Raw genomic sequence first — 72,089 nt, forward strand, 5'->3', positions numbered from 1 at the left:
TCTATCAGTGACCTCAGTGTAACTGCAGATGGCACCAGCTAGGTCATGGATACTGTCTATTACGGCGGTGTTATGTGCCCTCTGTTCCCTCAGTCCCTGTCTGGTGTACCGTTCCATAAGTGCCTGTACCTCCATGACAGCCTGGAACATGCGTGAGGTACTTAGACCTGTGGCATGTCTGCCAGTGGCATGATGGGCAGCAGTGCTCCGATGAGAACCCCTGGACATCTGCCTATGTGGTACCCTTCCAGACATCTGGGTATGGCTGCTGTGTCAGGATGCTTGTGCCATGGATACCACACTGTCCTGGCCAATGCCGGCTGCATGCTGTCCCTCTGCTAAGGGCATTGGTGACGGATGCATTGGCAGTATGACTGTGTGCATGGATGGGGTGGACACTTGTGTAGTGTCGATTGGTGGCCCATCGATAGACCCTGGCAAACATGCCTGTGCCTCAACACACCTATCATCATTGTCACTATCATGCTCAGTGACATCAGTTTCCCTGCTGCATTGAACCAGCCCACTATCAGCACCTGTGAGTGGGAGATAGGAAACACACTTTACGACCTGTACATGATGTCAGCACACATGCAGACATGCACACATGAACACATGCACACATGCACACATGCACACATGTACACATGAACACATGCACACACGCACACATGAACACATGAACACATGCACACAAGTACACTCCTCACTAGTACAGACACACACACACACACACACACACACACACACACACACACACACACACACACACACACACCACCACCAGCAATCCCGAACATAATCAATAGTGTGTGATGTTGGGGTACAGTATCACAAGCCAAACATTTATATCAAATGTGACAGCATGCAGGATGAGTGTTGCTCAGCAGCATGCAGTCTGAGTGTAGACAGCCATTGCTAATAACAGTATACATGGCTTTGATGCATGTGTATTTTGTTCAGTGAATGACCTCACCCTGGAACGCAATGTGTACATGGACACAACATTGCTGTGCAGGTATTAAAAGCCCTGCAATGTCCTGTGCACCATCGGTCACAGGTATACATGCCATGTCTGGATGTGTATCAGTGTGTCACATAGATATCCATTTCTGATTAGAGCATCTGTGTCTTTAGCAGATGATTGTGGACACAGGTGTAGCACATGCATGCTATGTATACACACAGGATGAGTGGTGCATGTATACCTGATGGAATACCAATGCTCAACATAGCCATTGTACAGTGGCTATGGTGAGTGTAGGACATATTGTGGACATGTCAGTGCCAGTCATGACATGGCATGCTACCACACAACTGCAACATGAAACATCACACATACACAATGTGTGTCATGTGACCTATACACCCCATAGCATTACAAGATATATGTGTGTCACTTTCTACAAATGGCGATTTATATGCATATTGTGTATAGGTGCATATGTCTGCACACACACACAACATTGAGGTGCATAGCAATTCATGATATGTGTATTACTGTGGCCACTGTAACTGGACTGGGTGTAGTACCATGAGCCACCATCATGCAGCATCATGTAGTCACTCAAGGCTACTAATATGTGCCAGACCGGCACATAGCATGCTGTACCTGAACTGCAGTACCATGGCTACATTCACCATTTCACGGCCAGTTGTTACACGGGTTTGTGAGGTGCCCAATAGGGGGCATTGCCTAACATGAATGTGTTATGTGTTGAAGAGTGTTGCACAGCCACATGTAAGGTATCTACCCCTCAGGTATATTAAGTATGCTATGTGGATGAGGTTTGGGATACTGTAGTGTGACCTTACAGCGGGTGTCTGAATAAGCCATGTGTATCATGTTAACATGTACTGCGTATGACAAAGGTGTGCATGTTGTGTGCATGTGTATCGACTCTGCCTATCTGATGTCCACTACAGTGTTGCCACAATTGTGTGGGATGCTCTGTGTATTGTATGTGTTTTAGGCAGCTACCCACATTACTAGGATGTGCATAGTCTCACAGCAAACATGCACAGCATGCATTATGCGTAGGTGTGTTACGTGTACATAGCCTACACCTCACCTATGACATGCACATTTAATTAGCAATATAAAAGGTATAACACACTCACCAGCATGGCTCTGCTGCCTTGCTGTCACACCAGAGGGACCTACAAGAATATCAGACACTTTGTCAGTGGCAACAACTGTAGCATTGCTACTGTGTGTTTGCAATCTTATAGTAGTACAAGGATGGACAGTCACAGGCCTACAGATTATATTCCTAATTATTAGTATTGCACAACACTGGCCACCACATCATCTAACTACACAGTACACATCTCACATAAGCATGCTCTACCAATAGAGGTAACAGTATTCTACAGCTATGCCATGTTACCTGCACGCTCCATGTCAACTTGCTGGGTGGCTCCAGCCTCCATGATGATACATGTTAATTGTTGTGGTTGTGGTTGGCCAGGAGCCACCTGGCTCAGGAGAAGCTCCTCCTCTCTGGTGAGGGGGGATGGATGGCTTCCCCCCCCCGTGGCAAGCTGTTGTCTGTGGATATCAGACACATGCTGCCGGACATGTCTAATTAATTCACTGCAGTGATGGCGTACCTGCTCATATGTCCGGTTATGCATGCATATGTCATTTACCCTACGGACAAGTTCTTGCCACAGCGCAGCCCGCTCATGCTGGTCCTGGCTGGTTCTGGAGAACAGCAGTGCATAGTGCTGCACCAGGCTCGCTGTGATGACTTCCTCCTCGGCCGTGCTATATGCCGGGTTACAATGGTGGGACATTACCTTGGAAGACAGTTAAACAATATGTGTGAGCAAGTCATGTGGCACACGTAACATTCTAAAGTACAGATATAAATTAACTGCCATATATAGCAACCAATTGGCTGTCAGAAGATACACACTTTCAATACCACATATCAGTTCTCAACACACAGATACCTGACAGTGCCTGGCACACTCTATATATCAAACCATGTTTTGCACAGCAACAAAGTTATAACAGTATGTAAGACTATGCAATAGTACATGGCACACTGTATGTGACACAATGCACCACCTAGCCACAGGAGGTATATATCATGCTAATGCATCATGAAATATGTAGTCCATTGCAAGGAATGTAAAGTCCACTGACACTATTACCAGTATACCACACTAGTCATTGATGGCGGACCCCTGCCTAACATATGTGCACATTCGTTAATATAGGTGGCATACTGCTGTACTAGACTATACATGTTGCTAGATATGCAGTTACATCCTGTAACACATATATGACGGAGGCCATGGTACAGGCATACCCACACACACAGCAGACATACATAACAGGCACAAAGGTATGGCAACCCAGGTGATCTTTACCTGTGTGCCTTACAATACTGTGTGTCAGTATTTACCAGACCTTATGCCTGATGTATGTAATCTGTGAGGACTATAGGGAACACACATAACAGTGGTTCCAATAAATGTGCACGTACACCATACTGTGCTGTTTAGGCATACAGCTTCAGGTAGTACTACAGTTCATACAAGAGTTGGATTCACCAGCAGTAACACCTAATATGCATACATGCACTGCTTTAGCCCACGATGGGACACCCCAGTCGACAACAAGGGACCGTATGGCATACTGCTTTTTCTGCCTAACAATTGCATACACATCTTTTGCTGGGATCACAGCTAGGACACATAATACCATGACTGTGACAGTTTCTCACTAAACTATCACACATATACTGAACTCTGACACATTCACCAACACATTCACCATCACACTCAGTCAACCTTGCATATAGATTATTGCAACATGTACATGTGGGTGTGTATCTCTTCATAGGTAGGTAAGAGGCTATTGGCCCTAGGGCCTATAGAACTCTAGCCATACGCTACCCTGGCCTCTGACACACAGGTATTTAAATTACACATTGCCCAGTCAAGCAGAGACACTGAGGTGATTGCCTGGGTGTATTCACTATCTCCCATACAATCTCCATGATTATTTATGATGACTGCTAATTAGAAGTTTTGTTTGCTATGGATAGTTGGTTAGTTCCAGAGTATGGGATGTCTCTGAGATAGGACTCTATCCCTTCAGCATGTGCTGTTTATTGTGGTCAAAGGGTTTGGGTCCCTAGAGCGTGTAGCTCATACAGATTGTGATCTGTTTACGTGGAGCATGTTCAACAGATTTGGGTTTGACATAGCTTAGTATTTCAGCCAGAGGTCACCTCTGGGTAGGCAGTGTGTGACACAGTCTAGTTGTGGGTTTGTGTGACGGTCTGCATAGGGCATCTGTTTGACACCAGTATCACTCTTTGGGAGGTATGTCTGTGTCCTTTCCACTTGCTGTAGATGTCTTGTGAGGTACAAACCACATGGGGCATTGTACTCTATACCGGGTTTTATGTGTGTGGAGTAGAGGGGAACACTGACCTATTTTTCCCTGGATGACACACCTTTTGTGATGACGTGTGCCACGTAGACGGATTACATGACTAGTGTGGCACTGTGACTATCGAAGGGGAGACTACTGTCCATCTGTATCCCATGGTCTCTTATCACACCTTCGGTGTTGAGTAGACTACCACCCATGTGGTAGTTCATGGGTACTGAGTCTTTGCAAGGAGGGATGCCAATACAGTGTCAACATCGAGCTTGAGTCCATGGCTTTGTCACCAGGCATCTGTTGCAGTAATAATGACCCCGTCTCTCTCTCTCTCTCTCTCTCTCTCTTTCTATATATCTATATATCTATCTATCTATATATATATATATATATATATATATATATATATATAGATAGATAGATATACACACATACATATGAACATCCATTGCTGTACATATAGATATACATATAGGCACATATACAGTCCACCTGTCATGGTGGGTATATCAAGTATGGGAAGGTTGTGACATATACAGTTATGTCATAACATTGCTCAGTGTTGTGCAGAATGCATTGAAGGTGTTCCCAGCCCATGTAGCTTTAGCAGGCCTCACTGGCTGCAACACTGCGAACCTGATGAACCATACCCACAGCGCTTAACCACCACATGTCATATACCAGCACTGTATGCTGTCTGGTCTGCCACACACTACAACCTACATAGATATATGCTCATAACAACCTTCAACAACATATATCTATATCCACCTTTCACAAACAGCTGCAGTATGTCCCTAGCTCAATGCACATGTACAGATGCTAATATATCTGACATGGACAGATCTCTCCGTATGTGTGTGTCATACACACAGAAGGACCACACTGTTGTAAGTACATGTACCTCACGACTGACCTGTTGAGCCTTGCTGCAACATGAACAGGTGTCACATGTGAGCACACATTAATATTAGAGGGTGTATACATAGCTGCTAATGCTGAATTAGCATACTAACCTGGTACAGCTGTTGCCAATGCTAAGCTACACATTAATATGACTATCATGCATTTGTTACTCTGTCACATCCATGTTTGCATAACCGTATGGGCTACTACCCCAAGCAGACATTGTACACACTACTGTACAGAACACAGATAACATTTATTTATTTATTTATTTATTTTACATTTGTTGACCGGGCTAGTCTAGCTGGATACATGTCCCTTTTCAGTAGAGGCCCGGGGAGAAAAGCTCCAACATAATGAGAAGACAACAATACATTAACATTCAGAGAAAATAGGATTAACATAAGTATAAAAGAAAACAGCAGGCAATACATGTTAATAATTTAACATTTGTGTAATAAGGAGAATAGTTTAAAACATGGTTGCATTGTGAAGCCGAGAGGTTGAGATTATAATCTCAGAAGTGGTGATGAGACTAAGGTGGTATAGATTATCGGGTTTAGCCTGGTTTAGGACAAGGACATAACCAGTGTGACTTAAGGAATTCTTTGAGATTATTTTTGAATTGATTAAGCGAGGTCATAAGTCTTAGGTTGCTTGGAAGAGAGTTCCAAGGTTTTCCTATAGAGTTGGCATAGAGAGCATCTCCACCGAGTTTTTAGATTTAATGGTTTGTATCTGAACACTATTAGCTGATCGAAGGCAGTTTAGGATAGAGTAGAGGGTTAGTATTTTGCTCAGCGAGGGGGTTCTATCAGGTTGGTTGATTATTTTAAATGCTTCAGTAAGTTGGTTGAGTTTGAGAAGATTGGGCAGTTCCAACCAGCCAAGTTTCTTTAGGTTAAGGCAATGGTGAGTACGATAAGGTGTTCCTGTTATAAATCTGGCAATGTGATTATAGGCAACAGAGAGCATATTGAGCTCACGCTTATTGAGGAAAGAAAGTACTGGGGAGGCGTACAAGAGGGTGGAGAGGAGATGAGTGCGAGCAATGGTTAGTTTGGCATGAGGGGTCAAAAAGTTCTTTATACGGTACATTGAGCCGAGTTTCTTGTTTACTGTCTTAATGGATTGGCTAATGTGCATGTCAAATTTAAGCTTGTGGTCGATAGTAACACCTAATAGTTTGGTGTTGGAGACAGGCTCTATGATGGTGCCATTGGTGGATTCTATATGCAAGGTCATATTGTTAGGAGTTGGAAGTTCTTTTCCCAGGGGAGTGGATACTGAGGGGGAAAAATAACAGCAGCTTGGTTTTTGTTGGATTAAGTATAAGTTTCAATTCTGAGAACCATTTTTCAACTTTAGCAAAGCAGTGTTGGGTTTTTGCTTGGAGTTGTGGGAGAGAGACGTCAGAGCAGATCAGGGTGGAGTCATCTGCATATTGGATGCAGGTGGCTTTGGGTATGACTGAGTGAAGATTATTAATGAAGACAGAGAAAAGAAGGGGGCCTAGTATAGAGCCCTGAGGGATGCCAATGGTGTTGGGGAGCAGGTCAGATAGCCTGTTTTGCCAGCTTGTTGCCTACCAGTGAGGTAAGCATTGAACCAACTTAGGGCTAGGTTGTCAAGATGTAGGCTTTCCAGGGTGTGGAGCAGAAGCTGGTGATTGACCATGTCGAAGGCTTTCGATAGGTCAAGAAAGAGAGCAGAGGATATTAATTTATTATTGCGGTTGTTGTTGACTGAGTCAACAAAGGAGAGGAGGGCAGTGGTTGTACTATGATAGGGGCGAAAGCCATGTTGGGAATTGGACAAAAGACTGTTAAGGGTTAGATAGTTTAGGAGTTGCTTGTGAACACACCACTCCATGATTTTAGCTATTGGAGAAAAAATTGCTATCGGTCTGTAGTTGGATGTTTCCGTGGAGGTGCCTCCTTTATGAAGAGGGATGATATATGAGATTTTCCAAATGGAAGGGATGGTAGCTTCATTTATAGTTATGTTAATCAAGATTGATATGGGATAGGCAATAGCGTCTGACGCAATTTGTAGGTATTCCGCTGGGAGGTGATCCGCCGCTAGGGTGGTTGGTTTTAGTTTTTTTAAAAGGGAACGGATATAGGAGGTAGATACTGGTTCTAATTTAAAGGAAAGTGGAGCTGAGTCATTAGTATGAGTGAGTGATGAGGAAGTAGTAGTTAGCTGGTTAGTTAGGGACTGGATAGTCTCAGTAAAAAAGGAGTTGAAGGCGTTGGCTATTTCTACTGGATCTTTCCCAATAAGTTTCTCAGGGGTGGGGGTAGTAGATTTACCAGGATGAAGGAGGTTATTGAATCCAGCCCAGAACTTCTTTGGGTTATTCTGGTGTTTGTCCTGGAGGTGGCAGAAATATTGTTTTTTATCTTGAGTAATGGAACAAATAACATGGATCCATAACATGGATCAAATGTTTGAATTTAATGCTGAACTACATATGTCACCATTACATCCAACTGCACACAGCAACACACTCATTTCCCCATGCCAGTGGTTATGCAGGGCATCTGTGCATCGATAAGTACTGCTGCCACATATGGATGATTCAAACTATATAGAGTACTCCATTAACATCTACTACATTCCAGTAAATACATAGCTGTTACATACCTTGCCTTTGTATGTGTTCATATATGTTGCCGTATATCCTGGTATACTTTTTTGCCAATATACGTTTAGCTTTCAGTATCTCTTTTACTGTTCGAGATTTTTGTTAAATAGATGTATATTTCAGAATATATTGTTTTCAATATTTTTTTCAATACTTTTTTTTTTTTCATTTTTTTATATATATTTTCTTTCAAAATTTTTTTCCAATATATTTTATTTCAATGATTTCTTTCAATATAGTTTCTTTTCAATATATTTTTTCAATATTATTTCTGTTGTCAGTATACTGTTTTTTTCAATATATTCTTTTTGTTATATTTCTTAACTTTACATCACCTTTTCTTTTCTTTTCTTTTCTTTCTCTCTCTCTCTCTCCCTCCGTAGCTGCAATGAAATGATTGCATGTGTGGACAGCAAGTACAGCCTGCTTTTATGGGTATCTGCACATGTGCATGTGATGGCCTCTGCACCAATTGGTGGCCACCATTTGGCAATTGCATGCAACCTGCTGTGTGGTACTTGCAGTACTCACTGTCATAACAAACCAGTGCTATAAATTGCTAGGTCAGGTAGGCATAGCCCTTTCAGCATTCCAGAGTGGGGACCATGCTTGCTTGCTGTGGACACCGTTGTATAACTCAGAAGGTTGGTATACTTCTTCTAACTGTTGCTAAGGGTGTAGCCAGTTATTTGTATGTTGGACTCTGACCTGAATGTTGCCTCTTCCAGTACACAGTTGACAGTGTAGAATTGTACTCACCCCTAGAAATCCTAACACAAGATACATGGGAGTATGGAGTTTCTTTACAACATCCACAATTAGCTGCCATACATATGTAGTTATTGCGATGTTTTCATTTGGCACATGAACTGTTTGTGAACAGCTATACTTTGGATATTAATGCACTCACTTCTGCACTCTTTGTGCTTTTTATTTTGTTGACATTATCACAGGATGCTCATGAAACTGGACAATTCTAGTGCTGAGTATGCCTACCTACATCCTTGCTGTACCTTGAACACACCGGTATTTTGTACATTTGGGTGGGGATTGTCCTGCTATGATACTTTGTGGGGGTTGTGAAGTGCTGCTTTAACAGTATTTACTGCTAGAATGTCTGGTTCTGTTATCACAGTCATGTAATGCAATTCCATAACAACTGCTGATAAAGTTCCACAGAACAGGTTTTGTGTTATGGCATTCTTATCTTTCCTTTACATTCACACATTCTGATGCATGAGATATATATATATATATATATATATATATATATATATATATATATATATATATATATATATATCTATATAGATATACTGTGGCCTACTGGTCCGGGGTTCAAGACTGACAGTGGTGTTTTATTTTGCTGCTGAGCAGAACAAGGCCCCTCATATGCAGGGTGACTAAGGCACTTTTAAGCAGTTGCAAGCGGGTTTGTGCGGGTTTGCGTGACGCTTAGCAATACTTAGCTAAGCACACACATGCGCACACTTGCACAAACCCGTTTACTGCTGCTTAAAAGTGCTTACTCCCGCTAACCCCCATGCTCATTTCTTTGAAAGAAAAGAAAATGGGGGGATAGGAAAGTGGTGTAAAAGGGGCACAAAGAGGGAAAGACAGTAGGAAAAACAGCTCGGGATATGTAGGACGGGTGTAGGGAAGGTCCATAGCTGCCCATTTCTTTAACAGCAACAACTGTGCATATACTAGTAATTTGGAGGGAATTTTGAAACCTTTCACCCCTGAGAGAGGGGTGAGGATAACAAAGTATGTTGTGCTGCCAATTGAATTTCAGTTTCTGTGTCCAGCGGACATCTGTGCAAAATGGGCAGCTATGTATGGGGCGTAATTTTTTTGTGGGAGCAGATTGCCCATTTTTTTTTCAGGTGAGAGTGGAATGTGGGGTAGGGGAAGTAGGTATGTTTTGGGAGGTAGGTTGGGGAGGTAAACAGACAAGACAAACAGGATGCATGCAGGGGCAGAATATGACACATGGGGTGGGTAAACACAATTGACAGGGAAGGATGTTTGGAAATCCCAAGCCCATGAGCCCACAGATGGTAACAGTGGAACTGAGATCCCCACCCATGGGCAGTCACCACTGCACCTTCACAGCCCGGAGGGTGGCTGTGCTGGGGGCTGCGTAGGAGGGGCAGTCTCACCCATGAGTCACGCCACTCTTGCCTCGAGCTGGCATAGGGGATCAGCAACTGAACACTGAATCTCCTTACGCACCACAGCCTGGGCCCTTTGGAGGGTGACAGGTGGCTCACCTCCGGCCACGCTTGCACAGGGGGGATGAGCCCCATCCCCTGCAGTGCTTCCACCCAAAGGTGGCACAGGGCCAATGGAGGAGGAGGTCCTGGGTTGGGCACCGGACCTGCTGGTGCCAGGTTCCATCGCCAGCTGAGGTGGGACAGGTGGGTCCACTGGGACCAGCCTTTCCATACGTTCTGTGTTTAGGTGAATTTAATGACATTATAGCAAACAGCATTCCAAATTAGTTGTAATAACATGCAGTAATATTCCCATTAACCCAACACACCAGAGTTCCAACAGTTGAACAGCAAGCATAACACATGCATATACTGAACGACAGTGGACATTTCAACAGCATGCAGGAATGAATGGTGGCAACAGGCCATCAAGATTGTGGTGTTTGAACAGGGCACATGCATCAAAGTTATGCAGATATTTATAAACCAATAGAACATATGTCCCAACAAATGTTTTGAGATTATACATACCCATTGAGGTGTGGAATTGCATTGTTTATGCACATACAGTAGGGTGTAAAAAGATACCTCCATTAACAACTTATATGAACTTATATTTTACACTACATTCCTATTGACTGCAGGTATATATCCCCTACATGTATTATTACACTAGGCAATGTCCATTATGTTGTGGGATGTGTTTTGCTAGTTCCTTATGTACCTGACCTGGATCTGTTATACAAACTGTTCAGGATGCAGATGTTACTGCTACATATTTATATATTTTATTTATATTCATATGTCTACATATCTGGATGTGTTCAGGTGACATTATCAGTTATATTTTAACAGTCCCCTACATTTCTAGCAGCATGCTGAAATTTCCAGTGCACACATCTACAAGCTACTCATGTGCCAGATTTACCTATACATGCCAGGCTTGAAACTACAGTTGAGGACGGTATATATGCTTAAGAGATACTGGCACTCCCTTTGTACTCTTTCTATGGGCCTACCCAAGTGTGGGTTGACAGCGCTTAATAAAACACTACTATTTCTATACTGCAAGAGTACATCAACATTTCAAAGAAAGTGACACTGACACACTACAGGTGTTATACCTTTATTAATTACATTACACACTTTTCTAGTGGCTCTCTCATTTATTTGTTATTACAGTGCATGCAGACATATTATTCCGGATGTATTATACCTTCATTTATAGTTTACAACACTCTTTTTCTGGCTCTCTTACTTATTCTATATAACAATACATGCAGAGAGATAATTCAGGACTTATTATACCTTTATTAATGGGTTACAACACTCTTTTTCATGCTCTCTCACTTATTTTACATAACAGTTCATGCAGACAGGTTATTCAAGCCTTATTATACCTTTATTATTGGGCTGAGACACTTTTAGCCAGGCTCTCTCACTTATTTTACATAACAGTACATGCATAAAAATTACTAACCTGCCTGCATAGGCTTGCTGATTTGCAGCACGGACACCTGCAGCTGTGAAGTAAATGAAGTGATATTGAGACATACCTATCCATACTATCGACTACACTAGCAATCTTTACATACTTCAGTCCATGGCTACCTACTCAGTAGTGGGGCATTTTGCATCCCACGGGCCTCCTGTATCCATTGGTTCAGTAGGTCCTGCTTGCGTCTCTTCAGGTCTGCATGGTGATGTCTAACCTGCTCACCAGTCCAAGGGACGCCTGTGGCACTGGTGAGTTCATGTGTGAGATGGTTCCAGGCCTCTGCTTTGTATTCCATGCCCTGGAACTGGCCCTGCAGGAGTCTAGCATCATGATGATGGACGAGGAGCCAAACCATCAGTTTTGACTCCTCAATGCCCCACCGTTGTGCTCTGAAGCGAGAGCCCTCTCCGACACCAGCCATTGCTGCCTGCAGATGGGAGCAACATCGAGCAAGTTGGGCAAAGTTGAGCAAAACTCCAGCCACCCCCACACGTCAGGGCAGTAGTAGTAAAATAAAAATGCAGTGACAGGTCTCTGCACTGGCCTGAATGCACGACAAGTGCAACACATTCTTTCAACACAACCGTGTCTTGTGCAAATGAAGTTATGGCGAGTATTTCCACCTATGGAGCTTAAATATGCCTCATTTCCCACACTTATTTGTGATTGGCTGGATTTGAAAGTTCTCAACTGAGTGCATACCTGCTTAGCACTGGGTAAACTTTGATTCATATGTATATGTGTCTTGACAGTCCATGAACATTAAATGCTGTCATGGCTTAGTGGATTAGTACTGTGATTATGGTGCACAGTATCCCAGGTTCAAGACCTGTCACTGCATTTTTATTTTACTACTGCTCTGACCGGTAGGGGGTGTGGCTGGGTTTAGCCAACTTTGCTCAACTTTGCCCAACATTGCTCGATGTTGCTCTATGTTGCTCTACGTTGCTCGACGTTGTGCTAGTTAGCGTAGTGTGCACCTCCGCGCAAACATGTTTAGTTTTCGCTGGTTGGCACGATGTGCAGCTCCACTCAAAGCTATTGCGCTAGTTAAAGCAGTGCTTAGCTATGGGAAATTATTCTTACATGTGCTTAATACTGGTAAACGTTGCTTAGCAGTGCTTCACATTGCTTAAGACAGGTTACTTATGCATTCATTATTATGCATGACTGTTTCACTTTCTTATATATATTTAAAATATTGTTCACTACTACATAGTCCATTTCGATGCATTTTAATGTAATTTAAAAGGTAAATGTCAGAAATTATTTTTATGCATGGATTTCCAACAGAAAATGGAAAGGGGAGTGGTGGGACTTGAACTGGGAATGCCTCTTCTTTGTGCGAAGGCTCTACCACTACACTATTGCTATTTGGCTTAATTTGCATATAAGTGTTTTATTATCCTCTTCGATGTCTAAACTGCTAACTGTTGCTAAGCAATGGGCACACCCGTGCGCACATGCACAAATACAGGCAGCTATATGGTGAATAATAAAAAAAAAATGTTTTACATTTTATTTCATTTATACAGGGCTTTTTAATGTGGGGGAGTGTAGTGTTGGGGGTGCACACATTTGAGTCGACTCGCTCATATGTGCTGACATTTGCAGAGTTAGGCACTTGCAGGGGCATGGATATTTGGACTGCTCGGCAGTCTGACATGCCCCCTGGACTCCTACACACTCCGTGTTAGCCTGGGAGTTGAGTCAGCATGCCCTCATGCATATGTATGATGCGCTGATGTCTAACTCTTAGACAGCAGTCTCCCAGTGGGACTTTGTTCGTCCTACATGGAGGATTACTGACCCCCCCCCACTGTCTTTGTTTTTTTTAAGTGTTCTGCTTATAGTCTGGACCTATGTTTCCCTCAGATCAGATAGCACTGCTGAAATAAAGATTTTCTCCAGGCATGACAAATCAGGAACAAGCATATCAATTTTAACATGCACACAAAGTGCAGCATGTTTTAGAGAATACTGTAATGCAGTTCATAGTGCTAATTTGTTCTAGAAAGATAAAAGTAGTTCTTATGTGTATACTTGGCCACTTAGCTAACATCTGTACATGATGTTGACATCTTTCTGTGCTGGACTCATCGGTTCATTGTTTCATTCTTGAACATACCTCTCAACCTCTTATAGCAAGAAATCTGGACAAAGCCATAAATAATGGGAGGACAAAGGCTGAAAAATAGGGACACTTTTTAAATGTTGCTCTTACAAACTTAAAAGTTGATAGAATAACAGGTTTTGCATTAGCATGCATTTTCGGAAGGGTATGAAGTCTGAAACTCAAATGTCTATCATTATTTTTTTACTTCACCCCTCAGTGATTTGTCAATGATTTGCCAGAAAACTACAATTTTTTGAGAAACAGACCAAAAATATAAGGCAAAAATCTAGATATTCAGCAAAAGTCTGTATAGTTGAGAGGAATGTTCTTGAACAAGATGTTTGTTGTTATTGCATCTTTCTGAATTTTCATAAGGTATGAAGAACAAGCAGAATCACAAAATAGCTGCCATACTCTAATCTTGGTATTATCACACACAATTCTTTCTGTACTCATGCTACATTACAAACCACAGATGACTAGTTCAACACATTTTTGCACTGGCCTGAATGCACGACAAGTGCAACACATTCTTTCAACACAACCGTGTCTTGTGCAAATGAAGACGTCTTTATGGAAAAATCAAAAAAGGTTGCATAGACATTAGGGCATGTAATTTAGATACCCATCGAACTGAAGTCAGACCAATGAGTAAAACACTCTTCCATGAAAGGCATTCAAAGAAAGAACTGGTTCAAGGTTCTAAAGGGGGGATGTAGCTTTTCCAATACAAAATTAAGATTTCAAGGAAGTTTCACTTATTTTCTGGGTAATCTAATATGTAATATGTTTTTCAAATAATGTCTGACTTAAAATAAGGAAGGGGGACCGGGACAAAACATAGATGAGTAGAAATAGTCAAATTGTGTACCTTTATAGGAGTGCACACTAAGCCTGAGATGAGCAGTTCACAAAGGTAATGAGAAACTAGAGGAGCCCACAGTTGGGATGACTCTTCGCTTTTACTCCACCAACTAAAAAAATAGTTTACATTTGACTAAGCATGACTTCCTACTAGCAGGTTTTCTACCCCCTTTAATATCTGCTGCATGCTTTGAAAAAAAAAGTACCTAGATGGGATCAACAACCTATTATCCATTCAGTCAGATGGAAATTTTAATTTTGGGGTGGATTAGAGATCCTTTGTCCTGTGTGTGGAAATCCAGTCTGTGAAGAGGTTTTTGGTAGTTGCTATTGCCAAGTGCATGAGAAGGGAGAACAAATGCTGTCTATGGTATAAGGGAATCATCAGAAGCATACTTGGCAATTTTGTATTGATTACAGAAGAACTCTGGATATCAGAGGAAAAGGTGAATGCAACAAGGAACATTCTCAGAAAAGAAAATGCATCTGTTTTCCAGGCCTTTTGCAAGGTGTTTGGGAATACAGCATGATTACTTGTCTGTTGAAATAGCAGACAAATGGATCTACTTGGGGAGTTCCCCACAGATGGACAATATCCTGGAAGATACTGAAATGCAAACAAACACCAATCACAACCAAAATGTCACATAGCTCACAATACCAGTGTGCCACCCAACAACAGCCCCTAAGGCAAGACAACGTACCCAAATCTTTAGTCATAGATGACTCTATAGTCAGACACACTGATGTCCCACTCACCAGACTGAACAAGGAGAAAATTACAGTCAGCTGCCTGTCGGGTGCCAGGATCCGCCACATAACGCATGCACTCAAGTCACTCCATAACAAGTACAAATATGACTCTGTCATTGTCCATGTTGGAGTGAATGACTTGAGACGTACCTCCCTGGACTACATAAAAAGAGACATGGAAGAGCTCTCAGATCATTTGACTCAGGCAGGTATGACCCTAGCCCTGAGTAGCATCCTGCCTTCGCCCAGAATGATACCACAATATAAGGACAAAATGATTGACTTCAACAATTGGTTACGCTTCTGGTGTCATTCAAAGGGGATACATTATCTGTCTGCCTGGGTTGACATGATCGACAGACCACGTTGCTTTGCCAGAGATGGTCTGCACCTGTTTCCCCTGGGATTCAGGTTACTGGCTAAGGCTCTTGCCACCCATATACTGCCTTTTTTAGGCAAAGTTCAAAGGAAAAAAACACCACCGTAACAGGTACAAGCATGCAAAATCTGAAGGTAATGCTACTCAATGCTAGAAGTCTAAGCCTCAAAATGCACTCTCTCGAGGCACTCCTAAAAATGGAGAACATCAATATCTGTGAATTAACTGAGACCTGATTCAAGGCTCCAGAGAGCACCTCTGCAATACCAGTCTACAACTTTTGCCACACTTTTCTGCCATGAAACCAGGACCAAAACACTAAAGGTGGAGGAGTGTCCATATTCACCAAGGATATTCACAACACCAGGCTAGTTGCCCAACACAATGCATATGAAATTCTCCAGATGCCACTAACACTAGGTAAGACTGCAATTCAAATTGTAGCTTGCTACAGATCTCCCACCATGCCCCAAGATTCTCACTACACCTTTTTAAACATACTGAAAATATTAAGATGCAACCAAACACCCTAATACTGGGTGATTTCAACTACCCTGTCATTAACTGGGAAAACTACTCGTGTACCAACACCTTTGCCCAACGGTTCTTGGAATTCATAAATTCTAATGCCCTGGATCAACTAATCTTTAGTCCCACCAGGGGCTGCAATATCCTAGACCTGGTCATTACCACCATGGGAAACTAATGCTTCACACCTATGGTCACTCCCTCGTTGGTCAGGTCTGACCATAAGCTAATCACCCTTGACAACCACATCCCACACTCACCCTCCAGTAAGGAAACCTCCGTAAAAAACATCTCCAAAGCCAACTTCATGCTACTCAAGTCAGGAGTGAAAAACTTCATGACACACCTGCAGATGGGAATTGAAAGTTTCACTGCTGAATCCCACACTAAGGCACTGTATGAGCACATCCACTCATGCATGAATTGTGCCATCCCCATTAGAACCAAGATGCTCTTCTCCAAATAAAGGAAGCCAATCTGGTGGTCCCTTGCCATAAACAAACATTACAACAAAAGGAAGAAACTGTTGCAGAAAAGAGGAAAACCAGGATGCAAATAAAAACTCCCTTACCAGCCTCAGTAAGAAGCTGATATCCCTCATAAAATCCTCCAAAGCTAGTTGAGAAAATATTCCAAAGATTCCAAAGACAACCACAAGGCATTCTATAGCAATGTCAACAATCTAAATGGCAATGCTCAGATCTGCTCTGAGCTACAATAGAATGGCATTAAATATACTGATCCCAAGGATATTGCCAATATCCTGGCAGACTGATTTAGTGCAAACTTCACCCCCCTCTCACCCCCTAAAGGGTCATCTCAATACCAAAAGATTGCCAAATTCTGGTAATAATGGCCACACAGGTAAAAAAAAAACACTCTCTAAAGCAAAGAATACAGCATTCATGGGACCAGATGACATCCCAGGCTGTGTGCTACATGAACTACAAAATGAAATGGCACCTCAACTAAGTGTCATGTTTAATCATAGCCTCACCTCAGGCTTCGTGCCCACTAAGTGGCACACAGCTACAGTTATCCCACTCCACAAGAGGGAATCCAACTTGGATCCTGTGAACTACTGTCCCATCAGTCTGATGAGCCTGATCTGCAAGGCCAAGTAACTTATTATCATGGAACTTATAAACAAAAACATTGGCAACCTTTAAACACTGAACCTCATGCAGTTTGGTTTCATGAAGGGCCGATCTTGTCTCCTGAACCTGATTGACTTCTTCGAGTCAGGCTCCAGAAACATGGACAAGGGCAAGGTCGTCCACACAGCCTATCAGGACCTCGCCAAGGCCTTTGACACCATCCCCCACTCTGTAATCATAGATAAACTTACTAAGCTGGGCATTAATCCCTACATCACTCGATGGGTTGCCAATTGGCTTACTGACAGAACCCACACTGTAAAAGTAGCCAACTCCAAATCCAGATCCAGAGAAGTGACAAGTGAAGTACCTCAGGGTTCAGTCCTGGGACCGCTCTTGTTTGGCATCTACTTCTTTGAAGTACAGGCCATCACTAAGGGACTCTGGCTAATAAAGTTCGCAGATGGCTCCAAACTGGGAGCCATTATTGAATTCCCAAATTATGTGGATATTCTACAAAAGGGCCTTACAGAAACAGATGCTTGGTGCCAGAGCCATGGGCTCAAGCTCAATGCCAAGAAATGTATAGTTATCCCCTTTGGGAAAAAACATATACCCATGAATAACCACATAGGTGGCGGTACACTAAACACTGAAAGTATGATAAGAGACTTAGGTACACAGTTGGACTGTGGTCTCACCTTCGATAACCACATCGCCACAACAGTCCAGAAATCCTTCTATGTGGCACACCTCATCACTAAGTGTTTTTCATCCAGAAAAACGGAAGTCATTGTCCCACTGTACTCATCCCTCATTAGACCCATTATAAAATACAACGCCCCATTTGGTATGTACCTCTCAAGACATCTGCAACAACTAGAAAGGCTGCAGAAATACCTCACTAAAAGAATCAGGGGCCTAAAGCAGATGCCCTATGCTGACCATCTAAAAAAACTCCACCTATACTCTGTTGCATATTGTCTACTCAGAGGTGATCTCTGCTTAACATACAAGGCCATGTCAAACCCAGAGCTGTTGGACATGCTACACTTAAAGAAATCCCAATTCCTCAGAGACACATGCTCTATGGATCTAAACCTTGTCATCACAATGAACAAAACATACTGGAGGGATAGGTTCCTGACCCAGAGACTCCCCAGACTCTGGAATAGACTGCCCATACATGTCAAGTAGAGCGCCTCTTTGGCCCTCTTCAAAAGGAACCTTGATGATTGGATGGGAGAGAGGAAATTCACCCCAGGGATCATGTCAGACACCCTGCTAGACAGGGGTCCAGGGAAGTAAATACTGTGGGAAGAAATAGCCAGGGAATTGTTATGGCTAGGCTGGTATAGGCCCTAGGGCTGATAGCCTAGTACCAACATTTGAACCAATGAACCTATAAGATAAAAACACTCTCTGTATTCATTACACTTACCAACAGTTCACTCTGTATATCCGTTCAATTAAATCCACAAAATGTGTGTATTATTAAAGGCCCATTCACAAGTAATGATTAAAAACACACTATAATGAGGGAAAAAATGGGCCTTTGATAATACACGCATTTTGTGGATTTAATGGAATGGATATACAGAGTGAACTGTTGAGAACTGTGAGGAATACAGAGAGTGGTTTTATTTGTTGGTTTAGAGCACTGATAGATTTTATTTTGAGACACTATTTCTTTGAGATTTATGTGCTTGTTCCTGAAATGACTTTGATGCCTTGACAGCCAAATCTGAAGTGTTTTTGTGAATAAGTGGGGGGTGAATTTAATAAGAGTGAATTCACTCACCACTGGAATTCATTCTTGATGAAACTGAGTACTGGAATTCAAAAGGAAAAGGAATAGAGATGCTGGACCCAAATGGATTTGAGGTATCACTGGATTTTTTTCATTTGGAGTATGGCAAATGGAAGCATTATAATGAAGGAAGCTATTCAACCCATAATTCTGAGGAACTCTGTTACTGTGGACATATTTTGATGGGGCAGTTTTAAGAAGTGAAGCTTGTACTATGATACTTTGTCAAAGGGAAGGAAAACTGTGGGCAGAGAAGTTCCTAGGAGACATTCTAGGAACAGTAACCTATGGGGGAGGGGTTAAACAATGCTTTTTTCAAGTTTAGTTGGAATGTCAAGGTGCTGAAAAGATTAGTAAACTGAAGAGCTGCTAGGGTATCTTGGACAGTGGGAGCTGAAATGAAGCAATTGTCCAAATAAGGGAATATATGAATGCTATGCAGTCTACAGAAGGCTGTGACTGGGGCAAGGCACTTTGTGAAAACTCTTGATAGACCAAAAGGCAATGTTGTAAACTGAAAATACAATTTCAAGGCAAAGAATCATAGATAATATCTATGAGTTTTGTGAATTTTAATATGCAGGTATGCTTGCTCGAATTTCAGAGTGACCAGAAAAAAACTTAGGAAACAGAAGAGGATAACAGGTTTTTAAAGTGAGTATCTTGAAATTTGTACCACAAATAATGTATTTAGCTTTGAAATGTCCAAAATAAATCTCTGTGTGCTTTCTTTTCTTGGAATAAGGTGCACTTTTAAATAAAAAAAAAAATCTGCCTTGCTGGAATGGAAGAAGTAATCATTTCACTTCCAGAGATAATAGATCTGACATAATTTGAGGAAAAAATGGATCTGTTTTTTTTTTTTTGTTGGAAGAGGAATCCCAGCCTCAGATGGAGAGGTTGTCCACTGTCAGCTATAAGTTTTCCAGACTATTTTAAGAGCCCAGACATCTAAAGTTATATGTTTCCAAAGATGAAGGCAATGGGAGAGAGAAGGCTGGAGGGAGGTTGAGTGGAGGAGCTAATGAGGCATGGGTAGTCATTGAGATTCCTTCTGAAAGGAGGATTTTTGAGATCCCTCTGTTTTCCTTTTTGATTCATCCTGCTATTGTTGTCTTGAATTGTTGGTTAGCAGTCCTTTGCTGTGAGGATTTAAAGGGCTTAAAAAAATTAGAGGAAGAAGAGTAATTCCTTTAATATTTTCAAAAAGGGGGAAAAAAAGAGCCGTTTGACTCCTTGCAACAACTTAGCCTATTCTTCCAGATTCGTTAGTACTTCAGTTGAAAAGTTTCCAAACAAAAGGTTTCAGTCAAGATGCACATTTGCAGCATAGCATCACGGAAATTTCATAACCTTACCCAGGCATTCCTACATATAATTGTACCTGTAGTAGCAGCCCTGAATACAACTTCCACTGCATCATAAACACAGTTAACAAAATGCTTAGTGACCTGGGGAGCAGAGTTTAACATTTCCAGATTAGATTTAGTGTAAGCTGGAAAAGCCCTGTTACATAATTATAGAAATAGATAACGGATATTTAGACGTGCATTTGGCAGTTAATGTCTTTAAATACCAATATGGAAAATGTGTAAACTTTTGATAAGTGTGTTAAATGCATGGATGTCCTTGTCATTTGTCACTGGGATTGAAGCAGACCAGGCCTTAGAAAATGTACCCCATACAGAGAAATAACAACAGAGTCTGTCACAGGCTTTTTATAAAGGAATTTTATGCATGTGCCAGGTGCTCCTATAAAATGTATCAGGTGTCTTATGAGCAGGGGATTGTGAGTCACTGGAAACAGTGGCAAAAATAAAGGCAGCCTGTAAAACTCCTAACATTTAGAGTTATGGCCACTGGTTTAGGGAAATCCACACTTAGTAGTTCATAATATATTTTCAGAAATTCTGATACCATCTTACCTTTCTGTATTCAATCACTAGCACTAAGCGAACAATGCAAAAAACAACATTCTTGAAACACTGCAAAAAAGGAATCCTTCATCTCTGTTCATTTTTGATGATTATATTTTTATCTAGTTGTAATTTGTGGTTGGATGATTGTGCTTTACTTCTTAGTTTAATGAATAATTATGTTTTACTGTAGGACAGTACTATAAATTTACTGCAGGAATGTGTTTTACCTGCAATGTGTCTGTCCTTATAGGTTCATAGGTTCATAATAGGCTATCTGCCTTAGGGCATTTATAAGCCTAGCCAGAATGTGTTTGGCTTTTGCCACCCATTTTAAATTTATTTTGTATTTTGCTATGCCCTTTTTCAAGGTTAGTATACTGTGCCTCTGTCTAACAGTGACACAGAAGTGATACCCAGGGTAAACCTACGATCTCCCATCCACTCATCAAGATTCCTCTTGAAGAGAGTCAATGAGGGACTGCCTAACCTGGACTGGGATTTTATTCCAGAGTGAAGGGAGCCTCTGGGTTATGAATCTGTCCCTCCAGCATGTCCTATTTATTTCAGTGCTGAGGTTCAAGTCTCTCGAGCGCATAGCTCGATGGGATTTGGATTTTCTGAGGTGCAGCATGTCCATTAATTCCGGGTTGGACATGGCTTTATACGTCAGGCAGAGATTGCCTCTGAACAGGTGGTATGCCACTGAGTAGAGCTGGAGTTTCTTTAACCGGGCAGCATATGGCATCTATTTGAGCCCTTTGATCCTCTTGGTGAGGTACTTTTGGGCTCTTTCCAGTTGCTGCAGGTGTCTGGTAAGGTACATCCCAAAAGGGGCATTGTACTCAATTATGGGCCTGATGAGGGATGAGTAAAGAGGCACGATGACCTCCCTGATCTAGATGTGAATCCCTTCATGATTAGGTGGGCTATATAAAATGTTTTTCTAACCACTTTGGCCACATGGTTGTCAAATGAGAGATTGCTATCAACTTGGGTCCCCAGATCCCTAATTACTTCTTCTGTACTTAATGGATTACCACCTATGTGGTAATTTGTGGGCACTTTGCTTTTGCCAAAGGGGATGACTATACACTTTTTGGCATTTAGCTTGAGGCCATGGCTCTGGCACCAGTTGTCTGTTTCTATGAGGCCCTTTTGGAGGATGTTTGTGTCGGCTGGAGAGTCGATTATGGCACCCAGTTTGCAGTCATCTGCAAACTTGGTCAGCCACTGTCCTTCAGTGTTGGCCTGTACCTCAGAGAAATATATACCGAACAAGAGAGGTCCCAGGACTGAGCCTTGTGGGACACCACTTGTAACTGGTTTGGAGTCTGACATGGCTCCCGCAATTCTAACCATGTGGGTTCTGTCCTTGAGCCAGTTTGCAATCCATCTAGTGACATAGGGGTTTATATTTAAGCTGGTGAGCTTAACTATAATGCCAGAGTGGGGTATTGTATCGAAGGCTTTTGCGAGGTCCAGGTAGGCTGTGTGGACCACCTTCCCCTCGTCAATGGCCTTGGTGACTGTTTCAAAGAAATCAACCAGGTTTAAGAGGCAGGATCTGCCCTTAACAAAGCCAAACTGGGTAGGATCCAGTGTCTGTAGGTCCCCAATATCTTTATTTATGAAATCCATGATGATCCTTTCCATAGCTTTGCAGACCAAGCTAGTCAGGCTTATGGGCGATAGTTTCCAGGATCCGTTGAGGCACCACCTTTATGGAGAGGGACCACTGTTGCTGTACGCCACTCTTTGGGCACATATCCTGTAGTAAGGCTGAGATTGAACAGTAGTTTTATGTTTGGGTTTAGCTCTTCTTGGAGTTCATGTAGGGCTTAGCCCAGGACACCGTCTGGTCCCATTGATGCTGTGTTTTTGCTTTGGAGAGGTGGCTCTTACCTGAGCATCTGAGATGTCAGGGGCAGCACTCTGCTGGGATAGATATTTGCCCTATTGGTGGGGAGGAGAAGTTTGTGCTGAACCTGTCAGCTAGGATGTTGGCAATGTCTGTGGGTTGTGTATTTTTGTCATTTGGACTAATTCTGAGCATATCTGGGAATTCCCACCCAGGTTCCTAACATAACTAAAGAAAGCCTTGTAATTATCCTTAGTGTCCTGTGCAATTTTCTCTCAAAGCTGGCCTTAGACAATTTTATGAGTGCCGTAATTTTTGCTAATACTGATCAGTGATGTCTTCCCTTTTTGGGATTTTGCTCTATCATTTAGTAGCTTCCTCCTTCTATTGTATAGTTTGTTTATGGCTGGGGTCCACCAGACAGGGCGTCTGCCTTTGGAGGATTGGGTCTTGGTTTTATTTGGGATGCATGATCCATGCATTCCCTGAAGGTGTTCATAGAATCGTTTATAAAGGATTCTGTGGACTGGACCGTATTTTCCACAGGCCCAGGAACTTTGAAGGATTCCACCTCAGTTTTGAGGCGTGTGAAAGTTGCTTTAGAAGTTTTTCACTGTGGTTTTCTGGGCAGGGGGTGGGGTCGGGGTGTGAATATCCAGTGAGATTAGTTTATGGTCTGATCTTACCAGTGAGGGATACACTTCTGGTCTGGAGCATAGAGTCCCCATGTTGGTGATGATCAGGTCCAGTATGTTTTCCCCTCTTGTGGGAGTGGTAACAAGTTGTTCAATAGCATTTGAGTTTATAAATTCTAGGAACCTTTGGGCTAGGGTGTTGGAGCTAGAGTAATGCTCCCAGTCTATGTTTGGGTAGTTGAAGTCACCCAGTATAATGGTGTTTGGAGAGACCTTCATATTTTCCAGTGTTCTCAGGAAGGCCGAGTGGGGTTCCTGGGTTTGGGAGGGTGGTCTGTAGCAGGCTATAAACTGGAAGGCAGTTTTACCCACTGTTAGTTGCACATGGATAGTCTCTGATGCTTCATGCTTTGCCACCAACCTGGAGGTGTGGGTATCTTTGATGAATATCGATACTCCCCATCCTTTTGTGGTTCGGTCCAAGTTTTGGGGCTGAAAAGCATGGTATGAGGTATAACCTGGTAGTGCTGGGGTGCTCTCGGGAGCCCTGAACCAGGTTTCTGTTACTGCACAGACATCAATTTTCTCCATGCTAAGGAGAGTTTCGAGTGCGTGCATCTTGAGGTTTAGACTTCTGGCATTGAGTAGCATTACTCTTAGTTTCTTATCCTTGTGATACCTATGGAGGTGGGTTTGTCTTTTGAGCCTTGCCTAAAAAGGCACTATGGGGTAGCAAGAGCCTTTGCCAATATCTGAAAGCCCAGGGGTGACAGGTGCAAGCCGTCCCTAGCGAAGCATCGTGGCTTGTCGAGCATATCATCCCAAGCCGACAGGCATTGGATCCCCTTTGAATGACACCAGTACTTAAGCCAATTGTTGAAATTGATCATCTTGTCTTCATATTGTGGCATCATTCTTGGTGATGGTAAGATGCTACTCAAGGTCAGGGTCATACCGGCTTGGGCTACATGCTCAGAGAGCTCCTCTATGTCTCTTTTCATGTAGTCCAGGGAGGTACGTCAGGTCATTCACACCAGCATGGACAATGACTGAGTCATATTTGTACTTGCCTTGGAGTGACCTGAGTGCTTGTGTTATGTGGCGGATCCCAGCGCCCGACAGGCTGCTCACCGTGACCCTCTCCTTGTTCAGCCTGGTGAGCGGGACGTCAGTGTGCCTGATGATAGAGTCACCTATTACAAGTGTATCAGGTGTGTTGTTTAGTCTTAAGGGCTGTGACTGTTCGGCACACTGGCTTTGTGAGATATGTGTTGCACGTGTTTTGTTTTGGGGTAGCGGTTGCTTGGGTGTCTGCTTTGGAGGTCTCTGCTGCTTAGGCAGATCTTTATTTAGAGCCTCGAGTATGTTTTTGTGTGATTATGTGTTTGGTTTGCTGTTGTGGTAGGTCTATGTGAGACTGGAATTGTAGTGAGTGTGGTTTCCTTCTCCTCCTGACTGGTTATGCCAGTACTGAGTTGAGAGAGCTTAGCCTCCAGTTTGGCTATATGGTTGCATCTCTCACTTGTGTTGGAATTTGTTGGGAGGAGGAGAGGGCTGTCTGTGTGCATGAGGCAGTTGTAACATTGCCTCAAGATTCCCAGATTCACCAGCTGGACCGGAGAGGAGATTGACAACTGAACTTTGGACATGCTAGAATAACATTGGGAATTCCTTTATAATTGAAAACAATGGCCAGTGGGGAGTGAGGGTGTAGTGCTTTTAATTTTTAGTGCTGACTTATATAATTGCTTTAGTGAGCAAGTGCCAGGTAACTTAAGTGCAATTTGTTACAGGTAACTTAAATGCAAAAACGACAAACAGTAACTTTCTTTCAAGTGAAACAAGGAAATAAGCATCCTTTCATTATGAAGTTGGCATACTGAAGTAAAGCTGGGTATGAGGTTGAAGGTCCCCACAAGGAAATACAGAAGCAATACATTTGTTTTTGTGAGTTTTCCAGTGAATTTTTCATTCATTGTTATTTATGCTGGGATAGTGATTTCACTAAATGTGGCTTCAACTAAAGGACATGAATTCATATGTGAGGCGGCATCATTGAATTAGGTAAATATTTAAGGGGACTCCAATGAATTCAAGTAGTTATAATGCAAAAAACAAACACCACCATGCGCTGGGTCTGACGGCTGATAGAATATAGACTCCTCAAGCACTAAAATGCAGGAAATCAGTTCAAAACAGTTCAAAACACGATCACCAACTGTAGTATAAAATCCAAGCAGTTTATTGGTATAAAACTGTTAGCGCTTTCACCCTTAGGCTTCTTCAGACAGTTACAAAAGAAAAGCATGCCTATTCCAATTTAAATACTGGAGCACTGTTGTTGATAGGTTAAACCCAAACACATGTCAAACACTAATTACTATACATCTAAATGACTGCTCAATGTATATTAAAGACACAGTACTTCAAATTCAACAAGGCTAACAAGCGCTGAATGTTAAAAGCAAAAATAAAAATGATAAAAACATTATACAACATATAAGAACTGTCACATGGACAGCATTTACATATATCATCATCAAAAACATTATGGTCTAAAACATCTCCTTTTCCTTAACACAGGGGTTATATTGACCTTATCATTAAGTCCTGGGAACTTATCTTCCCTACATCTGATGATCCATTGCATCTCTCTCTCTAAGGTATAATTAATAATGTCCCCCCCTCTCTTACTAGGACATACTACCTCTATAACACAAAATGAGAAAGTATGCTGCGGGCCAGTGACTATAACATGTCTGGCTAAGGCATTAGAGTGTTGGCTATCCTGATCTGATACATATGTTCCCTCACCGGCTCCCTGAAGGTCCTATTAGTTTTGCCTATATAGAACGAGGTGCAGGCAGAGCACCTAGCCAAATAGACTACATTAGAATCTAAGCAATTGGTACCTGTAGAAAACTTGAACTCATAATTGGTAACAGGATGGGTGAATGAATCCCTAGTATCTATAAACCCACACTGGTTACAATTACCACATGGGTGTGTATTCCATGTTGATCCATTTATACGTCCTACAACTAGTGGTACAGGCCTATGACATAGCATACTCTTGAGGTTGGGTTTATTCTTATAGCTAATAGAAGGTTTCAAACCCACAATTCCCTTCACCACAGGATCCAGAGTCAAGATCTCCCATCTATCTTCCATAAACCTCCTAATAGACCTGGCATCCTTAGTATAACAAAGGGGGGCTCTAACGATACCTTGTGGGAGCCCATTGCCTATAGGTACAGCATCATCGACTACCCCTAATTCTGAAAAATAGGGTCTGGCCACAGTACTACGTAACGAATCCACCTCTATCTTCATCCTATTAAAAGCAACTGAGTCATAACCTCGGGACAGGAACATCTCTCCCATTATCATTAACTCTCGGGAGTAACCCATATCAGAGGGATTCAACCTTGAAGCCCTCATGATTTATCCTTTCATGACATTTTCAAACACATAGGTAGGATGCATACTACTCCTATGCAGGAGTGCGTTCCGATAGCATGGTTTCCTATGTATAGAAGTATTAGTCAGTCCACCTGGCAGTCTACGAATATCCACATCTAAGAAAGAGATAACATCCTCTGAGTAGCCAAGTGTGAACTTCAAAATCCAGTGGAGTGGTTAACATTATGAACAAATAACAACAATTCCTCTAGAGAACCACCAAGCGAGGAAGAGGTCATCTACAAATATCCTATAAAACTTCATGGTCTCTAAAACCACTAGAACCAAACAAATACTGATCCTCCCACTCTGCCATAACTATGTTGGCGTAGCTATGGCAGAGTGGGAGGATCAGTATTTGTTTGGTTCTAGTGATTTAGAAGACATGTGAAGTTTTATAGAGATTTGTAGATGACCTTTCTCGTTTGGCTCTCTAGAGGATATGTTGTTATTTGTTCATAATGTTAACCACTCCACTGGATTTGAAGTTCACACTGGCTACTCGAGATGTTATCTCTTTCTTAGATGGATGGACTCGCCAGGTGGACTGACTAATACTTACATGAAACCATGCTATCGAACCTCCTCTGGAAGTATGCATCCTATGTGTTTAAAATGTCATGAAAAGAAATCATGAGGGGCTTCAGGTTGAATCCTGATATGGGTTACTCCGAGTTAAAGATAATGGGAGAGATGTTCCTGTCCCGATGACTCAGTTGCTTTAATAGGATGAAGATAGAGGTGGACTGTACTGTGGCCAGACCTATTTTCAGAATAGGGTGATGATGCTGTACCTATAGGCTCCCACAATGTATAGAAACCCGTTTGTTATACTAAGGATGCCAGGTCTATTAGAGGTTTATGGAAGATAGATGAGATCTTGACTCTGGATCCTGTGGTCAACGGGTTTGAAACCTCTATTAGCTATGAATAAACCCAACCTCAAGAGTATGCTATGTCATAGGCCTGTACCACAGTTGTAGGACGTATAAATGGATCAACATGGAATACACAATGTGTGTAACCAGTGGGGTTTATAGACTGATTCATTCACCCATCCTGTTACCAATTATGAGTTCAAGTTTTCTACAGGTACCAATTGCTTAGATTCTAATGTAGTCTGTTGGCTGGGTGCCTGCACCTGGATTCTATAGGCAAAACCATAGACCTTGAGGAGCGGTAAGGGAACATATCGATCAGATCAGGATAGCCAACACCGCAATGCCTTAGCCAGACATGTTATAGTTACTAGCCGCGGCATGCTACTCATTTTGTGTTATGAAGGTAGTATGTCTAAGAGAGGGACATTATTAATTACCTAGAGAGAGATGCAATGGATCATCAGATGTAGGGCAGATAAGTTCCCAGGACTTAATGATAAGGTCAATATAACTGTTAAGAAAGGAGATGTTTTACCATAATGTTTTGCTGATGTTGATGTTTTGATGATGATATAAATGCTGTCCATGTGACAGTTCTTATATGTTGTATAATGTTTTTATCATTTTATTTTGCTTTTAACATTCAGCTGTTAGCCTTGTTGAATTTGAAGTACTGTGTCTTTAATATACATTGAGCAGTCATTTAGATGTATAGTAATTAGTGTTTGACATGTGTTGGTTTAACCTATCAACAACAGTGCTCCAGTATTTAAATTGGAATAGGCATGCTTTCTTTTAACTGTCTGAAGAAGCCTAAGGGTGGCGCTTAACAGTTTTATACCAATAAACTGCTTGGATTTTATACTACAGTTGGTGATCGTGTTTTGAACTGTTTTGAACTGATTTCCTGCATTTAGTGCTTGAGGAGTCTATATTCTATCAGCCGTCGACCCAGCATGGTGGTGTTTGTTTTGCATTTATCTTTATCCATTGCGATAGCTGGGTCTAGTTTCCGTACCGGTGTGGTCTTTGTTTTTGTTATATATTTAATATTAGTCTACTTGCACCGGACTAGGAGGATGGCGGATGTGGCTGTGACTAACATTGAACTACCGTATTCATTAAGGAAAGGAGAAGTGTCCAATCGTGGTCCAACAAACTTCCAAGATTATGTGAGAGGTGGAACTAACTTGCTGCTTTTGTATGAACCGCGTATTTCCGAGGATAACCGGGACATTGATGGAGGTTCTGTGCTCTCAGTCACGGATGATTTGGGCAAGTTTGAGAAGGATTTTATCAAACTTAAAGGCTGCAGCTTCTAGCGCCAGCATTTTGGCGTGCTTGGCAAGCGGGTTATTCCACGTGGCCTCGGGATCCTTAAGATGCCTACTTCAGGTAACTTGTTTCCTGAGCTGCTATGTAAATGGCAGCGTTTAAATATAGAACTGAGTAACAATTATATGAAACTCCTTATAGAGTTTCATAAGCCAGAAGGAAGAGGCTAGTACGGACTGCTAATGATCTTTATTATAAGATCAAATCCAAGGACTGTGATGGGACTATTATTAAGTTATTGGAGAATGTTATAGACAATGTTAGCATGTTTGAAAGACGCCTTTTAGAATTGAAGAAAGGCAAAATCCTTAGGGACCTAAAGGATTTCCATAGTAATCATGTTTTTACTTGGCCTAGAACTGTTGCCAATGAACGAACTGTCGCTAATGAACGACCTGTTAACAGGGGGGATGCTGTTTCTTTTAATAGGAATAGGACTGATAATATGAATGATGTGAATGTGTTAAGTAATACTGTCAGACCAAATGCTGTTCTTGAAATACTTGTTGTCACTGAGGCGCCGGCTTCAGGCACCTCTAGTGCTAATGTTTTAGTTAATGCCTCAGTTTCTCCAACAGCTGTGGATGTTACAACAGCACAGTCAGATGCTGCTGTTGATAGTAGTACTGAGAAGGTAGTGATGCAAACAGTTGGGGTTACTGTACAGTCTCAGAATAATGATGTAGTGGTCAGGAGGAGAGTTTCCAATATGGTGAATTCTCTTAGTTTAGAGAATAATACTGAATCCACTTTTCACCCTTTCCCCATAGCACAAGATCGCCGACTAGGGAGGGGGAGGTCCCTGAGCCGTGGACGGCACAAGAGGAAAGGGTCAGCGAACGAAGTACTGGGTCCCACACTAAAAAAGATGTGGGAAAAGAACACAGCACGCTAGTAATTAACCTAGCTAGGAGAGTGTTAACACAGTATGAGTATGAGGTACTGAATAGGGGCCTCAATTTCATACCTACCAAATGTGGGGATTTAGTGGAATCAATAGTAGATTTGAAAACTTTTGTAAGGAATGTACAACTCAAAGTAGATTTCCAATCATCCCATGAAGAGGTGAGAGAAGTGAGATTTAAAGAGAACAGTGTGTATCAACCACAGTTACACCCTTTGTTAGACACCTACTCACGCCTGGTTGAGAATGATATCTATCAGTATTTTACTACTAACAGACGCTGTAGGTACTCGTCTAATTTGAGTATGAAGCAGCGACAGGCCTTAGAGAATTTAAAACATGACCCTGAAATTGTTATTAGACCGGCAGATAAGGGTGGTCCTATTGTATTGATGGATACAGAGGCATACGTGTATTGTATGCAAACACTACTGACCACAGATTCATTATATACGAAGGTTGATATGATGTTGGTGACAGAGAAGGTGTTTGCAGTTTATGGGATGTTGGATGACATGGTTTTGAACTATGACATCACAGATGAGCTTTATAATTATTTGAAGGTGAAGAATCCACGTATACCCATAATACAAGGGTTACCCAAGGTACATAAGTCTATAGATCCACCTCCAATGAGACCTATTGTCTCGGGGTAGGGATGGTTGACCGAACCGATGTCCATTTACATAGAATACTACTCCAGACCATTGGTAGACAAGTGTGTCCATATTCTTAAAGATAGCAAACAGTTTCTGATAGATTTGTATGATTTTATGAAGGATGTGGAACCTAATAACAAGTTTCTAATGGTAGCAGCTCGATGTGGTGAGTTTGTTTACCATTATACCCAATGAGGTAGGGGTCCAGTTCTATCTTAACCACTTACATAAGAACTCTAGTTACACGAACAGGTTTATAGATTTACTATCTTTGTTTTGGAAACTGTACTCACCAATAATGTGTTTATGTTTGGTGAGGATATGTACCTGCAGAATGATGGCGTAGCTATGGGCACTTCATGTGCCAATAGCTACGCCAACATAATGGCAGAGTGGGAGGATCAGTATTTGTTTGGTTCTAGTGGTTTTAGAGACCAGGTGAAGTTTTATAGGAGATTTGTAGATGACCTCTTCCTCGTTTGGTGTGGTTCTCTAGAGGAATTGTTGTTATTTGTTCATAATGTTAACCACTCCACTGGATTTTTGAAGTTCACACTTGGCTACTCAGAGGATGTTATCTCTTTCTTAGATGTGGATATTCGTAGACTGCCAGGTGGACTGACTAATACTTCTATACATAGGAAACCATGCTATCGGAACGCACTCCTGCATAGGAGTAGTATGCATCCTACCTATGTGTTTGAAAATGTCATGAAAGGACAAATCATGAGGGCTTCAAGGTTGAATCCCTCTGATATGGGTTACTCCCGAGAGTTAAAGATAATGGGAGAGATGTTCCTGTCCCGAGGTTATGACTCAGTTGCTTTTAATAGGATGAAGATAGAGGTGGATTCGTTGCGTAGTACTGTGGCCAGACCCTATTTTTCAGAATTAGGGGTAGTCGATGATGCTGTACCTATAGGCAATGGGCTCCCACAAGGTATCGTTAGAGCCCCCCTTTGTTATACTAAGGATGCCAGGTCTATTAGGAGGTTTATGGAAGATAGATGGGAGATCTTGACTCTGGATCCTGTGGTCAAGGGAATTGTGGGTTTGAAACCTTCTATTAGCTATAAGAATAAACCCAACCTCAAGAGTATGCTATGTCATAGGCCTGTACCACTAGTTGTAGGACGTATAAATGGATCAACATGGAATACACACCCATGTGGTAATTGTAACCAGTGTGGGTTTATAGATACTAGGGATTCATTCACCCATCCTGTTACCAATTATGAGTTCAAGTTTTCTACAGGTACCAATTGCTTAGATTCTAATGTAGTCTATTTGGCTAGGTGCTCCGCCTGCACCTCGTTCTATATAGGCAAAACTAATAGGACCTTGAGGGAGCGGGTGAGGGAACATATGTATCAGATCAGGATAGCCAACACCACGAATGCCTTAGCCAGACATGTTATAGTTACTGGCCAGCATACTTTCTCATTTTGTGTTATAGAGGTAGTATGTCCTAGTAAGAGAGGGGGACATTATTAATTATACCTTAGAGAGAGAGATACAATGGATCATCAGATGTAGGGCAGATAAGTTCCCAGGACTTAATGATAAGGTCAATATAACCCCTGTGTTAAGGAAAAGGAGATGTTTTAGACCATAATGTTTTTGATGATGTATTTGATGTTTTTGATGATGATATATGTAAATGCTGTCCATGTGACAGTTCTTATATATTGTATAATGTTTTTATCATTTTTATTTTTGCTTTTAACATTCAGCGCTTGTTAGCCTTGTTGAATTTGAAGTACTGTGTCTTTAATATACATTGAGCAGTCATTTAGATGTATAGTAATTAGTGTTTGACATGTGTTTGGGTTTAACCTATCAACAACAGTGCTCCAGTATTTAAATTGGAATAGGCATGCTTTTCTTTTGTAACTGTCTGAGGAAGCCTAAGGGTGAAAGCGCTAACAGTTTTATACCAATAAACTGCTTGGATTTTATACTACAGTTGGTGATCGTGTTTTGAACTGTTTTGAACTGATTTCCTGCATTTTAGTGCTTGAGGAGTCTATATTCTATCAGCCGTCAGACCCAGCGCATGGTGGTGTTTGTTTTTTGCATTTATCTTTTATCCATTGCGATAGCTGGGTCTAGTTTCCGTAGTACCGGTGTGGTCTTTGTTTTTGTTATATATCAAGTAGTTATAATGTTGCAAAAAGGCATAAGAACATGGGGATACACTTGAAGACACAAGGTTAATGGCTCAGGTGACATATCAGGAAGCATTTTTATTTATAGAAAGGGGTGGTTGATGATTACAGCTTCATAGAAGGGGTGGTTGATGATTACAACAATCTTTCTGAAGTAGTCTAATAAGTAGAGCAGGACTCATAAATGCATGTGCCAAACATAAAGGAACTGATATGAGGAACAGGAAAACTGTTTATAAAATACACTTTAAAGTTTATTTAATATGAACTGAAACTGACAGACTAAGTGGACAAAGGAGTTTTTATTTAGTCATTTTATATGAAGTTTTATTAATGGAAAACCAAACTGTTTTCCAGCCAAAGCAAAGAGCACATTATATAATTGTTACCACTATGCTATATTTATTAAATCTTAGTTTAGTTACTAGAAATAAATTGGTATGACTATATCACTATAATACATGTGTATGCCTTTTTCATCACTGAAGTCAGTCTGATTTTCCTCATTACTAACATTTTGCCTTATCTGGGACCTGACGTATTTTAAGCAGCTTGAGAAACTGCACTGGTGGAAAAATAAATGTCTTTCCCAACCCTATTAAAATACCAAATACTCTAATTTATTGCTGTATTGTTTGCCACTGCTCAAGTTTGAACACAATGAGTCAAACAATTATGTTATTATTTTATCAAAAAACCTTACAAACACACCCTTTTGTCTGAAAGGTGAATACTCCAGGATGGACATATGATTGTTGCCATGACTCTACCTAAAACATTTAAATACATCATTCCAAAGTATTTCATTGTTTCATCCCTGATTTTGGAGCTGTCGTCTTACATTAAGAAATGCAAAACATCATTCTTTATTTAACATTCTGGTCAGGCAGACTGTGCATTTTCTTGTTCATATTTTTATTAGTATACATTAATTATTTACATTTTGATTCTACATAGTTTTGTCACAGTATGAAAAAAAGTTAGTAAAGTACAAAGGTTATATGGTGTATGATGATGTGTGACATATGCCAGCATGGCTGGCTGAAGTTTTGTAAATAATCTTATGTCATTTGACTATCATATTAATTTGTACAGGTGCTTGTAATAAAAATGTATTTGTAACAGTTGCTTATGTTAAAAATGCTGCAACAGAATCTTAACAGAATTCTGAATGTGAACTGTGCCAGAGTCAGGTGACTAGATGTGATGTCATTCCATAACCAGCTGAAGGACGGAACTCTGGCAGCAACAGTTTTAGTTTTGATGTTTCTTTGGAATCTGATATAAAAGATCAATGTTAGTTATCACAGTTCATTAGTAATAGTTGTTCAGTAGTTGTTAGTTGTACAGTTCAGTATCTGGAGTATCTCATCTTGCCTTACGGAAGTGAGTATCTGAGCAGTACATCTTGCATTGTGATATTAAGTGAGTTATCTAGGGACAGTTTCTCTTCCGTTTAGTTAGAAAAAGTACAGTGAGATTAGTTTAGTATTATTTCTTTTTCTGTATGTGGGATTCTATCCATTTGTGTTATTTTATATTTCCTGTGACTAAAATCTTTGATGTTTATTGTAACTAAATGTTAAGTATTTTCCTCTTTTCTATTTTATCTATTATTAAATGTTTTATACCTTTTCACTGTGGCCAGTCTTTTAGCGAACACTTTTATTATCTTGAAAGTACCTGTGTTATTTTAGTGTCACAGTGGTCACTCAGCAAAGCCTGGCTACTTTGGTCACACTCTACCATTCATATCAGTATTAATTTGTACAGGTATAATTGATTACCTCTTGTAAGAGCCATAGAGTATTTGGCTAGTGGCCGCTACCCTGTAATCTGGAGAGAGGAGACAGTTTATGAATCTGTGCTAGCCTTTCCCAGGTGTGCGCGTGTGTGTGTGTGTGTGTGTGTGTGTGTGTGTGTGTGTGTGTGTGTGTGTGTGTGTGTGTGTGTGTGTGTGTGTGTGTGTGTGTCTTTGCGCGCTCGTGTGTGTGCATGTGTGTATGCAAAAAATCAGATAAAGTGTGTGTGTCAGATACTTGGAACTGGGACTCAGTGCTCCAAAGTGGGTCTTGTTTGGGATCTGAGAGACAGAGAGACCAGTCCCAGTGGAGCATGTTCCCTGTGTGCTCTTGGGGAAATTGTGTTAGATGCAGAGAGCTGCATTTGAAATACTCTGCAAATCCAGTCCCGTTTTTTAGTGACCAACTCTCACCAGTGTCTGTGGTGAGGATTGGGGCTCCTTGATTACTGGCCCTGGGTAAAGAGGGGTTGTCACATGGTGGAATAATTTAAGCTGCATGCCCTTGGGAAGACACTGCATGCCATTTTCAAACCTCCCTTCTAACAGCTGTGAAAAATATTAGAAAACTAGCCTGTTTAGATTGTATTAATGAGCACATACTACTTTCTTTCTTCCAGAATTGGTTTAGAAATGGGATACAGTACTCTAGAACCCTCTGGCCTACTACTAATATCATCTTAGGTAATGTGGACTTTGGACTTCATGATGGAATGTCTTAAAGTTCTTAAAAAGCATTAAAATCCAGAGCTCTTGTTTATTATTGCGGAAGTTTCTCAGAGTTTAGAATTGACCCTTTAACCTAATTCACCTACCTAAGCAAAAGAATAACAAAATGTGTTAAGAACACCTTTCAAACAGTGAAGATCTGTACTGGTATACACTAGGATTAGGTCTGGGCTCATTACTCTTTATTCTGTTCATCACATACCTTACACTTGAACTCTTTAGTATTAATATTAGCCTCTGTGTAGATACATTGGTCACTTTTGTACTTAGCAAAATATTTCTTGCACAATACACATGCTCAGAAAATTTTTATGAACTTAGAACTGGCTGCGTAGGTGGAATCTATATATCAACAAAATACACATTGTGCTCCTTGTAAATGACATAGTTTCAGAACAATTAAGGCACTCACTTCCTAGGTATAGTATATCTCATGTCTTCAAACCCACTGCAAATGTGGGAGAGAATCAGTTTTTGTCAAGGATATGATCACCCAGGACAGTTTACCCACCCAGACACTACAATTAAATTTCTAGATGTTCAAATCACCCAAATCAAGATTAATTACTTCTTCCTTGCTGGTTATAGAACAGCCTTTATGTCCTCTTCTGAGAACAATAGCTATCTCAACACAATAGCTGAAATGATTAATAAACCCAACATCTTTCTTTTGGGTGACTTCAACTATCCATCAATAAGCTGGCTGACCTACACTACCAATGGTTAGCATGCCCAATTTTTCCTTGACATTACAGAGGCTTACTTTTATTTTCAGATAGTTAGCCATCCTACAAAGGGCACTAGTATCATAGAGCTAGTTCTCACAAATGAGTACACTTCTTGAAAATTTCTGTATGTGTCATCCAGACTTGTCAAATCAGACCATAAATAAGTGACCTTTTCCTTTACAGTTGGTGAAACGTCCACTGTAAATACTTCTGTGTTTAAAGACTTCTCAAAAGCAAACCTTCTTCAGTTGTCTGATGACCTAAATAAATTCCATTGTAATCCATTATTCACAACATTTCACTGTTTATTTAACCATTGCGATAGACTCCTTTGTTATATTCTATACTTAGCCTTTATTTGCTTCATTTTTAGTATATTGTGCCAACACTACTTCCTTACCTGTCTATCACTACTACTATGGAACACATGCTGTTACTATTACACATTTATTAATCCTCTCTCTATTTTTTCAACACTACTTCCTTACCTGTCTATCACTACTACTATGGAACACATGCTGTTACTATTACACATTTATTAATCCTCTCTCTATTTTTTCTCCTCTCTCCAGCTGTTTTTTACCCTGCATATTCCCCTTGGGACCTCGCCTGGGTGGATACTTATACCCAACTAAAGTCATCAGATTCTTCCATTGTTCTGTGGTCCTGCAATATTTACCTCTCTGCTGTCTTAACCCCTGCTGGGAAGGTTGAAGCAAGTCTCCCCAAAGGACATTGAGGAAGTACGTGTATCTGCTGCTACCAAGCTTCTGTAATTTTACTCCTTGTTGTTAATTGTGTACGTTATCTCCCGCCAGGACAACCAGTGGCCTATACCCCTCTTATCTTTGCCTCTCTACTCTCACCCTCATTCTAATTTCTCTAATCCTTACAGGCTCCTTCCCATTCAATCCTCTTTAGCCCATTCACTGCCCTAGTGACCTAGTGTACTTCTACACTTACCACAAGAGGGTACCCCTCCCCACTGATATTCCATTACTTTACTTACTTCTTGATTTCTTCCCTTACTAGCCTTTACTTTCATCTCTCACGAACTCTCAGCCCACTCCACCTATTACATCCAGAACCTTACTTACCCTCTTACAGCTTATTTTCCTGCAATCTAAGCTCCACTGATTGGCTCTCATCCTTCTCCTATTCTTTCGCTCCGTTAGCCCCCACGGGCTCACTCCGCTCCCTACCCTGCCCCCAATTCCCACCCGCCCCCAGCACCACTAGCTATATTTCCTCTTCTTACCACACCCACTTCCTCCCTACACCAATCCATCACCGATACCCTTGACACACCCAGTATCTTCTATTCACTTCCTTGTTACCACACCCTCTAATAAACTACATCATCAGACTCCAGATCTACACTTTAACTCTGATAACTGAACCTATCTTTCCACTTACACCAGCTTCTACCATTTCTACCACCTCCTTCTTAACTCTGCACTCCCCACTACAGTCTTCGCCTATACCACCACATCCTCCTATATTTACCTTTAAAAACATACTTAATTCATTTAGCTTACTACTAACTAAGTAACCTTAATCATCATGCTTTTAAAACCTTCATCTATCTCTATTTTACTATTATTACTTCTAAACCTTTCCTATCTTCACTTCCTCACCCAACCTAGAAACTGCCACCATTCACGTCTCTATCACACAACCGCCATCAAACTTCCCCTCTCACACTCACACTCACCTATCTCTCCCCATCTATTTCCTATAAAACAACACTATTTCTTCTCCTACAAATTACTCACTTCTCCTAAACTCTCCATCCCCACTACTATGAAAAACCCCTTCACCATCACAACAGTACCCAACCCTTTACTAAACTACTTAATTACCTCTCCAACCACATCCTTCACCTAGCTACCTGTCTCTTATCAGGCGATATTCATCCCAACCCAGGCCCCTTTACCTCTACCACCATACACAAGCCTCTATTACTTACTTCTTTAAACTCCCAAAGCATAGTCAACAAAATAGCAACCCTCCATGCCTGGCTCACATATAATAAACCTGACATCCTATCTATCTCAGAAACATGGCTAAAACCCTCTATAAAAGACTCGAAATAATTCCACCTAACTACTCTATCATTAGAAAAGACAGGTCCCATAAAAAGGCGGTGGTGTAGCTCTCTTATTTTCAACATCCTTGTTAATTACCCCTCACGACAAACCTATTCCACAATTCAACAATGCTGAAATACTCCTCACCCTCCTACAAGTCAACAAGCATAAACACATATGTCTTGTATCTCTATATCCCCTGGTGACAATATCTCTACATTAGAAGACATCCTCTCTTGGCTCTCCAACAACATTAGTAATGAAACCATAATTTTAGGTTATGTAAATATCAATTGGACCTCCATTCAATCTCCAACCAACCCCTTAACATTAACCTATATAACTTCTCCCAGCTAATCAACGTAACTCGTCCATCTAAAACCTTTCCTGTGGCAGTATATTAGATTGGATCCTTGTCTCACACCCACACTATCACTCTGACAGCGGTATTCTTCCGACGCTCTAAGTGATCATTTGCCCATCTTCACTTATCGACTCCCTGCATCTCTCAATTCCCCACACTTATATTACTACCCGCAACCACAAAATTTCAACCCAAGAAACTTTTCAAATTCTCTAAAAGCGATTAATTGGAACAATCTAAAGACACTATCCTTAGATGATGCAGTCTCCCACTTTAACTCTACATTCTTAAAGATACTTGATTCCCAAGCCCCCTTAAGGACAAAGCGAATAAAAATAACTCTGCCCCTGGATTACCAAAATACATTAGCAGCCATGCGCCTCAGAGATAAAGCCTGGGCACTTTACCAGAAAATTAAGACCACCAAATCCCACATTGAATATAGAACACTGCGAAACAAAGTAAAAAGCTTACTATCTCTGACAGACAAAATTATTTCTTTACCCTTCAAAACAATAATAAAACAAATCCACAGAGATTCTGGAAAGGAATCTCTACCCTCCTTCACCCTAGCAAACCACACACCCCACCCCTGATCCAAATGCCCCAGACCTAGACTTGGCTACTCAATTTAACTCCTTCTTCATTGACTCTATTAGCAAACTAACTTCCTCCTTTTCTACTTCCACCTTATCATCCAATACCCCTCACCCTCTCCGCAAAAAAAACACCATGCACTTCTCTTACTTCCCCATTCCCAGCTACTAACTCTTCACCTACTCTAACTTCCTCATCATCCTTACCAGTATCAAATACTTTCCTCCCCACTCTGCTCCTTCTCATTAAAACCTATATCCACTTCTACAATAAAGAAACTCCTTCAGAATTGAAGCCCGCACTAATGCACCTGATAACATCCCCTCATACTTCCTAAGCATAGCTGCTGATGGAATTGCCTATCCCATAAGCATTCTCATCAACCGCTCAATCCTGGAATGTACAGTGCCCCAACTCTGAAACAAGCCTTCATCATCCCCCTCCATAAAGGTGGAAAAAACTGCAGTGTTAACAACTTCCGCCCAATTGCTATCCTGTCCCCCATTTCTAAGCTACTAGAGAAATGTGTCCAACTTCAACTACTACCATATCTTTTAGAAAATAACCTTCTTACATCTACACAACATGGCTTTAGGCCAAACCATAGCACCATGACAGCCCTCCTCTCCTTTCTTGAAACCATCAATAAAGCACGTGATTCGGGAAAATTGTCTCCACCCTACTACTTGACCTTTCTAAGGCCTTTGATACTATCTCACACAGTCTGCTCCTAACTAAACTTTCCAACCTTAACCTTTCTCCCTCCTCTTTAAACTGGTTCTCCAGCTACCTATCAAACAGACACCAAGCTGTAAAATGGAAAAAGCCACTTCCTCTTTTCTCAATACCCCACCGGAGTTCCCCAAGGCTCCATACTTGGTCCTCTCCTCTTTAACATATTTATAAATGATTTTCATAAATCTATCCCATTCTCTGACATTATCCAATATGCTGACGATTCTACCATTATTTGCTCTGCCTCATCTGTCCCTAAGCTTCTAAAGCTCACACAAGAAGCTTTCTCAATTACTGAGCATTGGGTGAAAACAAACCACCTAGCTCTAAACGCCTCTAAAACCAAACTCATGGTATTTACCCTCTAAAACTACTCCTTCAATACAAACAATTTCTTGATTATAAGTCAAAACAACTCAATTCTAGAACTAGTGTCCGAAACTAAGTTACTTGGTGTCCAAATTGACAACCAGCTTAATTTCAACTCTCATCTTCAACTAAATATCAAAAAAAACCCACCAAAAGCTGGGTATGCTCTACCGTCAAAACCATTACCTCACAAAGACCTCTAAAATCGCTCTCTCCTCTTCCTTTCTTATTCCCTCCTGCTCTATGGCTCACCTCTCCTAACAAATCTTCAGTCCTCTCTAAAGTAACCAGTTTCCTCTTGCTTCAATAAGATCGCCAAGTTCGCTAGCGCCACAGGTCATCAACCCACCACTGTTCCTCTCTCCAAAAACTAAACTGGCTTGAACTTCCTCATCAGCTCAACTACATTCAGCTCACCCTAGCCCATAAGCTCATAAATAACCCCTCTCTCTGTCCCTCCCTGTCTTCTGCTTTTAAGTTACATCTACCAGACAGAGTCTTAAGGTCTAACAACCAAAACCTACTAGAAGTACATAAACCAACACGTCCCCCAGGCAAATGCCTTCTATCCTCTAACCTAGCCCATCTTTGGGACTCACTCCCACCATCCATTCGTACTACCTCTAATCTTTATTCATTCAAAAAATCTCTACACACACATCTAAAGTTGCAATGGGAATGTTCCTGTTCTCATCCATCATAAAAATATGGAACTCTTAATCCTTCATCCATTCTTAAGCTATTCAACAAAGCCTATTTATCTTATCATTCCCTTCATAACTACATTCATTTATAACAAAACAACTCTACCTCTCTAAAGTCATACACAACTCACATCTATTTTACCTATTTCTATTACACTGTATTATATGAATGTTACCTCAAATGCAAAATCAATGACTGTATCCTATTTTACATTTGTATAAGTATCTAAGCTATCTATTGTTTATTCCTGCCCTCTGGTTTGCTTTAAGGGCTTTTTAAATTGTTTGTACCTATTTTGTGTGTCTGTTTTTTGGAGCTTTTCTCCCCAGGACTCCATTGAAAACGGGTTCTTTTAGGCCCAATGGACTATCCTGGTAAACCAACTGCAAATAAATAAATAAATAAATAAATCCTGCTCTGAATGATCATATTCCTAAAGCTTTTGCCTGTGCTCCTGACTTCTACTCCAGCATAAATAATAGTCCCTGCCAGCAACAAATATAAAAATACATTTTAAAAGAAACTATATGGTGGAATACCTGTATAGATAAATTATATAACAAGAGAAATAAATGTCTTAATGCTTGTGATGATGTGGGCTAATGCCAGCATAGCTAGCTGGAGTTTTGTAAAGAATGATATCCTTTGAATATTAAACTGATGTATACAAGATGCTTGTGTTACAAATGTATTGGAAATGGTATGGCATTTGAATATCAAACTGATTTGTAAAGGTGATTATGTTACAAATGTATTAGAAATGTATGGCATTTAAATACCAAACTGACTTGCACAGATGCTTATGTTACAAATGTATTAGAACTGTATGGCATTTGAATATCAAAATGATTTGCACAAATTCTTATGTTAAAAATGTATTAGAACTGTACGGCATTTGAAAATCAAAATGTATTTGTAAAGTTGCTAGTGTTAAAAAATGTATCAACAGTGGATCCTGCTGGAAAGAGAAGGAATATACATTTGACTGTATGTATATATGTTAGCAAAGGACCCTAGAAGAGAAGCAGTTAATCTCAGTCCAGTAAATTTTGAAAAATTCTTGAAATTAAATTAGCTGTTAAGCTATAAACACTGCACTCCACTGTGCTGAATTGAACTGAAGTCAGTAGATCTGGGAGAGGCCATTGTTTTAATAGATGCTGTAAAGAAGAGGGGAAGTACTGTAATTGTTTCATGGCTCCAAGGCACTGCCATAAACATTTAGATGTGGATTGTAGCTGTCTATGCTAAATTCCTGTCTTAGCTTTAAAGTAGTGTACTGTGAGAACCTAGACTCAGGTGATCAGCTGAGGTAATTCTGCCAGCCATCGTGAAAAATATGTTTCAGATATTACAGTGGAAAATCTCTCAGTATTGAGTATTCTGTCTTGGGCCTGACAACTCGAAGGACCATTCACTACATCATCTAAGTAGGGAATAGTAATTCTCCTAGATTCAGTAAGAAAAATATAGTGAAGTTTAGTTTAGATATTGTTTTTTCTTTATTTGTCTGAGTCTATCAGTTATTTTCAATATTTCTTGTGATTTGAACTCTTTTACTGTAAATATATATATTCATTATTTTCATGTTCTTTTATTATTACAATATTAAATATATTTAAAACATTTATTGGGCTGGCTCCCTTTAGAATATATTTAACCTTTGAGAGTGCTTGTATTCATTTGGTGACACTGTGTGGGCCACTCTTGAAGGCCTAGCTGTTTTGGTCAACTACTACCATTTGTATTAGTATTAATATTACACAGTATAACTGGACACCCTTTGCTAACGACCTTAAAGTAGCTGATTGTGGAGTGTCTAGTGGTAGTGATAACTACCTTATACTCTGGGCAGAAGGGGCACAGCAGGTAAATCTGTGCCAGCCTCTCTTATGTGTGTGTGTGTGTGTGTGTGTGTGTGTGTGTGTGTGTGTGTGTGTATGTGTGTGTATAAAATCAAATCTCACATCTCACAGTGTGTGTGTGTGTGTGTGTGTGTGTGTGTGTGTGTGTGTGTGTGTGTGTGTGTGTGTGTGTGTGTGTATGTGTGTGTGTGTCAGTCAGCTACCTGGAGCAGGGACATGAAGCATTGAGTTCACAAAGAAGGTACTGGAGGACTTGGCTTGGACACTCAGCTGAGGACCTAATCCTGCAACAGTACCAGTTTTGGGCCTTATTGGGGACCTGGTGGGAGACAGATATACAGAAATCTGGACCCCGTGCTGAGTGTGTTCCCTGTTTTCTCTTAAGGGAACTTATACTTGCAGAGAGGTCTGCATCTGGAAATAATGAGTGTATCCATTTGTATTCCAAATGAAAATCCCTCTCTAAATGTCAGTGTTGAGGACTGAGGTGCCTTAGTTACTGGCCCAGTAAGGGGCCATCACATATTGGTGAGCAGTGATATGGGTATTGAATTTCTGTAGCCTGGAAGCAGTGATCACTAAAGAAGGTGTTTGTACTCTCAAGCAGCCAGAAAGTTGACATTTAGAATTTCATATCATAATAGTTTTATTTGTTTACTTTTTATTAGCTTAGTTAGTCAGGGAGAGCAGGCAATGATGTCAGCAGAGGATTATGGCAAGCTGACAAGGAACCAGTTGGCTGAGATGTGCCAAGCCAAAGCACTGCTGCATGCCAACCTGACTATAGGGGAAATGATTGCAGTCTTAATCACAGCTGCAGCACAGACCAGCAACCCGGAGTACAACCAGTCTGGCATTGGGGATGTGCAGCTCTCAGAAATAGGACAGTTCACCTTTTCCTCAGAGGACTTAAAAACCCATCTGGCATTAAAGAGATTTGAAATGGAGGCCAAACATTTAGAATTACAATCAGCAGGGAGAATGAGATGCTCAGAGGCTAAAGAAAATGAGAGACTGTAGTAGGCAAAACAGATAGAATTAGAGTCAGCAGAAAGAATGCAACATTTGGAGGCCAAAGAAAATGAGAAACAAAGGCAACATGAAAAGGAACTACTGGCCCTTTGCCAGGGTCATGGAGGTAATGGGGAAGGGAGTAACAAAACCCAGAAACAACAAAAGTCAGTAAATTTCTTCTTCAATTTATGGAGGGTGATCATTTTGATAGTTTTATTAATATACTTGAAAGAGTATGTAAACAATATAATGTTGACCAAGGGCTCTGGGTATGGTTCTGGACCTCTTTCCTCCATGATAAAGCTGTAACTTATGTTTCTAAATTTTCTGATATTGATTGATTAAACTATAATACAGTTAAAATGTGTATTGGAATATTTTAAGTTAAAACTTAAAGCTTACAGCAAAAAAGTTTCATGAGTATGGATGCAAGGCAGCCAAACATGTGTGATTATATTGTTGAGTTAAGCACATATTTTCATAGGTGGGTGAGTAGGTGTCAGGTCACCACTTTTGAAAGGTTGGCCAACTTTTTGGTGAGGGAACAAACACTTACCATTTTCCTCGAGGATCTGGTTGGCAGATGAGAATGCAACTCTGCAGATGAGCTGGGTAAAAAGGTGGGGTCTCTACTTAGCAAGCAGGACAACATTGCATGGGAAAGGAATACCCATTGATGCACATGGATATAAGGGAACCCATGGTGGACAGCCTAAACCAACCCAACAAAGTCACCAGTAACAGGGGAAGTCACTAGTTCAGGTTCATGGCCAGGATCAAGGGTTAAATATTTTAAATATAACCAATGGGACCATGTAACATATAGATGCCCACAGTGGCAAGGTGGGGAACAAAAGGTGGGAGAGCCAGCAAGTGGGAATATCAGAATGCCAGTGGTAAGTCATCTGGAAACAATAGGGATACCAAAGTTTGTATCCTATCTTGGTGGATGGAAAACAGGCTACTGCCAAGACAGACACAGACTCTGATATATTGATTGTGAAGTTTGAAGTGGTTAAAGAAGAGCAGTAATTACTTGGGCAGTCCACTCCAGTCAGAGTTTTAGGAGAGATCCCATTCCAAATGCCTTTGGCCAGGGTTGACCTTAACTGGGAGGAGGAAAAGGAACCAGGCAAGCAAGTAGGCATGTTTGAGGCCATCCCTGCAGATGTCTTGATAGGGAATGATTTTGATAATCCAGTACCTTGTGTGCATGCAGTGACACTCATTCAGGCTTGGAGACAGGCATGTGAGTCTTGTAGCCTGGGGAGACAGAGACAGACTGCACCACAGAAGCCAGCACTAGTGATGTGACTAATTCAGGAAGGGAGCTATCCTGTAGCAGTGAGCCTGAAGATGAGCCCCAGCTGTTGGTAGGTACTGATGTTCCCTTGGACAGACTGACTGCAAGGACAGGGGTGAGTGGTAGCACACTGGCTGTCAGTGAGGCACCACTATCAGAGGATACCAAACTTCCGGTGGAATGGAAGCTGAGTAAAGTCACATAGATAGAGCTGAGACACGCTCAGCTCTCAGACCCTACATTATAAGGCTTGAGGCAAGTAGCTAGGGAGGCACCTGATTCTCAAGGAAAAGGGGAGTCTGTATACTGGAACAAAGGGTTACTGTACAGAGAGTGGATCCATGAGGGAGGGCTAGAAGGTGAGGTAATACAGCAGTTGGTAGTGCCCAGAGCCTACCACCTGGCACTTCTAGCCATAGCCCATGACATTCTTCTTGCAGGTCATATGGTCATAAAGTGTATGAAAAGACATATTATGCAGAACTTTTTTGGCCTGTGATTGGAAGAGATGTAACAGGGTAGTGCAGGGCCTGTGAGCAGTGCCAAAAAGTACGCAAGGCAGGAGACAAGGTGAAAGCTCCTTTGATGCCTTTGTCTGTGACTGAGGAGCCATGTCAGGGGGTAGCTATGGATATTGTTGGGCCTCTGAGTAACCCAAGTTCCACAGGGAAGAAGTATATGCTAGTGGTGGTAGATTATGCTACTAGATATCCTGAGGTGGTGGCTCTGTCCTCCACAGAGGCAGATAAGGTGGCAAATGCTTTGCCAGAGATTTTTAGCAGGGTGGGTTTCCCAAAAGAAATACTGACTGACAGAGACTGTTAGAAGTGCCAATTTCATGTCAGACCTACTGGCTTGTCTGTGAGAGCACTGTGGGGTGAAACACCTAAAAAACACCCCTGCCATCCTCAGAATAATGGTCTTGTGGAGAAGTTAAACTGTACTCTAAAGACCATGCTACAGGCATTTGCAGACCAGTTTAAGAGACAGTGGGACAAATATTTGCCCCATCTGCTGTTTGTATACAAGGAGATGCCCCAGGAATCCACAGGTTTTTCACCCTTTGAGTTGCAGTATGGGCAAAAGGTGAGCGAGGTCTTTAGATATGATTCATGATGAGTGGGAGGGTGAGTGTGAATCCCACAAGGAGTCTGTTGTGGCATATGTCCTAAACCTCTGGACAAGGCTTAGGGAGTTCAAGGGCTTGGCCCAGGAGTACTTGGCAGTAGACCAACAGTGGAAAAAAGGTCTGGTATGACAGAAAATCTCAAGCCAGAGATTATGCTGTGAGACAGCAGGCTATCCTGCTTATTCCTGTCAGACACAATAAGCTGCAGGCAGCTTGGGAGGGGACCCTTCAAAGTGGCAAGGAAGGTCAGTGATGTTAACTACATGGTTTAACTGATATGGCAGGAGGCAGGAGCACAGATGGTGCCATGTTAACATGATGGAACCTTAACATGACAGGGACACCCTTGTGTTAAGTATTTACAGAGGAGGCAGGAGGAGTCTGAGGGGGATCTATGGCTACAGCAAGCCAGCCAGCAAAATCCCAAGCTACTATGGTGAAGCCTGGGTTTATATGCACATGAAATGACAGTCCAGCACTGTAGTGGGGTCAGCAACGCCAAGGCAGATAAAATCACAAGACAGGGTATGGGGTAATGTAATCCCAGACAGACTCATTCCTCTCAAACAATGTTTCTCAAGGGTCACTTGAAAAAATAGCTTAAGTCTCTGAGGGGGGAGAGATGTGATGATATGGCTAGTGCCAGCACAGCTAGCTGGAGTTTTGTAAACAATGATATCCTTTGAGTATCAAACTGATGTGTGCAAGATGCTTGTGTTACAAATGCATTGGAACTGTATGGCATTTGACTATCAAACTGATTTGTTCAGATGCTTATGTTACAAATGTATTAGAAATTTATGGCATTTGAATACCAAACTAACTTGCACAGATGCTTATGTTACAAATGTTTTAGAATTGCATGGCATTTGAAAATTAAAATCTGTAAAGTTGCTAGTGTTAAAAATGTATCAACTGTGGATCCTGCTGAACAGAGAAGGAACATACATGTCAGACTGTATGTATACATGTTAGCAAAGGACCCTAGAAGAGAAGCAGTTAATCTCAATCCAGTTAGTTTTGGAAAATCCTTGAAATTAAATTAGCTGTTAAGCCAAAAATATAGCACCCTACTGTGCTGATTGGAACTGGAGTCAGTAGGTCTGGGACAGGCCATTGTTTAACAGCTTTTGTAAAGGAGAGGGGGGGGTACTGTAATTGTTCCATGGCTCCAAGGCACTGCCATAAACATTTAGATGTGAATTGTAGCTGCCTATGCTAAATTCCTGTCTCAGCTTCAAAGGGGGATACTGTGAGAACCTAGAGTCAGGTGATCAGCTGAGGTCATTCTGCCAACCATCTTGGAGATTATGTTTTAGAAATCACAGTGGGAATTCTTTCAGTACTGAGTATTCTGTCTTGGGCCAGAGAATAAGAACCATTCACCACATCATCTGCCTTTCTCTATTAAGTAAGTAGGGAATAGTAATTCTCCTAGGTTAAGACAGGAAAATACAGTGAACCTTAGTTTAGATATTGGTTTTCTTTATTTGCCTGAGTCTGTCCATCAATGTTATTTTCAATATTTCCTGTGATTTGAACTCTGTGATTTACTGTAAATATATATTCAGTATTTTCATGTTCTTTTATTAGTTATTATTAAATGTATTTAAAACTGTTATTGTGGCTGGTTCCTTTTAGAAAGTATTTAACTTTTGAAAGTGCTTATATTTATTTTTTGAGAGTGCTTAGATTTATTTGATGACACTGTGTGGGTCACTCCTGAAGGCCAAGCTGTCTTGGTAAGCTACTACCATTTGTATTTGTATTAATATTACATAGTATAATTGGACAGCCTTTGTTATGGGCCTTAGAGTAGCTGATTGTGGAGTATCTGGTAGCAGTGATAACTATCTTATACTCTGGACAGAAGGGGGCACAGCAGGTAAATCTATGCCAGCCTTTCCCAGGTGTGTATGTGTGTGTGTGAAAAATCAAATCTCACAGTGTGTGTTAGCTACTTGGAGCAGGGACATGAAGCACTGGGTTCACAAAGAGGGTGCTGGAGGATTTGGCTTGGACACTCAGCTGAGGACCTAACCCTACAGCTGTATCAGTTTGGAGTCTTACTGGGGACCTGGAGGGAGACAGATACAGAGAAATACAGACCCCGGACTGAGTGTGTTTCCTGTGTGGTCTTAAGGCAAATTGTACTTGATTCAGAGAGGTCTGAATCTGGAAGTATTGAGTGTATCCATTTGTATTCCAAGTGAACATCCCTCTACAGTGTCAGTGGTGAGGATTGAGGCTTCTTGATTACTGGCCCAGTGAGGGGCCATCACAATGCTTATAAGAAGTCTCACTATACATACTTTAAAAGCACACAAACAAATTAGTAAAGAGCTTAAGGGAATCTTTAAGAAGCTCAAAGCTGAGTATGGAATTAAAATAGCCACTAAAAGCTAAAAAAAGAAAAACAAACATAATTTGTTTTAATAACGTTAGGAAGTTAAAACACCCAGCAACATTTGGAGCTAGTCTACAGAAATCCTACACTTCCTGACCCAAAAGAAATTGCTAATACCCATCCATCCTTCCACAACCCCTTTTTCCCATTGTTGCACATGGGGTTGAACAGTCACATCAATAGTGACAATCATCTGGAGCCAAGTTTTACACTGTTACTGTAGTTCTTCCACACCACACACTCACACCTATGGCCAATATAGAGTGTCCAATCCACCTACTGCATGTCTTTGAAATGTGGGAGGAAACTGGAGCACCCAGAGGAAACTCACAAATACAAACCAAACATGCAGACTCTGCACAGAAGGCACTCCAGCTGGGAACTGAACCAGGAAACCTCTTGCATTGAGGCAACAACACTATCTGCTGCAACACTGTATCCCAGCTTACAAATTTAGTGCAACTTCTATACCACCTACAGTTATAGTTATTCCACAATCTCAGCCACCCCCTTTAATTACTATGGAATATGTTACCATGGGCCCTGATAATATACAAAGTTGCCTGATTATCAGTACCAAATAATGTCTGTCTGAATCCTCATTTAACCTCATAAATCTAAGTCCCCCACTGATTACATTCCTGAAGCCTGGAAAACAGCTGTTGCAATGCCGTTACACAAGGAGGCCCCAACCAAAGACCCTGGCAATTATAGACCTATTAGTTTATCTAGCCGCATATGTAAAGCTGCATAGAATATTATCTCAGACTTCATTATATAGACATTGGAAATTTCTTTAGCCCTTGAGCCTCATCATTTCAGCTTTGTCAAAGGAAGGTCCTGGCTCTTTGTCCTCATTAATGTTTTTAAAAAGTAAGTGAAGCAGTGGATAATAGTTTTGCAGTACATACAGCATATCTGGACCTGGCCAAGAACATTGAAACTGCTCTCCATGCAGGTATTACTGACAGACTTATAATTTTGAATATAAATCCTTATGTTGTGTAATGGATAGCTGATTTGTTGTATGACATAACCCATGAGGTTAGAGTCACAGGTGCCACTTCTGAATGCAAAAAAAAGCTACTAGTGGTATACTACAGGCTCAGTGTTAAGTCATCTCCTATTTGGCATCTAATTCTCAGAACTTCAGACCAACACTCTGGCCAACAGTTATCTAAATATGCAGACAAATGAAAATATTATTCAGTATTCCACTGACCTACAATTGCTCCAACATGGGTCAGACAATGTTAACAACTAGTGCAAGGAAACTGGTCTCAAATTAAATGGGAAAACTGTAGCATAGTTAATTTTGGTAAACAAAACATTTCACATACCATATAGGTAGACATACTTCTCCAGTCAGGTACTTTCATAAGAGATTTAGGCATTCTTATTGTTAAGTCCTTATCATTTGACCATCATGTATCCAAAGTAGTTTGGAGAGTCTTCTGTCTGGCTCATCTAATTTCCAAAGGCATGTCCACTAGTTCCAAAGAAGTCTTAATTCCCCTTTATGCATATTTCATCAGGCCCCTTTTTGAAGACAATGTATTTTTTTCTATGTACAGTGGATATAAAAAGTGTACACACCACTGTTAAAATGCCAGGTTTTGTGATATAAAAAATGAGACCACAATAAATCATTTCAAAACTTTTCTCACCTTTAATGTGACCTATAACCTGTACAATTCAATTGAAAAACAAATAAATCTGTTAGGGGAAAAAATATAAAAAAAGTATAATAAGCTGGTTGCATAAGTGTGCGCACCCTTAATCTAATACTATGTTGAAGCACCTTATGACTTAATTACAGCATTCAGTCTTCTTGGGTACACATCTGCCATCAATTAAAGAGACTCCGATTAACCCCAAAGAAAGTTCAGCTGTTCTAGTAGGATTTTCCTGACATATACTCAGTTGCCTGCTACAGCAAAAGCCATAGTTTGCAGAGAGCTTACAAAGCATCAAAGGGATCTCGTTGTTGAAAGATATCAGTCAGGAGAAAGGTATAAAAAATTTCCACAACATTGGATATACCATGGAACACAGTGAAGACAGTCATCAAAAAGTGGAGAAAATATGGGACAACATTGACATTGCAAAGATCTGGGCATCCCTCCAAAACTGATGAAAAGACAAGATAAAAACTGGTCAGGGAGGCTACAAAGAGATCTACAGCAACACTGAGGGAGCTGCAGTAATTTCTATCAAGTACCGGTTGCGTACTATATGTGACAACAATCTCCCGTATTCTCCATATGTCTGGACTATGGGGTAGGGTTGCAAGATGGAAGCCTTTTCTTACACAGAAAAACATCCAAGCCTGGCTAAAATTTGCAAAACAATACATCAAGTCTCCCAAAAGCATGTGGGAAAATGTGTTATGGTCTAATGAGACCAAAGTTAAACTTTTTGGCCACAATTCCAAAAGGTATATTTGGCGCAAAAACACTTTGCATCACTGAAAGAACACCATCCCCACAGTAAAGCATGTTGGTGGCAGTATCATGCTTTGGGGTTGCTTTTCTTCAGCTGAAACTGGGGCTTTAGTCTAGGTGGAGGGAATTATGAACAGTTCCAAATACCAGTCATTTTTGGCTCAAAACCTTCATGTGTTTGCTAGAAAGCTGAAGATGAAGAGGAATTTCACCTTTCAACACAACAATGACCCCAAACATACATCCAAATCAACAAAAGAATGGCTTTACCAGAAGAAAATTAAAGTTTTAGAATGGCTCAGCCAGAGCCCAGACCTAAATCCAATAGAAAATCTGTGGGGTGACCTGAAGAGGGCTGTGCACAAGAGATGCCCTTGCAATTTGACAGATGTGGAGCACTTTTGCAAGGAAGAGTAGGAAATTATTGCCATGTCAAGATGTGCCACACTGATTGACTCCTACCCAAGAAGACTGAATGGTGTATTTAAATCAAAAGGTGCTTCAACAAAGTATTAGTTTAAGGGTGTGCACACTTATACAACCAGCTTATTGTACGTTTTTTATTTTTTATATTTTTTCCCCTAACAGATTTGTTTGGTTTTCAATTGAATTGTACAGGTTACAGGTCACATTAATGGTGGGAAAAGTTTTGAAATGATTTATTGTGGTCTCAGTTTTATATCACAAAAACCTGGCATTTTAATAAGGGTGTATACTCTTTTTATATCCACTGTAAGTCCAAGGAAGTTATAGCACCACTCTACTTGCCCATTATCAGACTTATCATTGTATATAGTGCCCCTTTTGGCATGTCTTTAACCAGACACTTACAACAGCTAGAATGCCCACAAAGGTTTCTCATGAGGAGAATTCAGGGCATGAATACCCTGTCTTACACTGATCACCTAAAGGCTGTGTCTGCATATTCATCCTCCTACAGTCTGCTGAGAGGGGATCTTTGCCTGGCTTACAGGGTTTCCTCAGACCCAGCCCTGATGGATCTCTTTGCACAAGGGCAAAACAAACAGCAACAGAAACACTAAATCCAGGGATCTGAACTTAGCTTGTGACATAAACATAATGTGCTTAAGAGACAGATTTGTGTCCCAAATGATCCCCGCTCTATGGAGTAGGTTCCCCATCCATGTAAAACAGAATTAATCTCCGACCCTATTCAATTAAAACTTTGACAGTTACATGGGAAATCATAAATTTACTGCTGATCTGGCCTCCATGTCCCTTATAGACTGAGGCCATCACTAAGAAAAGTATTATTCTAATTAACACCCCCGACACAGACACACAAATCCTTAGCAAGCTGCTTACTAACATGTCCCCTTATGATACTTGGGACCCAAACAGTTTTGAGTGCGTGGCTAGGCTTGTAAGTGAAACTAGTGGTCACTGGCCTAGTAACAAACTATGAACTTATAAACCTATCAAGGACACTTCTTTAGTTAAGTATGTCTTAAGCATTTGTGATTGCATTAAACATGGGAAAACCCTTATGAGCATATTCAACTAAAAGAACAAGATGGTATCTTATCCCACAATTCAGTTGCTCAAAATATATAACTTTTGCCAGCTCATGCCATGCATATCTTCCAAGTTGAATGGCAGCAAAGAAACCAATGGAGGCTGATGGAGTTAAAGGTACAGTAATGTAGTACTGCAGGTCCAGTTTTTCTCATTGGCAGCAAACCAATGCCAGCTCAGATTATAAAACCCTAGTGTTACTCTCCTCTTTGTGTGAAATATTTGGCTTAGTATGATCTGCCTCACTACTGTCTTTATGGAAAACATACTTTCTTCATTTAACATATGCCTTCCTGTGCTGCTCAGTGACAGCCAGGTCATAATCACATCACAACTGTGGTTTCATTTCCTTGTCAGTGCAAACCTTAACTAAACAAGTTCACACCGTTCATAGGCAGGAATGAGATAAAGTGGTACAAGACTGAAAAACATTTTGCCCTATCCCACAGATCTTCTAAAACAAAGCTTTGTGAATGTACTGAAGGACTCTCTTAATATTTAGTTTCTAAGCACTTAACTTGTTTTATTGACTTGTGCATTTAACCACTACTAGTGCCCTTTGGATACTGTGCAAGCCATTAACAAATATTTGTCTATTTGTTGCATCAAGGGCAGAGACATGCTGAAGGAGTGAAGTAGTCTTCTCTCTCTCACTCTCCATCCCTAATTCATCCTTTTTTCTGGCATTTGACACAGCTCTTTGGCTCTCCATTTAAGGTACAGTTTTCAAAGTATGACAAGATAAAACTGATGAAACTATCAGAAGACCAAATACTAGAAATTAAACAGGAAAGTGTAGCTTTGAATCAATTACAATGATGGAAGTATTTATATCTGAATTGTCATATCTTACTTTAAAGAAACAACATGCAATATAATGTAATATAAAAATGCAGTTGAAATAAACTTTGGGCAGGATTCACGAAGGCTTGCACGGAGTGTAAGAGACGTGTAATACTCCATGCAAGCCTCACGAGCCAGGAACAGCCCTAAACTCCGTGTAAGAGACCAGCTAAAACATCTCTTACACGGACTGGACGTGGACATGCTAAATACCTCACTTGCAGCCAAAAGGTATGCAAATTAGGTATATTAGCGATCCACGAAGCAGAAACCAGCCCGTATAAGAGAAGTTTTAGCTGCAGAAATGTACTCAGTTGACAACTGAGTACGTTTCTGCAAATTTCACAACGGAGCCATGTCAGCTCCAAATAAAGGGTGCATATGTCTCAGGCAGCATGCCAATGGCCAAATATGTGGCCATTGGCAAGGTAACCCGATGCAAAAATAATAAAAATATAATTTTTTTTTTCGGCGATCACCAAGCGCAGCCCCGCGCAAACGGGCTGCGCTGTGTAAAACATAAAAATGAAGGTTATAAACCCACAAATGTGGGTTTTATGCAATACATGGAATGACAATGCAGGGATCAGCAGACCAAAAACAACATGGCCACCATGTAGTGGTTGCTAAGGGGGGAAGCTGAGTGTAAGAAATGTAACTAAGCATTAGTAGGCAATCTCATGTAAATGAGGGTTAGGATACTGAATCTCACAGTCACACAGCAAATGAGCACAATCTGAGTAGTGTAAGAGATACATAAGGGGGAGGAATAGAGTAGGAGATAGGTGACATCACAGGGGTGAATGGTAGAAAGAAATTCATTGGAGGTCAGTGTAACATGACAGATGGCAGACACAGATCACAGAAAGAGGAGTGCCACAAGATAAGTTTGGGAAAGTCAAGAAATGGAAGGTGTACACTGTTGCTTACACTAAAGTTTCTTGCTGGGCGTGCATGCGCACGTGTGTGCGCCATGAAGCGCGAGTAGGGCAGTGTGTGCGCGTGTAAGGCAGACTGAGCATGTGGGAGCGTGTTGGGAGATGTTTAACACTGTTTGCGGTGGTGTGCGCGCGTGTAGGGCAGGCTGAGCATGTAGAAGGCTGTTGGCAGACGTGTAACAGTGTTTGCGCGAGTGTGTGCGTGTTTTAACCCGAATCAGTAGATTCTGAACTGTGTGAGCACGTGTGCGTGAGTGTAAGCCACTGTGAGCGTATTTCTGCTAGTATGCACGTTGCTTCCCCCTGAGGAAACAGAAAGGAAAAAGGAAGCAACAGAATTAGTGGGAAGCTAGCAGGGATTACTGCTGAAGCTAGCAGGTGAAAACAATTAGAAGCAGGCAATTACACAGGCAGAATAGTAGCATAGCCCAGCACTTAAAACTCTGCAAACAGTAGTGCAGGATGTTTCTCTTAAGAGACACTGCAAGACAGGAGTAAGCTAATAGAAGTGAAAACTGAAAAAGCTTCACTCAGAGCAGAAATGTTAGGGGCTGCCATAGCTGTCATAATGAGACATAGGCGACTTGCTGAGGGTGGTGACAATGCGGATGGTGCCAGACAACCCACAGTGAGGAGACGGAGAAGAATGTACAGGCACAGGGTCACCTACCACGGGTTACATGAGCTGGAGATAGTAGAGCGCTATAGAGTGGACAGAGAGCTCCTGCAGCAAATAGTTGAGCTATGCAGGCCATGCCTCACACACAGACCCAACAGAGGGGAACCCATCCCAGTGGAAACCAAGGCATGTGTTGGCCTAAGAATACTAGCAACAGGTACCTTCCAGAGACCAACTGGCGATATGATGTTGATATCACAGGCATCAGCCTCCAGGGTACTGCACCAGTTCCTGGATGCCATGTCAGCACATGTCGGTGATCATGTATATTTCCCCAATGCCCGTGAGGTATTGGCCAGCAATATGCATCTCTTCCAGCAAATAGCGGAATACCCTGAGGTAGTGGGTGTAATAGACTGCACGCACATACGCATCAAAGCACCAGCCGGTGAGCGGGGTAGGGTCTACATTAACCACAAGGGCTTCCCCTCCATGAACTGCCAGGTCGTGTGTGATGCCCAGGGCATAATAATGAATGTGTGTGCTGGCTGCCCTGGGAGTTACCATGATTCCCACATCTGGCATTTGACGCAGCTGTACCAGACATTTTCCAATGGGGACATCCCACACGGACACCTAGTGGGGGATGCAGGTGACTGGAACCGTGGCTGATAACACCCATCAGAAACGCACACACACCTGAACAGGAACACCATAATGAGGCACATGCACAAACACGTAATGTAATAGAGCGTGTGTTTGGGCTGAAGTCAGCGCTCGGTGTCTGGACACATCTGGTGGAGCCTTGCAGTACACACCAACTACATGTACCCAAATTGTCATGGTATGTGCTATGTTACATAATATGATCTTGCGAAAACAGCTGCAGCAGGACCAGCATAGGGCTGGGCCAAACAGCCCCCCACCATTGCCAAGGCCATCACAGGCAGAGCGTGACTCGGAGGAGGAACAACCTGAGCCTGCCCCAGTAGGCAGAAGGAGGCATGCCCAGTATGCCCTGGCCTTGGCAAAGAGGCAACGCATAGCACATACACTGGCTCAGTAGGAACCCTGGGAATGATGACCACCCTCTGACTCACTCAAATAATAACATGGATGCCTAAAATGACATGACCTGCTCACAGACATGTACACGGAAGTGTAATATGTGCATCTGACAGAGGCAGCCCTGCAGCACCACCTGAGGCATGAATGCCATGTGTTAAGTAATGTAACACCATGTACTATATGCACACCTGAGCACCCTGACTAACATCCACCCTCACCAAGCATGAAGCCACAAAATGACGATGGGATGATCAAGTGCAATAACTGGCTGAAGTAATGCAGTTAGTCAAAGGGGAGCCAATGTGTTTCAGGCTGGGAAGACATGTGGAGTATGACATGATGCACCACCTGCTAGGGGTAAGTATGGCACTCCATCATTCCATACCCCATGGATACTGGCAAAGGCTGTCAGTACCCACAGCATTCCCTGAATAGATAAGTCTCAAAACACAAACCCACCTTCATAGGTACCACAAGGGATAGGAACCTAGATGTAATGCTACCCAATGCCAGAAGTCTAAACAGCAAGATGTGTGCAGTGTAAATGCACACAGTATGGAGAATGTAGATATCAGCCCTGTAATAGAGAACTGGGTCAAGGCTCACATCAGCACCCTAACACTACTAGGTCACACCTTATACTGTGCTGTACAGCCGCAAAACATGGAACAAGCTACAAAAGGAGGGTGACTAGCAATAAATGTCAAGGATAACCACACCCCCATGTTGGTACCACAACAAGAAGCAGCATGGATTAGCCATGGTCAAATAACAATGGCTAAAACCACCTCCCAGTATATAGCCTGCTGCAGACTACTGTCCTAATACCAGGAACTGCACCTGGCCTATGTTGGAATACATGAACATATCAAGCCCCCAAAACAACATTTATATTGCTTGAGTGAAAATACCCAGACATACACCGAGCATTATACTAGCACCAACACAGTTGGAGAAAAGTTCCCAGAATCCATAAACAAAAATGCCCAGGAACAACGCATCACTCCCACAAGAGGGTAAGTATACTCGATGTGATAATCAGCAACATGTGTACTGGATGGCAAGATGAGAAGTGTATCCTCACTGGTAAGACCAGACCATAGAGTAATCACACTGGATATACACATCCCGACCCCAGTCCCCTGGCCAGAATACAACAGTGAAAACATGTAAAGCATAGGTTGCAGCCTCCAAACTGATGTGGAATCCACAAAAGGCCCTGTGCAAGTGCAGAATATGGGACACTACCAAGCAGAACATAAAGTTATACAGGCATTCCATGAACACAGCCAGGGAATGCTTGAGTATGCACCAAATAACAACAACACACAATGCCATACACGCAGGCATCTGGCATGCTGGACTCCAGCCATTACCAAACCATGCAAGAGAACGAGGAAGCTACCATATGATAGAGCAAACATAAAAAGGGAAGTAATCACTGACCAGTAGTATGGCAATAACATATGTCCACACATACAATCCACTAAGTCCAGCCACAAACAAGTGAATCTGTGAATCTAGAGGCAATGTGACACCTGTCCCAAGTACACAGACAAACTACAACTCCCCCAATAAATACAAATATATGTGATAGATGCAACCATGTATCCAAACCAGAGGTTGAGCTCCCCCAACTCAGTGCTGTCAAAACTAGTCAGGAGGAGAAGGTGCAACCACATACACCACAAACCCAGTCCCACATAGACCTACCACAACTGTAAACCAAACACATAAACACAGAAAACATTCCCGAGGCACTAATTACAAACACACCAACAGAAGCCCAAAGCAGATCACAAGCAACCGCAACCTCCAAACATAGCACATGCAACTTAATAGTACACAAAGCTGGTGTGCCAAACAGTCACAGGCCAGAAGGAGAAACAACATGCCTGATACAGTTGTAATAGGTGTCTGTATAGGCAGACAAACTGGGTTGTCCCACTCCACCAGACTGAACAAGGGAAAAGGGTAGAGTAAGCTGCCCGTAGGCTGCGACAAAATGCCACATAACACAAGTACGCAGGTCACCCCAAAGCAAGCAGAAATATGATGCACTCAATGTCCATGCTGGTGTGAATGACCTGGGATGTACCTCCTGGTCTACATGAAAAGGAGACATGGATGATCTCTGAGTATGTACCCCAGGCTGGTATGACACTGGCCGTCGGTGCAGCATCCAACCCTCACCAAGAATGATGCCACAGTACAAACAGAATTATCATGTTTAACAGCTGGGTACAGTTACAGCTGTCAGTCCAAGAGGGACTAATGTCTGCCTGTTTGAGATGTCAAGCATGAAGCCATGCTGCTGTTCCAGGGATGGCTTGCACCTGTTACCCCTTGTGTGTTTGGATACTGGATAAGGCCTTTGGCCACCTCCATAGAGCCGTATGTGTAAGCAAGGCCAAAAAGACTACCCACCACCCTAGAAAACATAACTGGTAAGAAACATATGGGTAATGCCTTGACCAATGCCAGATGTGTAAACTTCAATATGCATGCCCCTGAGGCAGCACTTCCCCATTATGGAGAATATCGGCGAAGTTCTGTGCAGTGACAGAAGCCTGCTGCAAGCCTAGTGATAGCATACCAGCACTACCAGGTTATACCTCACATATCATGCATTATGGCCCCAACACCTGACCACAAACATCAAAGGAGGGGAGTATCCATATGCAGCACAGACACCCATACGCCGTGGTAACTAACAATGCACAAAGCAGCGGAGACCACCCATGTGCACCTAAGTGTAGTCAAAACTGCTGTACTGTCTGTAGCATGCGACAGACCACACTCACACACAAGAACTCCACCCAGACATCCTGAAGACACTGGACAGTATGAATGTCCCACCAAATACCAGACAAGGTACACACAAATTACCACATAGGTGGCAAAAACCATTATGTATGCAAGGAGTAATCAGGATCTAGGGACACAAGTCGACAGTAATCTGTCAGCGTGACACTCACAATGCCAATGTACAGGGAAGATTGTCGAAATTGGACAATCCGTATCATGAAAGGATTCAATTCTACATCAACAGAGGTCACTAAAGCCGCCGCTGTACTGTTCCCCCCCTTTATCAGACCCATATTCGCAGTAGTACAATGACTCATAGTGGGATGTGCACCAGACGTGACGCGGACACCCGCAGCAGTTCAGAAGACCCCATAGTTACCCCACCAAGAGGATAAAGGGTGTAAACATATGTCACATGCCTCATTGCTGTAGACACCCCAGCTGAATGCAGTCACAGACTGCTTCCACACACAGAGGCATTGTATGTCTGTTAGTACAAGGCCATGTCCAACACAGGAGTAATGGACATGCTCCACCACTGTAGGAATTCAAAGCCATTGGAGCTGTGAGAGTGACAGATGTCAGCCTCAACACATAATGAAATAAGATGTGCTGAGTGGACAGATACATAACCCAGATGCTCCCCACACCCAGAAACAGGATCCCAATCCATGCTAGGTGCAGAGCCCCTCACTGACACCCCTCAACAGGAATATTGCCATGGATGGATGATTGTACATGTATACTGGGGTCTTCACTGTGTCACGCCAGACAGAGGCACAGTAAAGAAATTCATAAATGGCCATAATAGACACATAGCAAGGGGTGGCGATTTAAAGACACACACACTCCCAAGCTAGGCTTACTAATGCCCTTTGGGTGGATAGCCTAGGCATGAACCCATGAACATATGAAGATACAAATTGTACAGGACACTAAGGATAATCACAAGGCTTACTTAACTGATGGTAGGAACCATGTTGGGCATCCACAGATAGGCTCCCGAATCACACAGATATTATTACAAAACAACATATCATCAAACACACACACATATTAAGTTAACATACAACTTGACAGGTGCAGTTCAAACACCCCCAGAATGCAAAATATCTATTCTAGCAGACTGTTGGTCCTCCTCTCTCTCTTCTGACATTGCAGATGCTGAGGTAACAGCCATCATCTGCAAAGCAAAACACACAGCAGCAAAGGTATGCATGATGGTGTCCTGGGCTGAGGCCAACATGGACTCCAAGAATAATGGAATGCCAAATCACACATTACTGCCCAATGTCAGCCTTACCACAGGATATGTACCCAAAGACCAGCGTGACAACAACAGTGGTCCTTCACAACAAAGGTGTTGCCTGAATGGATACTACGCAAACTACCACCCCAGGATCCTGACAAGCTTGGTCTGCACAGCTATGGAAAAGGATCATCATGTACTGCAGACAGAAAGCTATTGTGGACTCTACTGATACCGTGACCCTCACATTGGCAGTGTGGCTGTCGTCAGAATCTGCAGATCCTGCCCCTAAACATGTTTGGACCCATTTAAAGTAGTCATTAAGGTCATTGATGAGGGCAATGTGGTCCAGCTACAGCCGAAGCTTGACCGCGGCATATGCTTCTCCAGACAATACCTCACGAAGTTCAGTATGGATATGTTCACCAGCTTAAATATATACCCCTATGTCAGTAGAGGGGTTGCAAACCAGACCAAGGACAGACCTGACATGGTCAGACATGCCACATCCATGACAGACTACAAAGCAGATATGAGTGGCATTCCACAAGGTCTGGTCCTAGGCCCCCCCCCATTCTGTATATATGTCCCATAGGTATAGGCCAACATGGAAGGACTGTGACTGAACATGTATGCAGAGGAGTACAAACAGCCCACCATATCCGACCCCCAGCTGACACAAGCAACCCACAAAAGGGCCACCTAGAAACAGACAACTGGAGCCATAGCCATGTCAGCAAGCAAATTGCAGAACTGTGTATAGACAACCACCGTGGATATACAGTAAGTGCCCACAAATTACCACACAGGTGTTAACCCATTACTACACTCTCACATGTAATGAGAGACCTGGGGACAAAAGCAGTATAGATATCCCACACTGACAAACATGTGGCTGTGAAAAGTGTTTGCAGAAACATATCCTATATACCCACCCAAACATGAAGGTTGGCAGATGTAGATAAGGGGATGTCACTGTGGCTCTGCAGTTATCCTCCATCAGCGTCACAATTGACTACAATAGCCCTGTGTGGATATGCAATTCTCAGCAGACACCTCCATCAACTGTAAAGTCCACAACAGTACCCCACCAGGAGTAGCAAAGAGCATAAACAGATGCCATGTGTTGCCTGAGTAAACAAACTGCAGCCCCACACACTGCCATACTACCCAGCTACAGTCAAGCTGTGCCTGATATATGAAGCCATGTCCAACCTGGAATGAATGAACATGCTGCACCTTGTACAATCTGAATGGCAGTGAGCTATGCACATGAGAGACCTGAACCCCAGCACTGACATACTTAGGACAAGCTGTACAGAATGATCCATAACACAGAAGGCACCCCCACTCTTCAGTAAACTCCCAGTACAGGTCAGCCAGAGAGTCACTTATCAACACCTCTCAAGAGGAATCCTGATGAGTGGATGTGGGAGGATGAATAACCCTGGGGTATCACTGTTATGTCAGAGGTAGATCGAGGCACAGTATACTACCAACCATGACATATGTCATGGCAAACTCCAGTTACAATGTGTGTCGGCTACGTCACACCTCTGTGACTAGCATCAGAAATGGCCAAACTCGCTAGGTTTGCCAATTACCCTTTTTTGGGGGTTATGCAGAGGGAACAAAAAAATTGGGGAAAAAAAAAAAAAATAAATTTACAAGCTTTGGAACAAAAAACCAGGGCAAACCCACAAAAAAAGGGCCCTTTAGAAACAAAAAACCACGGGGGAAAAACCCCCAAAAAAATTTTGGGGGGGAAAAATTTTGGGTTTCGGGGGGGCAACAAAAAATTCCCCCCCCCTCCCCCCCCCCCCCCCCCCCCCCCCCCCCCCCCCCCCCCCCCCCCTCCCACACCCCCCCCCCCCCCCCCCCCCCCCCCCCCCCCCCCCCCCCCCCCCCCCCCCCCCCCCCCCCTCCCCCCCCCCCCCCCCCCCCCCCCCCCCCCCCCCCCCCCCCCCCCCCCCCCCCCCCCCCCCCCCCCCCCCCCCCCCCCCCCCCCCCCCCCCCCCCAAAAAAAAAAAAAAAAAAAAAAAAAAAAAAAAAAAAAAAAAAAAAAAAAAAAAAAAAAAAAAAAAAAAAAAAAAAAAAAAAAAAAAAAAAAAAAAAAAAAAAAAAAAAAAAAAAAAAAAAAAAAAAAAAAAAAAAAAAAAAAAAAAAAAAAAAAAAAAAAAAAAAAAAAAAAAAAAAAAAAAAAAAAAAAAAAAAAAAAAAAAAAAAAAAAAAAAAAAAAAAAAAAAAAAAAAAAAAAAAAAAAAAAAAAAAAAAAAAAAAAAAAAAAAAAAAAAAAAAAAAAAGAAACGTTGTGCAAAATTAAACAATTTAAAAAACGGGGGCCCCTAGGGAATGAAGCTGCCAAGTGTTTGGATCTGCCCCCCCAACATGGCTATTCCCAGAAAATACCATGCCGTGAGGTAGGAGCTGTGCCTCTGTCAACGGGGGCACCGTGGAATCCCAGGGTTTGAAGTCAAGACACCAGGTGGGTGCTAAAAGATTTGCTGGGACCAACAGAAGGGGGCCAACAACGGGGGACCCCATTGTTCCGGAAATTACTGTCACCGGGTTTTGTGTGAATGAAGTGCCATGCCGGAACTGTTCACAGATGTCTTCCCTCTGTGGGCTACAGCTCTGCAATGTATTAGCTCACTCTGTCTGTTGTCGTAACTCATATATGGCTGGTGTACACCTGACAGGTGTCTTGTTGTGGAGCAGTCAAGGGTATATGTGGGATAGCAAGATCAATGCAAACCGTACACATGCTCATAGAATGCAATTGTCAAGGATTATGCTGAGTGCCCAGTATAGTCCCCCAGCATGGGTCCTCTGAAGTCGTCAACCCCAGTCTTCACAAGTGTAGAGTCTGCTTGTGCTAAATACAGTTTGTGTGCAGTGACAACCTTGCCTGGGGATGGAGAAGGGATATGGATGTCCAGGGAAAGGTGAGTATGGTCAGATATCAACAATGGTGGCCTACCTCTGGTGTGGAACAGTGAGTACCCACGTTGCAGATGGACAGGTGCAATATGTATTCTCCCATGTGGCTGTGGTGTGTGGTTCTGCCATAGCACATGGACCCACAAATTGTAGTGGCTGTAGGGTAATGTGGTAGAGGCCTGAGTAGTTCTCACACACAATATGCCTGTACCTGATGTTAACAACTGGAATGGTGTATGTGAACACCTGCATATCTCGGCACTGTTCCCAGGGAAGCTAAGTGTGTGTCCTGGATGTGGGTGTGGTGTTCTGGACTAGTTGTGTTGTGTGTTACAGGTCCTGTGGTCACAAAGCATGGTATAGAACATAACCTGCCAGTGCAATGTTGATATCTAACCCTGACGTAGGTGGCTGCAAATGTATATATATATGCTATCCCCCACCTGACAGGTAGTACTACATGTACATACCTCTGTAGAAATAAAGATATCAGCACCCTATAAATATTGCAGGTGCAGAAAAAATGCCCAGTAATTCGGATAGTGCGCTCTGCTAATGCGTCTCTCTCAAGTGTCATAATATAGTTAGGTAGGGGTTTGAATCCTGCAAATGCTCAGTGTGTGTGGAGTGGGTTAGCGTGTGTGCAAGTCTGTATGAAAGAAATATCCCTTTTGGCAACTAGGAAAACACACTACAGGATGCACATTCCCCTTTCTAAACACTGATGATGTCAGCACCCTATAAGTATAGCAGGAGAAGGAAAACCTCCCAGAAATTCGAATAGCGCGCTCCGCTAATGCATCTGGCATGAGTGTCATAACATAATTAGGTAGGGGATTGAATCCTGTAACTGCCCAGTGTGTGTGCAAGTCTGTGTGAGGGAAATGTCCCTTTTGGCATATGTGAAAGCACTCTACAGGATGCACATTCCCCTACCTCAGCATGGATGATGTCAGCACCCTATAAGTACAGCAGGAGAAGAGAAACCTCCCAGTAATTTGAATAGCGCACTCTGCTAATGTGTCTCTCCCGAATGTCATAATATAGTTAAGTAGGAGTTTGAAACCTATAAATGGCATGTGTGTGTGTTTGGATGGGGGGACTCTGTGTGTGTGTGCAATTCTGTATGAAAAACATGTGCTTTTTTGAAATCAGGAGATCACACTACATGATGCACATTACCCTTTCCAAACAGTGATGATGTCAGCACCCTATACATACAGCTGGAGAAGAGACGTCCACCAGTAATCAGAATAGCGCAATCTGCTACAGCGTCACTCTCAAGAGCCATAACGTATTTAGGTAGGGGTTTGAAACCGGCAAGTTTGGATGTGGGGAGTTTGTGTGTGTGCAATTCTGTATGAAAAACATGTTAGTTTTGACAATCAGAAGATCACACTACCTGATGCACATTACCCTTTCAAAACACTGATGATGTCAGCACCCTATAAGTACAGCCAGAGAAGAGGAACCATCTAGTAATCTGAATAGTGTGCTTCGCTAATGCGTCTCTCTCACGTGTCGTGACTTAGTTAGGTAGGAGTATGAATCCAGCAAGTGTGCGTGTGTGGGGGTAGTAGGGTGTGTGTAAATGCAAGTGTGAGAGAACAGATCCTTTTGGCAAATACTACAATACACCAGATGCTGCATATTCCCCCAGTAAACACAGGGGATGTCACCACACTATCAGCACATCCAAACAGGGCTAGTTGGCCAGTAATGCCAATAGTGTGCTCTGCTACTGGGTCTATTACCATTGTCAGAGTACAGATAGGTATGTTTTGGTAACCCACAACTGCCACGTGTGGTTGTGTCACACATTATGACCTTGTGTGGGTCTTTGTGCATAACAATGCATGCCATTGCCTAAACCAGCAATGGCATTGCACACATGATGTATGTGTGTGACACATACACATAAATACCTGTGACCTGCAGTAGTTACCATGTCTGACACATGCCTCAAGTGGATAAATGGTATTTTCAATGCATAACAATATGACTGTGTCTTACTGTGCAGGGTCCGCATGCGGTATGTGTCTATACAGTGTGGGTGTATATGGTAAAATACCTACAGCAGTGGATACACATTTGGTCTGGGCCATATAGTCTACATGTAGTTGATGTACAGGTGCTGCATGTTCCCACCTGTTGTGGGAGTGGTAACATGTCATTCCACTGCAATTCAGTGACCACATGCTGTGAACCCTTCAACTAGTGTGTTGTAGCTACAGTAATACTCACGCACAATGTTTGGCTGGATGCAGTTCAGCCATATAAAGACAGTTCTTGAGACTGTCATATTGCCAGTGTTGTTATGGAGGATAAGTGGTTTTCCTGTGTATGGGAGGGTTGTGTTTGCCAGGCTATGAACCAGATGGCAGTCCGACACACTGTTAGCTGCACATGAATAGGCCCTGATGCTTTGTGCTGTGCCAACAACCTGGAGGTGTATGTATCTGTGGTGCCTTGGGATACCACCCCCCTGTCCATGTGTGTTACATGTGTAGGGGATGACAGGCATGGTATGAGGCATAACCTGGCAGTGATGGGTTGCACCTGTGAGCCATGAATCAGGACTCTGGTACTGCACAGACATTGCAGTTCACTGTGCTGAGGACAGTGTCCAGTGCATGCATCTTGCGGTGTACACTGCTGGTGTTGTGTAGCAGCACTGTTAGTGTCCTAACCTGTGTGATACCTGTGGAGGTGGCTATGTAATCCGTGTCCTGCAGCATAAGGCAGTATGTGTGTATCAAGGAGCTTCGCCAATATACATCGGGCCATGGGTGTCACGTGCAAGCTGCCTCTTGCACATCACTGTGGCTTCCCTAGCATGTAAGCACACATTGACAGCCAGCGGATACCCTATGAATGACATTGGAGACTGAGCAGAATGTAGACATACAACACCCTTCCTACATATAGTGGTAGCATACCTGGTGAGGGTATGTTGGCAACCAAGATCAGGCTCATACTGGCCTGTGCCACATGCTGAGAGATCCATTCTATGTTCCCTATCATGTAGTCCAGGGAGGTATGTCTCAGGTCATCCATAGTCGCATGGTCAATGACTGAGTCATATGTGTCCATGCCTCTGACTGACCTGTATGCATGTGTTTTGTGGTGGACCATAGTGCCCCTGAGGCATATCACTGTGACCTTCACCAGATACAGCCTGTTGAGCGGGACCCCAGTGCAGTGCCCAAGACAGGTACCTGACACATCTGTAGCAGGTGTGTTGTGTAGCCCTACAGGCTGTGAGTGTGTGGCACACGGGATGTGTGTGCCATGTGTGGCATGTGCTCTGTTCCAACGGAACATATGCCTGTGTGCCAGCTGCGGAGGTGTGTGATGCTCAGGCAGGATGCTATTCTGAGTCCCCACGTATGCCCCAGTGTGTTCAGCATGCTGTCAGTGCATGTCTATGTCTGACATGTATTGTAATCACTGTAGTATGACATGCCACCTGACAGGGTATGGCATTACTGGGTTCAGAGAGCTCAGTCCCCAGATTGGCTATGTGGTGGCATCCCACACATGTGTTGTACGTTCCTGGCCAAGGGTGATGGCTGACTGCATACATGTGGCAGCTGTGACATTGCCACATGACTCACATAAACCACAACTGGACCATAGAGGTGATTCACAGGTTACCTTTGCACATGCTACCCTAGTAGTGTGATTGCCATGGTGAGTACCAACACATAGGGCCAATGGGGAACCACATCCTGAAGGTGTGTATGTGTGGGTGTACTGCTACTGTTTCATAGCACTGACATATATGACTGCACACATGGGTAAATGCCAGGTAAGACATGTGCAATGTGTCACAGGCAATGTACATGCGAACAGGACGGACAGTGATGTTCTGTCATGTGTAAACTTGACATACGTATCGTACGCTATGCAGATGTCACTAGGAGTCCACAGAAGCACTGTAACTCTGCATTGCAGGTGTAAGCAGTGTTCCACAGAACCCCAAGTGAACATGCATGCAAACAAAGCTACAGTAAGCAGGGCTGGAAGTAGTTCATTGTACAACAAAAAAGGGGTAACACTAACAGTAAGTAACAGTGCAAATATGTAGGCACTATCAACATGTACCCAGGAATGCACAGCGCAGATGCCCATGGTAGAACTGATATTATACAAAAAACAACAAGAGCCAGCAATTAGTGACTTAAAAGATTTGTATTCAAAGATACATAACAGCAAAAAAGACAAACTGGTTTCGGCTGGAAAAATAACACAGCCTTCCTCAGTGTATAAATTTCATTCAAAATACATGCTGTTTAAATACTAGCAGCATGTATTTTGAATACAAATCTTTTAAGTCACTAATTGCTGGCTCTTGTTGTTTTTTGTATGTTTCCAGTTTTTTGAGCCGTGCAATAGCTCTCATGCAGGGGGACTTTATTTAGAGTTAGAACTGATATTATGTCATAGTTAATTGTGATTTGGATTACATTGGTACTGCACACATATCAACATGCGCAAACATCCACATTGCATAGTCGCTGTGGGCAACTTGACACCATTACTGCACATGTCCATCATTGCATATCACTACTTGCATTAGCTTCCCCCCTGTGCTACCCATGTATGTGGCTATCTGTTGACATCCTTACCACCGGCATGCAATTATGTGCAGCTGTTACACTTTGGTACGTACTATGGGTGCAGATAACAATTCAGGACATTCATACGGTTACTGCATCAGGCATGCTGGGATATACACACAGTCATATCAGCACACTGTACTGTTACCAACATGATACTACTAATACACTTCTATGTAGTCACCCTGTGCATCAGCAACGTGTTTACCTGTTCCCACAATGATGTTGGAGATTGCAGGAGGTGGCACAGTGTCATCATATGCTCAGGGTGTGAATTAGGTATGACTGAGTCTGCCACTGATACCACCAATTGACATGTGTGTGTATGTGTGTTGGTGAGGGGCAGCAGTACAGGGTGGGGCACTGTTGGTGCAGTGTGTGCGTGTATGTGGTCGCCCTACGTGTTAACATTTTGCATGTGTGTATGCATGCACACAGTTCCACCTCATGACTGCCATATACAGGGGTTTGTGGACAGCCACAGACTGCACCTGGCAGGTCATACAGATCAGTGTCTGTGGGCACGGACACGGTACCTGTGCCTGGCAGGGGTGCTACGGACCGTATCCAGTACTAAGCCAGACTGGGTACTGTCATCAGAAGCGGGAGTGTGTTGACTGGACACAGGTCCCTGTTGGGACTGTCCAGAGCCACGTGCACGTGGTCTCCTGGGGCGTTCCGATGACAGCACAGACCCAGCATTGCTGGGGCTGCTGGCACTATGGGGGCGTGTGCAGGCCTGTTGTCGTCCGCGCCAACTGCCAGCTGCTGCTGTTGCTGGCATACGGCCACGTCGATGCCGCAACCGCCCACCATTGCTCTGGCTCATGGACATTTGGTTGTGGAACTGCTGTAATATGTCCCCAGAACGTCTGTCTATGACATCGGTGAAATTACAGATAGCATCCGCAATGTCACGCATACTGTCAGTCATGGCTGTGCGACATGCTCTCAGCTCCCTCAGACCCTGTCTGGTGTACCTTTCCATACGCGACTGTGCCTGCATGACAGCCCGAAACATAGCTGAGGTTGACAGACCTCTTTGGGCATGTCTGCCAGAGGCAGTACGCCCACGGATGCTCCCACGAGAACCCATGGGCAACTGTCTGTATGGTACCATTGCAGGACCCTGCCCTTGGCTGCTGTGTGGGGAAGCATGTGCCACAGATACCACATTACCCTGGTCAATGCCCACTGTATCCTGTCCATCACCTAGGGACAATGGTGACAAAGGATGTACTGGCAGGATGACTGGGAACAATGATGGGGTTGGCAGCTGTGTACTGTCAATTGGCTGACCAATGGCGGACCCTGACACACCTTCCTGTACCATTACACAGATATCATCATTACCAGTACCTGTGGCACCAGATTCAGGTTCCCTGCTGCAGGACACCAGAGCAGCACCAGAACCTGTGGGAGGAAGACAGGAAACACAGTTTACAGTGTCCACACAATGTTACCAATGATGCACTTATGTACACATGCACACATGCACACATGGACACATGCACACATGGACACAGGCACACATGCACACATGGACACAGGCACACATGCAGACATGCACATGTGGACACATGCACACAGGCACACATGCACACATGCACACAGGCACACATGCACACATGCACACGTGGACACATGCACACGTGGACACATGCACACATAGACACATGCACACATGCACACGTGGTCACAAGTACACATGCACACATGCACACGTGAACACAGGCACACAGGCACACATGCACACATGCACACGTGGACACAGCACAGATGCACACATGCACACGTGGACACAGGCACACCTGCACACATGCACACCTGCACACATGCACACCCCACAGTATACACACAGAGCACTACTGAGTTACACTAGTGTTCCTAGCACTATCAGGACTATTATAGGTATTGTTAAACACACTCACCAGCATGGATGGCTTGCCGTGCTGTAACCCTGGAGGGACCTGCAGAAATGATGAGATTAATGTCAGTGGGCACAACTGTGCCATTGATACTGCATATGATACAGTGCAGTAGTACACCAGTTGCCTTTCACACATCAGCTGCTGATATTTCCAATATCACACATGCACAATTACATATTATGTTGACAGCTACATACCACGGACACACCTTACACATGCATAAACTAACAGTGTGCAGAACAGTCAAGTGTACATATGGCATATTACCTGCATGCTCCATGTCGTGCTGCTGTATGGATCCAGCCTCCATCATGATGCAGGTGTATTGCTGTTGCTGTTCCGGGGCTGGAGCCACAACACTTAGGAGTAGCCCCTCCAGTCTGGTGAGGGGGGGATGTGTGGCCACCCCACCTCCTGTGGCAACCTGTTGCCTGTGGATATCCGACGCACACTGATGGACATTTCTGATTAAATCACTGCAGTGATGTCGTACCTGCTCATATGTCCTATTATGCGTGCCAATGTCATTTACCCTACGGACAAGGTCTTGCCATAGTGCAGCCCTCTCCTGCTGATTCAGTATGTCATACTCCCGCACCAGGCTCTGGTGTATCTCCTCATCTTCCGCTGTGGAGTAGGCGGGATTATGCTGACGCGCCATCTCCCTGGAAGAGAACACAAACAGGATATCAGCAGACTATGTCAGCAATATATGGCACACATACTATACATGATACTCATTTGTAGTGATATACTACTACTCCCATATGTTGCATGTGTGTGTCTCATGGGGGATACACAAGTACATGGCCAGATATCAGTGCTCAGCCAACACCTGTGCAACAATACCTGCCACATTCCAAACAACATAGTAGCATGCCCCATCGGTCAGCACACTGTGACAGGTCCAATGCACAACCTAATTCTGGGGGTTCATCCCAAGGTACTGTATGTGGGATGCCATCCACTAGTGTGATGTGGACACAAGTTACTCGGCCTGGATATACATATCCCACCACCACCACCAGCACAGTAGACTACTTTGATATGTATGTGATTAGACAGTTATTCACTTGTTAGGACTGAGATGGTATCCATGCAGCACACTGGGCCAGTGGAAGCCACAACCCACACTGCTGACCCCTTTGCAAATGCTTACCACGGACATCCCACAGATTGCATGGAACTTGCACACACATTTCTAACCCAGACCCTATGCATAAAGGTTAGGCATCCTGTCTGGTGGACCCCAGACAGAGGCAGATTGTATAACAATAGCAGGAGGCTACTGCAGGACAGAGCAGATTCACATTAAGGGAAGGCATCTGTGGTCAGCACTGGTACAGTCTCTCATAACAACGGGCACGGCCTACTCTGGGAGGGAAATGGCCACAAACACTATGGATAATCACGAGGCCTTCTTCAGTTATGTTACACATATGGACCAAATGTCTCAGATATGCTCTGCGTTAATACACACCTACTTAACATTCACCAAACACACAGATATTGGCAACATTCTTGCAGACAGGTTCGGTGCACGTATCCCCCCTCCTTCTGCCCCACCAGTTGAAATACTTATCACAGCTGATGTAACCTCCCTATCGTCTCACATGTCCAGGTGAGGGCCGTCCTCAGCAAAGCAGAACACACAGCATCATTGTGACCTGATGGTATCCCTGGATGTGTGCTACATGCACTCCAGGAGGACATACAACCGCATATAAGACTGATAATTAATCTTGGCCGTACTACAGGATATGTACCTGGACACTGGCATACAGCAACAGTGGTCCCACACCACTAAGGAGGCACCTCTACTGACCCTGGGAACTACCACATCATATGCATAACTGGCCTGGTCTGCTAAGCTATGGAATTATTCAGTATGGGATGCATATGCAGCGATATTGGGTACCTGCAGACACTTGTTCCCAGCCAGTTTGCCTTTGTGATGGGCTGATCCTGCCTTTTGAACCTGGCTGACCTTTCAAAACCGTCACTACAGCCATTGCTGAGGGCAACGCACAGACAACTGCTGCCAGGATCATGGCCTAACACTGACTGACATGTAATGTATAGTCATCCCCTTTTGGTGGAACTACGTACACACAACATATCACATGGACATACCTATAGATACAGACCTATGTCACATTTGGAGGGTTCACAGTATGCAGACTATTAACCTGCTACTTTACATTACCTGTGT

This window comes from Protopterus annectens, chromosome 1.part0, assembly GCF_019279795.1.
Source record: "Protopterus annectens isolate FY-2018-M chromosome 1.part0, PAN1.0, whole genome shotgun sequence".
Taxonomy (NCBI): domain Eukaryota; kingdom Metazoa; phylum Chordata; order Ceratodontiformes; family Protopteridae; genus Protopterus; species Protopterus annectens.